Genomic DNA, 60,948 nt, shown 5'->3' on the forward strand with positions numbered 1-60,948 from the left:
TTATTATTATTATTATTAATCTTACAAGTATAAGACAAACTTTAATATAAATCAAAATTCTAAGAAATTTAAATAGGTAAGTGCTAATAAAATAGGTAGAAAGTATAAAATAATTTTTAGTATGCTATTTACTTTGGCTAGAGTAAAGAGTTTGAGTTTGGAAATAATGGAAGACAATTAAAAACGGTAGACTAAGGTAAAATTGTGGAGGATCTTGAGTGCTAGACTACAGAGCTTGGACTTTATTTTGTTGGCAATGGGGAACATGAAAGGTCACAACTGCCAGCCTTCAGAATAGGTCAGGGATGGCCCCTGACTGTCCTCTACTTTCTGTAAAGCTACTGTTTTCTCCTCACTTCAGTCCAACCTTCATTCAGCCCCCAAAGGGATTTTTCTAAAGGTCTGATCATGTCATTCCGCTATTTAATAAACCCCAATGGCTCCAAATTTCCTCCAAGATCAAATATAAAACCCTCTATTTAGTGTTCAAAGCCCTTCGTAATGTGATCCCCTCCTACTTTCCCTATCTTCTTGTATTTTATTCCCTACCATGAACTCTTTGATCCACTGACATTGGACTCCTTACAGTTGAACCCCCATTCTCAGCTCTGGCACTTTTATTCTGGTTATCCTCCATGCCTGAAACACTCAACTTCCTCATCTCCACTCCCTGGCTGCCCAGGCTTCCTTTAAGTCCCATTTAAAATCCCATCTTCTACAGGAAGTCTCTTCCAACTCCTCTTAATTCTGGTGGCTTTCATTTCCTCTTCATCCTGTATGGAACTTGATTGTATGCATTTGTTTGCTTGTTATCTCCCCCATGGGAGACCAGGGATTGTCTTCTTCCTCTTTTTGTACCCTCAGTACTTGGAGGTGCTTAATAAATGCTTGACTGACAGACTGATTCTAGGCCCAGCCTCCACTGCACCATCTAGCTGCCTTGGAGTAATATCTCAGCTCCATCTAATGTGAGTTCAGCTCCCAATAGAGCAGAAAAAGCCTAAGTTCTGGAGGCAGGCAGAGTACCTAGGGTGAATCCCAGCTCTGCCATGCAGTACCTGTGTTCTTTTGCCATGTCAGTTAACATCTTTGGGTCTCAGGTTCATAAATATAATAACAGCCAACATTTATACAGTGTTTATGATGTGCCAGGCACTGTGCTAAGGGTTTTATGAATATTATTTCATCTAATCCTCACCATAACCCTGGGAGGTAGGTGCTATTATAATCCTCATTTTACAGATGAGGAGACTAAGGCAAATAGAAGGTAATTGAGTGGCCCAGGATCACATAGCTATCAAGTGCCAGAGGCTAGATCTGAACTTGAGTCCTCCTGACTCCAGGCTCAGGGCTCTATCGATTATGTCACCTACTTTCCTAGCTGGAACAGATATTTCATCATTTGTAATATCAGAGAGCTGGACAAGATGACCTTTAATATCTTTTGCTAACTCTATTCCTTTCTCAATAGGGTTACTATCCTGGCAGATTAGACGTGTATCAGAGATATCCAGCACAGAATTTGACAGGGAGAAATGTGGGATAAGCAATAGTACTCAAGTATACTTGAACTGGTCAAATAATCTCATACCACGAATGCTAATGAATGGATCAAAGTTAGGCCAGCAGAAGATCTTTAATGGCATTCCACAGGACTCTATATTTGTCCCTGTTCTGTTCCATCAGTTACTTGGATAATGACATGAGACACATGTTTCAAATTTGCACACATCTGGAACAAAGAGCTAATGCAGTAAACGACAGAATAAAGTTAAAAAAAGATCTCTTCAGACTAAATTAACCCATACTAAGGAGATGAAATTATGTAGATGATTCTATGGTGTTCTTCCAATTACACAGTCTTTGGAGACTTGAAAAGAGAGGAGGGGAGGAAGGATATAAGAAGAAAGCTGTGATCCCCCTTGCCACATTCTGGACTCTCAAACCTGATTTCATCTGAGTAAAGTGAACTGCACACAGGGGCCTTGAGTCATCTGTCAGTTTCTGTCCCCAGGGGATTGCTTTGGGAATGGAAAGGACACTTTACAGGTAGCTGATTCTACTACTAACATCTTAGAAGATGCAGTGACTCAAGCCAAGGCTCACAGTGGCTGGCTTCCATTAGCAGTGATTGCTTTGAGGTACTGTACTAGTAGAATCTCCGGTGTATCTTACCTCCTCAAAGCACTCCTATGGTCTGTCAGTACCTTCTCCAGAAGACCACTAATGGCACTGTTCCTACTGGACCAAATGAGATATTACCAGGCCCTAGCTGTTGTTTTACTTTGTATTTAAGTTTCAGTATTTAAGTTTATACAGGCAGCTAGGTGGTGCAGTGGATAGTGCATTAGCCCTGGAGTCAAGAGGGCTTGAGTTCAAATCTAGCCTCTGACACTTACTAGCTGTGTGACACTGGGCATGTCACTTAACCCCACTGCCTAGCAACAAACAAAAATTTAAGTTTATAATGTGTTTCTTTTTCTTTTCTTATTACGAATTTAAGTTTTAGTATTTAATAATTTTTTTTAAGGATTAACAGCTTAGAACAAGGATTATTCAAAAAAACAAATTCCTGAAAATTAGAATTGCCCAAATAGAAGCTGATGATTCCGTGAGACATCAAGAAATATTAGAAACAAAGGAAAAAGACTGAACAAAATAGAGGAAAATGTGAAGTATCTCAACAGCAAAATCAACTAACCTGGAAAATAGATAGAGGAGAAGCTAAGGGGCTTTTGATTTGGATTTTATAGGAAAATGGATAGAGGCTTTCTGTAATGACGAAAACAAGTGATCCAAAATGGTACACAAGGATTATGAGGACAACTAAGCCACTTCTGCCTAGTCACATCCTCAGTTGAAAAGTGAACTGTTCTTCTACAAGAGGCTGAGGAAATGTGATATATTCCAACTTTTCTTTCTATCCACTTGTTGACAAGTGTCCCAGTTCCATGTAACCCATCAACATCAAGTGGCCTTTACAAAGGGGTATTTACTGCAAGCATCTAGCAAAAACTGAAGTATAAACCTCGGTGAGATTGAGACAACTTCTATATAGCATTTGCTCCACTAAATTCGCTTTCAAATGCAGCATGGTGAATGAATGGATGAATCTCCTACTGCTCAGGAAAACTTTATTTCATTGTTGCAAGTAAAAAGATCAATAACTGAAACATAATCCAATAAATTTAAAAGTGTAAAACAAAAAAAATACAAACATAAGATGAAATGGGTAGATTTCACTCATAATGAATTATATAGCATACTCATGTTCAATGGAGATAGATGCAGTTTCTCCAATTTAAACTGCTAGAGAATATGTTGTATTTCTCAGGAACCAGACAAGAAAGTCAATCTGAAAAAGCAATACATAACGCAAATGTGGCCACAATGCCTATTCATCCAAATCCTAGCAAAAATGAAACTAAGTTTAATGAACTTCTAAGACTATAAATAGCTTGAGGGTGCCCCCAAGCGGATGTAAGATATCAATTTAATCATGCTTTCCAGGAGATTCCTTACCACCCTGTCTTCACAAGGTATCCAAGTACTTTAAAAGTACTTTGCCAATATAAAAAAATCATCGCTAAATTGGTGGTTTTGCTGTCCATGTTGAGGATGTGCTAGGTGGAATGTAGAAATCACAACGTAGGTCAGAGAAGGAACTGGAGTGTGTGGATATACTTAACTCTAAAACTGCCACTTAGGGAAAATGAACAAATTATACCCAGTCTGAAATGTAAATGTAGAACCTGGGAGAAGTGATATGTGTAGATATGTGTAAGATCATTCAAGAAGGCCAAAAATTAAGGTATAAAAAAAATCATTTCCATTTCTAGTCTGTCTTGAATTTTTCTGAAATAAATTAGAACTAGCATAGAACTTGACGTGTGTATGTGTGTGTGTGTGTGTGTGTGTGCGTATAGACATTATAACTTAGTTTTTATCTATCAGTAGCATTTCATTTCACTTACCCATCCCCCTTTTTTTGTTATAAGCTTTGGCAAATGAAAATGAATCGTGCTTTTGTGTTAACGTGCATAGTCTGAAACTAAAAGCAAGAAATACTCATGCTGTTTAGTCATTTTCAGTTGTACCCAACTCTTCATGACTCCTTTTGGGGTTGTCTTGGCAAAGATACTAGAGTGGTTTGCCATTTCCTTCTCCAGTTCAATTTGCAGATGAGGAAAGTGAGGTAAATGGGGTTAAGTGACTTACCCAGCCAGTGTCTGAGGCTGGATTTGAACTCCAGGTCTTCTTGACTTCAGGCCCGGCACTCTATCCACTGTACCACCTAAATGCCTTGTAAATACCCAACAGAATGTCCAAAGACCTGGCTGGGTTCAACACATGACTTTTGAGATTTTAACAGTGAGTATACACTCTACTTACTAAACATAGATTGTACCCCTTTTAAATGTTAATAAGTGGCTTTGAGTTGCTGTGGCCAACCTTTCAAGGCAGTGAGGTAGCACAGTGGATAGCATTAGACCTAGAGTCAGGAGGACCTGAGTTCAAATGCTACCTCAGACACTCCCTAGCTTTGAGACTTGGGGCAAGTCACTTAACTTCTGTCCACCTCAGTCTTCTCCTTTACAAATGGGGCATAACAACAACACTCATCACCTAGGATTGTCGTGAGGATAAAATGAGATACTATTTGTAAAGTGTAATTGCAATCACTTTGTATTATTTTGGTGATGAACCTCTCCATACTTAGGCTGGTCCTTGGAAGATAAAAATGCTAGAATCATAAAAGCCTTGCCAGTCTGGGAATACTTGTCAGAGCTTATGCTCTCCTAGCAGTCTCTGAGAATCTTAAGTCACCAAAATAAGGCAATACAGTAGTACTTTGGTTGAACCCAAATACAAGTTAAAAAAAAAAAGCAAGAGTCCCGTGTAGGATGACAGACATGGAAAATCAATGATTTGCTTGAGTAAATCAATGACCTTTTCAAAGTTACCATACTTTATTAAAGTAGGCTGGTTGAAAACACCTTGTAGCCTTCAGCACCCATTCAAGTGTCATTCATTGTATCTGTTATGTTTTCATAGATTGTGACTTCAAATTACACAAGGTCTTGTTGCTCAATTGTCACCTGGTCAACAAGCAAAGCTCCCCTAAGGCTGAGATTGCAACTCATGACAGTTTGTGTTCAGCTGTACTGTAGAGCATTTTGTGGGAACTTAAATATTAATATGCTGAGAAAAAAAAACTGTACACAGGTCAAGGTAGTAAATTGCTGCCTTAGTCATTATTCATCAACACTGACTGAAGGTAAATATAACTTACTGGGAAATTTATAGTTTTAGGTTAATCACATTCATAATTCATGTAAGTCTTCTATAACATCTAGGCAGAACACATTCAACAATGGCTATTTAATCTGCCAGAAACAGTCTTTTAGGCTAAGCATGCGTTACTTTCAAGACCTAAAGCTGAGCTATACTTTTATAAACAAGAGTTAAGAAGGTCTTTCTCCAGGATCTACCCCAAGCTGAAATGCAAAATACTTTAAGAATAAAGAGGAAAAGCTATTATCTTAAAATGTGAAGCCATGGTAGGGAAAACTAGAGAACTAAAGATCTGTAGTTTCATGAATATACATGCTGTGAGATTGCCTACATTTGCATTACAAATAACCAATCGCAGTTAAATAACTTGAAATACATTTCTTCTAAGCTATAGTGGCTACTAGAGGTGGAAATTTTCATGGAAAGCCCCTATGAGTATTTGCCATTTCTCTGTCCTTTCCCTACTTGAAACTCATGTATTTTGCATGCACTTTAATACATCTAAATATATGTGCTGGTCAGAAAAACATGTTGAAACTGGGAAATAAAGAATGCCAGTTATGCTCTGATAACTAGCTCATTGACAAAGCCTGGCTTTTGATCTATGGAGTTCGTTTTAAAAGGTTTGCCTAGTTGATAAAGACAGCATGCAGTGCATATTCAGTCTGAGTTCTTTTATCAAGCAGCAACAGGTTATTAAAGTTTATCACCCCATCCAGATCAGCAGACAGATTTGATAAAAGAGGCATAAAATTATGGAAAAGCTGATGACAGTCAAGGGTTTTTTTTTTTTACCTCCTAATTACATTTCTGTAGTTTGGCAACGCTAGAGGTTTGATAAAGATTCACTACAGGCAAGAAATGAAATGCACAAATCATGCCAAGATAATGTTAAGTTTCTTTACTTGAAGCAAAAGAGTACCCTTTTTCTTAAATATACAGCCATTACTAGAATTTCATATTGATGGCTTTATTTAGGAGTGTTTTCCCTCCAAGGGAATTTCAGTAGAATGCCTTACAAAAAGAATACATTTTTAAGTGTTTTAGTGTTGAATAGAATTAAGTGCATGTGAAATGAAAACTTATAACTGAAGCAAATTATTATCACACCATTACCATAGGGCAACCTTTAAAAGACAACCTGGAAAGGTCAGCTGAACACTAATTCACATTAATAAATCAATTGCAAAACAACAATGGTTTCTTCTTTCCCCAATAAAAAGGACTGAAGCCTTTACATTATCTTACAACAGTGGTAACTCAGGATAATGTGATTCTGAAATGTGACAAATGAATATTCTAGAGTCTAGCAGGATAATCTAAATGAGAAATTAAAGATCTTGCAGTCACGAGTTGCACATGAAAGAGGTGTGAGCAGCTCCAGAGAACAGTCCAAGTTACCATTACCTCAGAACAATAAATTTGAACACCACTTGCAACTTATTTTTCCCCATTATTTTTAACATAGGAGTCCAGAGTTGGAAAGGCCCTCAGAGTTCTTCTCATTCAACCTATATGCCTACGACTCTTTATTTTTACTTTAAGAATTTTAGACTTTTTAAGCTATTATTTTTCTCCCCAAATCAAAAATTTTCCAACTTATTAGTAGCAACTTTATTACTCAGCAAAGAATACTTTTGTTTTTTCTTTAAGGAAAAAAAAGTCACTTGACAATTTTGAAAACATTCTTTATACAGCAAAATTTATTTACATAGTTCTTCAAATGTTTTTTGACATTCAGGCTCTGTGTTTCCAACCACTAACAACTCCAAATGTGAAATGACAACAGAAGACAACTTAGATTTACAAATAAAGACAAAAAAATTCTACAACTTTATATACATATATACATACATACACAAACACACAAAAAAGTGGTTGTTATTTTAACATGTTTCTGTTCAGGATCCTTCACAGAAATTTCTGCTGACAATCACAATTCAATTTGTAGTATAATTTATTAGACTACAAGAGATTTCAAAGGGAACCAAGATCAGGACATATATATCTACAAAAAGTGGCAGGTTATATATCAGAGGTGGTTTATCATTTCTTTTTCCATTTTTGGTCATATGGTTTGGCAAATGAAGATGAACCATGGCTTTCACCACTGCTGTACTGTTCATATAAAGTCTGAAATAAAAATAGATACATAAATAACTAGGTATCTTTACACGTCAAACATGTAAAATAATACTTCCAGGGAATTTCACATTTCATTCCAAATATCTATTTGCAAAGTACTATTCTGGCATCTTATTGCTAATTCAAAAAGTACTGATAGGACTCTGGGCATAAATATGCAATTTATAAAAAGAGGCATCACTGGGTCTCAAACCATTCTGTTGGTTTTTAATGTCTTACTCCAAGTATCATCTGTAATTTCTTCAATGTGGCTGTTCCTTGTACCAAAGCAAATCACAAACCCTCTTTAAACTTTAGTAAGTAGTCATTGAGTGTTGTTGCAACTGCCTCATCATCCTGAGGCCAACTTAGTGATTATCTTCTATGAACTTAATTAGCCTGGTCCTTGGACAGTACATATGCAGCCCACCAAAGCCTTGCCACCTTAGTAAAGAAATCTGTTGCGATTATATTGTTGGCATAGGCTTTGAGAGCTCAGAATCACCTTCCCATCAGGATGAAGCAGCAGAATAAAACCTTAGTAGAGGTTTTAACATTTAAAAACAATTAATGTGAAGCAAATATTTTAGGAATCAACACCTAGAAAGTAGTCCAGTTTATAGATATTGCTTGGTACTTCATTAAACTCCAGATAGACAAATGCAAGTTCAGAAGTCATGGTTTGCCTAAAAATAAGCTTCTGTGTGTTGTAAGAGCTGAGACATTTACTTTGAATATTATCCTATTTGATACACACACACACACACACACACACACACACACACACACACACACACACACACACACAAGAATACAAAAGACATGTGAGAAATATTCTACTTTTTACAAGTTGGTCCTGAAGATAGATCAAGTACATGGAGACACTAGTAGGTTAGGAATGATCTATCTAGAGTTTGTAAAAGGCAGACTCCCACCATGTATTCATCTCAACTTGCACCTAAACAAGGCTGTTCTAAGTACAGCTCATAGAAGAATATTTATAGTATTTCAAGAACTATAAACTATGTCTTTAGCCAAACAGGCATATATATGCTTCCCAACTAAGCAAATGCTAAACAGACTTAAAAGCTTTAAAGTTGGAAAGGCTATCTTCTTACAGATGAGCAAATGCAGGCCCAGAGAACTCAAGTGCCTTGCCCAACATCAGAGTATGAGCACAGATAGAATTAGAATCCAGGAATCTGTCTTCTACCTCTTAGGCCCTTGCCCTTTCCTCTATACCATGCTGTTTCTCTATGCAGAGAATCTCTACATCTCCAAATGTAGAAATATATTAGATCATTAGATCATGTATTAGACGATAGAGAAATGGAAGGAACTTTGAAGTCTGTCAAAAAATATGTACCCAATTTTTTTGACTATCTATTCTTTTTAACTTTTTGACTAGACAAGTTAAACCAACTAACTATAATTTATGACATTGATTTTAATCATACTCACTCTAGCAGCTTTCAAAATGGAGTTAGGAGAATTCAGGCCAACAAGCTGGCCAAGAACATGTTTCATTTCCTCCGTGGTTCCCTTAACCACCTGATTACCTATAAAAGTTATTACATCATTTAAAGTCAGTAACTATTAACATAAATAAGAAAAAACACAAGCACTGATAGGAATATATTTTTTATTAATAGCACAGTAACCAAGATTCTAATAGTCTAGCAGACTGGTCAGATTGTGAGAATGAGAGATACCAAAGGAAGAGTCCAAGTGCTATACCTCTGAGATGTTAAAATGAGGAGAATGGCAGAGTTCTTTAAGTAGGATTTATTGAAAAGCAGAGAAAAGTTCAAACAGAATAAGGCATGAAGGTGTTATGATTTTCATTGGTGGAGAGTACCTAAAATGATGAAATAGTAGACCTAAAGCATCAAATTACGTAGAAGAAGGAAGGCAGGGGAAAATGGCAAGTTATTAATTTTCTACATTTATTCATAAGTATGTTTTCATTAACTATCTGGTATTAACAAAAATTTTATTACCTGGCTGTGACTGAGTTTGAATCTGAACATACGGATGTACCAAGAGCTCAGGAACAGATATTCTCTGTTTAGGGTCCCTTATTAAGCAACACTATTGGGAAGGAGAAAAATGCAATATTTAAAAATAATTATTCTTATATATGGTAAAGTCTCTAAATTCACACTAGAAAAAAATGACTGATTTGTATCAACATTATAGAAATTGCTTACCTGAATATTACTCACCCTAACTTGTACAAAATTATTATAACATGACTACCTGCTCCAAATCATAGTTCCTTAAAAATTCATAAAATTTAAAAGCTCCTTGAAAGCAGAAAGAGCTAATGTGCCATTAAAAATATACTGAGCTGGGGCAATTAAGATCAGGGATAAAGCAAGGATGTCTATTATCACCGCTAATTAAAGTGTTAGGAAATGTTAACTGTAGCAATAAGACAAGAAAAAAAAATGAGGGAATAAGTACAGGGAAAAAGTAAACAAAATTATCACTTTTTGCAGATGAAATAGTTCACTCAGAAAAGGAAAGAAAGAAACAAATATTTATTTAGCATCTAATATGTGGCAAGCCCTGTGCTAAGTGCTTCACAAACATTATCTCATTTGATCCTCACAACAACCCTAGGAAGTAGGTGCTATTATTATCCTCTTTTTATAGATGAGTAAACTGAGGCAGACAGAGGTTATGTAATTTGCCCAGGTTCACACAGCTAGGAAGTGTCTGAGGCCAAATTAGAATTCATATCTTCATGACTCCAAGCCTACTGTTCTCTCTTAGAATCCTAGTGATTCAGCTAACATTAACTGAAATAATAACCAGCAAAAGTTGCAGGACACAAAATAAATGCAAACAAACCATCAAGAATGTCAAGGAAAATGATGGAAAAAAAAAGTGGGGAAATGATCCTAGCAGTACCTTTGAAACTATAATACAAAGCAGTAATCATCAAAAAATATTTTATCCTGGTTAAAAAATACAGACTTCAATTAGTAGAACAGATTAGGCATCTGTATACAGAAACAAGTGAACAAAGTAGCCCAATACTTTATTAAATGCAATGACCCCCAGCTCCTGAGGTAACAACTCATTATTTGACAAAAAGTTCTAGAAAAACTGGAAAGTAGTCCAGAAGAAACTAGCTATAGATTAACATCTCATACTATATACCAAGATAAGTTCCAAATGGATACTTGACTTAAGACATAAAGGATGATAGCATAAACAAAGTAGAGGGCCAAGGTAGAAATCACTACTATTCAAATCTATGGATATTTGAAGAGTTTACAACCAATCAACGGAAAAGGAGGATAACAGAAAATAAAATGGACAATTGTGAGCACATAACACTAGAAAATTTCTGTGTAGAACTTATTTTACCTGAAATCAGAAAGAAAGCAAGAAACTTAAGAAAAAATATTTGCAGTAAGTTTCTTTGATAAGATTCTCATTTCCAAGATGTATATGGAACTGATTCAAATTTATAAGAACAAGAGTCAATGCCCAACTGGTCAAAGGACATAAAAGGCAAGCTTTCTAAGGAATAAATCTAATTTATCAATAGGCATATGAAAAAAAGACTACAAATCAACAATAATTAGAGAAATGCAAAATAAAGCAGCTGAGGTTTAACCTCACACCTGTCAGATTAGTAAAACTGGTTTTAAAAACCAGAAAATGACAAATGTTAAAGCTCTACCTATGGCAAAACAGGCACATTAATGCATTATAGGTGAAGTGATAAATAGTTTCACCCATACTAGAAAGCAGGGGCCCCCAAAACTATTAAACTGTGCATACCCTTGGACCCAGAAATACTTTTTTCAGCAATGCAGGTAGAGGTTGGGGAACATGGGAGGGAGAGAAAATAGATATTTGTTCAGTGAGCTTTTAAAACATCAATGACTCCATTATTAATAGTTATGCTATTTCTAACAGCCCACAGATATTTTTAAATTAGAAGACAATCAATTTTTTTTAACCTTCATCAACCTCATATATGTACAAATATACATAAAAGATAAAATATTTTAAAAGTTACCCGCAGCACATCTTGTAGATCTTTTTCTGCAATTTCAGGGAATTTTATTTCATGATCAGGATCAATTATAGCATGCAATTTGGTGATCTGATTTATTATATGCTGAAATGGAGTCTTCCCATAAGTCATGCAGTATAAAATGCATCCTAAGGACCACACATCACTTTTCGGGCTTATCTAAAAAAAATACAATCCCCACCCCCCCCCAAAATCCAATTTAATTTCATTTTCACCGAAGGAGGGAAACAAGCATTTATTAAGCATCTATGCCAAGCACATTCATTCTCGTAACAACCCTGGGAGGGAGCTATTATTATCCCTATTTTATGGTTGAAGAAACTGAGGCAGAAGTTAAATAGTTTGTCCAGGTTCGCAAAGCTAGGAAGGGAATGAGGGGTGGACTGGATCTAAGGTCTTCCAAACTCCAGGCCCAACATTCTATCCACTAGGCCATTTAGTTGCCAGAATTATCAGGTGTCACACAATTTAAAAAATATTCACTTTTAACATATATTTAAATTTACTAAGTTCCAAGAAGAAACACCATCACTGTCATAAATGACTTTATTTCATGAACATTTTACAAAGTAAAATGATTCATTAGTAGAGCTTGTCAAAACTCTTGATACGTTATCACCAAAAACTTTATTTGACTATTCCAACCTAATACCTATAAAAATGGAATTAAGAAATCTACAAATCACAATTTTCTGGCCTAATAAAAAAACAGAGAAATCACAGAATTACATAATCTCAAGAGCTGGAAGGGAACACATGGAGATCATTTAATCTAAACCTCTCATTTTACAAGTGAAAAAAAGTGAGGCCCCAAGAGATTATATGATAGCTCAATGTCACCAATGAAGTTCCTTAAAAACAAATAACGACACACTGCACTTTACTCTGTACGTGATGTGACCAGATTATTATTTAAAGCACTCCTCTTAGGAGAAACTCTGTTTTAACTCTGGCTTAGGTCAGAATTTAATATTGCCACAACTACTTAAAAGTTCTTTTGAATTCTGTGGCCATTTTTGAATGTAGTCTATGTTACTACCCTATTCACAGTACCACAATAATTTCTAAAAGGAAAAGAAATAGGAGATTTCTGTAGTAGAAAAAGTAGTTGAAAGATCACCAAATAACTTTAAATAGTTATCAGTTATTTAGAAAGTTCATTTAACAGCAAGTTCTAGTGATATTGACTATTTGCTACTAAACTAAATAAATATGACAGTACCTTTGATTTGGATTTCCCATTCTCTCGTGAAGAAGACATATCTCTGATGGCTTCTGGTGGCATATAATTAACTGTACCAACCTATTTATCAAACAACAAAAATTAGAAAATGAAACAATTTCATTCTATTGAAAAATTTCAATTTTTATATGAGACAACATAACTTCCTAATATAATTTGAAATTTGAAATATTTTCCATAAATAAGTTAAAGCCCTCAGGAATCATGGAGAGTTGGGAAACTAGTTACCAAAACATTTAAATTTAGATAGTTTGTAAATGAACTCATGTTACTAAATTATTTAATGCCTACAGATAAATAAACACTATCCTATGTACCATGAACAAAACTTTTTTTCTTACCTGAGAATCTTTAACAATGCTTGTCATATCTGGCTGTATTTGGTTTGCAATACCAAAATCAATCAGCTTTAGCATTCCATCAACTATCAGAAAGTTAGCAGGTTTCAGATCACTGTGAACAATTCCTCCAAAATAAAAATCCATCACACAATTAGTAACACAAACTATGCATATATTAATTCTTCTTACCACTTGCTAAAAGAGGCCAAGTCTTTTTCAATGAATCATATGCTTATTCTTCAGTATTTGCTATGTAACCTTGGCATTATGCCAGACAATTCAGGGTACAAAGAATTATAAAACAAAAACCTCATAATCTCTTTGGGAAGACAAGGCACACAAAATAATTAGTGAACAAAATCGTACTGTATATAAGCATCATCCAATCTTAATAACAAAATATTATATTATGTAACTGACAAGTGAATGGTATATACTAACCATGTTGTTTAGCTAAGTGCAAAAGCACTTGGAGAAGGGAAAATATAACTTTATCCCAAGAACGACACAATTTTAGATTCAGAAGACAGTTCAACCCCTGATTATCTAGATTAAGAAACTGATACTAGTAATAATGAAAATAACAGATGACATTTAAACAGTGTTTTGAGGTTAATAAGGCATTTTACATAAATGACTATCAGTTTCACAGATGAGGACACAGAAACTCTGAGGTTAAGCTGACTTGCACCATGATGGCATAGTTAATTGGATCCCAAATACAAACTGAGGTCTTTCTGACTCCAAATCTAGCAGTTTTTCCACTATATTAAAGCTAAGAGATCAAGACATTAGCCTTTTTAATGGAAAATATTCTTTAGTGAAAGTTAGATGGTTAACTTTAGCCCTGATTATCAGCTAAAACTTGAATGTTAGCCACTTAGTAGAATATTACCCCAAATCAAGGTTCCTTGACTATATCTTTACCAAAAAAGAAATCCAAAATTACCCCAAATCAAAACATACAGTCCAAGCCAAAAGAATTTTTGCACTCGCCCTTCCATTTACTCCTAATAAAGATAGCAGGAAGAGTTGTAGAATGGTATATATCTACGAGAATGTACAAGGACTCTTCTCTGAATCTTCTATCATCTCTTCTGCCTGCCTTTCTAATCTCCTTTTTTCAGCTCTTAGGTCTGGTTATAAATTGGATAAACACAATACACTCCAGCTAGTCACTGCTTCTATAATTATTTATGTTTCCAACTCCTTAGACATGTTACCTCTTGATCGCTAATGAATTCTGGTCATTTTCTCACGTGAGAAGATGAGCAAAATGAACAAATAATAGTTATCCAGGCTGACTGATGAAATAATGGTAAAAAAGTAGTAGGAATATTTGAAGTACAAATCTTCACAACATAAAGAAAATTCATGGTCCTTTGGCAGATACTTTTCATTAAAAAACAACTACAACAATAAGAAGTTATCTGACCTCTGTGAGTCTCAGGTTGTACCATCTAACTGTACTATCTAACTTCTAAAGGTTCTTCCAGCTTTGTGGTTTTCAAGAAACCAGGCATAATTAGTTGTTATAAAATATCTCAGGCTCCAAGGAAAGACTTTGGAACCCTGTTATTAAAAATTAGAATCCTGCTATAATGCTGGTTCAGGAAGGGGGACAAGAACTGTATTTTGTTACAGAGAGATGTACTTTACAAAATGATGTATATATACACATGGGGAAAAAACTTAATCTGAAATACAATCTAACTGATGGCAGAATATTTTAAAAGTTCTATTCCTTCATTAAATGTATACATGTTTATCCTCTACTCATTTGTCAGACTTATCTTCCTAAAGCACATATCTGACCACACCATACACCACTTCCATTCAATAAACTCCAGTGACTCTCTACCACTTCCAGCAACATATATAAAACTCTTTTTGGTATTCAAATCATTCACAGCTTGGCCCCTTTCCACCTTTCCAGTCTTCTTACACCCTTTCTATACAGTGTCATGATACAGGGATAGTGGTTTCTTTGCAGTTCCTCATACAAGACCCTTCTACTCCCTATTTATACATTTTCACTGTCTCCCATGCCTGAAATACTTTTCCTCCTAGATTCTAGATTCTACCTTCAACCTTCAAGTCCCAGCTAAAATTCGACCTTCAAGACGAAGCCTTTCTTGATCCTGCTTAACGCCAGTGCCTTCCCTTTGTTGATTACCTCCAATTTATCCTTTGTACATCTTGTTTGTATATAGTTGCTTGCATGCTTTCTCCCCAACTAGATTCTGAGCTCCTTGAGAGCAGCAGCTAATTTTATCTTTCTCTGTATGCCCAAGGTTGGAGTATAGCAAGAGTTGAAAAAATTCTTACTAACCAATGTGTATTTCCATTTCAACTTAGATGAACACATAGATATTTGGGATGTTAATATTCTAACAGAGAACAGGTTTACACAAATGACTTAAAATTACCATGCTGGTGGATTGTATGAACTGCTTCCAACATGTTTTTCCAATAACTTTTCCGTTCCCATGGATTTATTGTTTTTTTCTTTTTAAGCCAACTGTTAAGATCAATATTTCCACATTCCATCACCATGTAGATATGGTGGCCAGTGATTTCACTATAAAAAAAATTAAGTTACAATGTAATGTTATGCTAAAATTAAAGTAACTTTGGTTTCTCTCAGAGTCTTAATTTTCTTTTCTCTTACTAATCATAAAGTCGAATGATCTTATCACTGTGCTGTTGTAGTTTACTTAAGAAAGCAATTTCATTCCGATAGCTCTCAATGGTTTGAAAGTCTGCTTCTTCCAAATTCACATATTTTATAGCATATATCTGCTTCTTTTCACTCAATACTTGAAATACCTGTGAATGATAGTACACACACACACACAAATATCATGTTTTTTTCTAAATCATCAAAATCTACTCTCACATACTTAAGAAAGTCAGACAATTTTTTAATTGAAAGAAATTCTCAATGGAACATTGAATGAAAAAGAGTGAAAAATTTGTCACAATGATTATTTTGCCTAAAGGATTGAAAACTTATACTCAGGTGGTACTGTGTGAGAGACATAGTTGTGAGAATCAAATGAAGGATAAGTTATTAAGTCAAAAATCATAGGACTATAGGTTAGAACTTTAGAGCTGGAAAGGAACTTGGGAAACTGATGATCTAGTATAGCTTTCTCATTTTACAGAAGAGGAAACTGAAGCCCACAAAGGTTAGAAACCCTGATCAACATTACATAGTAAGGAAGAGAGCTAGGAATTTAAATTTAGATCATCAGGTTCTAAATCCAATACTCTTTCCTAGACACCATGCCTACTAGCAGGAGTGTTCCATTACACAGATGGGAGAATCAACTCCTGAGTAATTTAGAGTTCTGTTCCAACCTTGCAAACAGTTATTAGCACAAACACTTCAAACAAACAATTTATTTCAGAACCCACATTTCATTTCACTTTGTTTTGCTTTGCTGAGAGATAATGCCAATCCAAGAAAAACAAAACATTTTAAAATTCATTAAGTTTTAATATGTGGAAGGTAGCAGAAACATCGGTTCAATAAGGACTCTCAGCGTTGATCAGAAATATTTTTCCGTCTCTTACCGATTCCTTACTAATATTTGCTACTGGAATTTATTCAGATCAATTCTCTTCCTTTTCAACATTTGACTTTGACTGACTACTAAGACTGAGCTCATCTGATACAAGCTCCCTCAATTCCTCCTTTTTATCTCAAAATCCCCTTCTACCTCTCCCCTTCTAATTCACTGATGAGAGCTAAAACTGGACCTCCTTTCTCAAGACTAAGCTTTCCATCTGTCTGCTTAATCTCTCTCTGTTCCTAATAGGCCTTTCCCCCTCTTCCATTATTATCCCTTCTTTTTCCCTCGTCTTACATATCTCTCTCCAATCTATCAACTTCCTTAGGTGGCCCTTATCTTAAAAACAGTATCAACACTAAAGCCCTCCATTACCTTTGCCATCCTATCTCTCAACCATTTCACTGCCAAACTGCTAAGAAGAGCAACAGTCCACATTTGTTGCCTCTTTTGTCTTCTCCATTCTAATGAAACCCCTTTCTCAAATTTCACCAGTGACCTTTTCATTACCAAAGTCAATAGCCTTTTCTCAGTTCTTAATTTCCATGACCTCTGTGTAGCATGTTGGTATTACTAATACAGACTCCCTGACTGGCTGTGCTTTCTTAGCTTTTAGGATGACATATTTCCCCGTTTCCCCCTACCACTCTAACTTCTCAAGGTTCTGTCATTGGCATTCCTTCTATATTCTTCTCTTCACCCAATGCTGCAACTACTTTCTCTACACAGATTACTCTTATTACCTAAATCTTTAACCCTAACATCTCTTTTGAATTTTAGGTCTATATCTCCACCTAGAAAGTTAACATTTTAAACTCAATATCCCCAAACAGGACTATATCTTTCTTTCAAAACCTAGTCCTTCTGACTTGCCCATGTTGTTCCTGGCTCAAAACCTCATAGGAATCTTTGCCTTCTTCTTTTCCTTTAAAGCACCAATCACTTTGATTTTATCTCCAAAAATCTCTCTTTCATTCCCCTTTGGTTCAATGTTATCACTCTGCTTCAGGAAATCTTATCTTCTCCATGTACTGCAACTGTTTTCTAATCTATCTCTATACACTAATATGTTCTGTACACTAATTATCATGTTAATGTAGAGATCACTCACCAGCTGGTAGGTAGATGGGAAAGGCATTCATGACTTCATGAACAAAGGGATAAAGATGAAAAAATGAGATGTTCAAGAATTAGGAAGCTGGTTTCGCTGGAGCATACGGTACTATAACATAACTAAACAGCACTAGAAAAGTAGATTAGAGATAGACTAGAGGTCTCTGAACATGAAATTAGAGAATTTGGACTCTACTCTTTATACAATAAGGAGGCATTTGAAGGTCAATATAGTCAAATTCTATAATGTCATTAAGACCAACAAGGAGTAGGAATACCAAAAAAGATGGCACTTAAGCTGAGCATTGAAATAAACTAGGGATTCTAAAGAGATAGAGGTGAAAAGACCACATAAGGGACAGCCTGCAAAAAGGTAGGGAGATGACAAATGCTGTTATGCATGGGGAACAGTAAAAAGACAAATTTGGCTGGACTGTATAGTATATACAGGGTAGTAATGTATAATAAGGCTAGAAAGGTAGATTGGAACTAAGTTGTGAAGGGTTTAAAATGTCAAACAAGAATTTATCATGATCATTCTATTAAGATAATTTATTAAAAATTGCCATTATATTACTAATACTATATATATATATATATATAAAAAATCTCACTGCATCTTAAAGGAAGCAGAGCAGGACAAGTTTTATCTTGAAACGATTAATATCAATTCTATATCATCTTATCGATCCTGTTTACAAGTAATTGATTTTGTCTTATAACAGCTTTTGTCCTGTAATTGCTTAAGTCACGTCTCTTTGTCTCTGAACTTGTTTCAGAGATTCAGCTGGCCGGTAATGGATTAAGTTTAAAAATCCAGCTCTCTTAATCACTGATCTATTCTTGCCTCAAGAAATTTAACTGACCACTGGGGATGTGTGTGAATGCAAGCGAATTGGGTCTAATATCTTTACACCACCAAACCCTCCTTCAAGGATGTCTGGTTTATTTTATTGCATCTGAACTCTCAAGAGGGAAGGAGGCTTATTGCTAGCTCCCATGACCATTACCAAACTTCCAACTAAACATGTTGTTTCCCGCACCTAGCTCTGTAACCAATCATGTTCTCCTCAATCCTGTGAGGTCATCTACCCTGTTTCGTTCTTCATTCTGTACTCACCCAAACTTATTTAAGGGGAACTGTCCTTTTGCTCAGGGTCTATGGCATAAATGAAAGCAAACCACTGACCCATTTATTGGCAGGCAGCACTTCCCTGTTAATAAATGTTATGATGCTCAGAGAATTGCCTCAGTTTATCTTCTTATTAAATTTCATCTATGACAATCTCCATTTAAAAGTTGAAGAAACTAGGATCAAAGAGTTTATGTGACTTATCTACAGTCACACAACTCACACTCTGGAACCTAGGTCATTATGATTTTAAATCATTTTAAGCTGGCTGCAAAGTTAGAACTGTCCTGGAAAGTTCCAATCATCTCAAAAGGTAATTGCAAAGAGTCACAGGATCACAGACTTCAGAGCTGGAAGGGACCCCAGAGATCAACAAACCAAATTTCCTCATTTTATAAAGGAGAAGAATGAGCCCCAAAGAATTTAGGTGATTTTCCTAGAATAAGAGACTTAGTGTCTGATATGTTATTTGAACCTAGGACATCCTAATTCCAAGTCCAGCATACCCCACCTATTTTGTACACTGCCAGTTAAAAGTTAATAAAACATTCTTCAACCCCATTACAATCCAATTCTTTTTCTGTATTCATAATTAACAGCTTAGTTCAGCTCCTTATCAAGTCTCACCAGACTACTGAAACAAACTTCCTAATCGGTCTCTCTCCATTCGAATCTATCCTCCACACAGCTGCCAAAATGATTTTTCTTAGAGGCAGCTGGTAGCACGGTGAATAGAGTGCTGGGCCTAGAGTCAAGAAGATCTGAGTTAAAAACTGGCCTCAGATACTTACTAGTTGTGCGACCCTGGGCAAGTCATTTAACCTGTTTGCCTCAGTTTACTCGACTGCAAAATGGGAATTATAATAGCACCTACACTGCAGGGTTGTTGTGAGGATCAAATGAGATATTTGTTTAAAAAAAGAAAAAGAAATTAAGCACTTAGCACGGTACGTTGCCCATAGTAAGCTCTACATAAATGAGTATTTTCCCCCTCTTTTTCTCCCTTCTCTTTAAGTACAGATCTGACCATATTATGGTGTTACTTAATAAACTCCAGTTGCTCCCTACTATTTCTAGGATAAAACATAAACAACTCTATTTGACTTTTAAAGCTTTTCATAACCTGCTCCCAATATAGCTTTCCAGCCTCTTTATACATTATATCCCTTCCTGAATTCATCTAGCTGAACTGGCTTTCTTGCTATTTCTCATACATGCATGCCATCTTCCACCTTCATACCTTTGCACTGGCCATCACCCATGCCAGGAATGCAATTTTTTTTCTCACCTCTGCCTCACAGAATCCCTCATTTCCTTCAAGACGCAATTCCAACACCACTTCTTTTTTTTTTGTCTAGGCAATGGGGTTAAGTGACTTGCCTAGGGTCACACAGCTAGTAAGTGTTATGTGTCTGAGGCCACAATTGATCTCAGGTCCTCCTGACTCTAGAGCCAGTGCTCTATTCACTGTGCCACCTAGCTGCCCCTTCCAGTATCACTTTCTACACAAAGACTTTGCTGACCTCTCACTAATAACAATAGCTAGAACTGATATAGCTCTTTCAGGTTTGCAAAACACTTTACCTGTGTTATCCCTCTTACTTCTCACAATAAATCTATGAGGTAGGCAGTATTATTTCCATTTTACAGACAGGAAAGTACGGCTGAGGGGTTAAGTGACTTGCCCAGAGTCATGAACCTAGTAAGTGCCTGACGAAGGATTTGAATTCAGGTCTTCCTGCTTCCAAGTCCAACACTGTATCCATTATGCTAACTAGTTGTCTAACTTATCTATATTTAACCACCTTGTATTTATTTTATATATATTTATATATGTACATAAATGTTATCTCCCTAAAATAGAATCAAAGTTCCTCGAGAGCAGCCAGTCGGGCAACAAACATTTATCAAGTGCTCATTATGTGCCTGGCTCTGTGCTAAGTGCTAGGGACACAAAAAAAGGCATTAACAGCCCCTTGCCCTTGAGGAACTCACATTCCAGTGGGTGAGACAACACGCAAACAAACTATGTAAGGCTTGTACAAGATATACAGGGTAGATGGAGGGCAATCTCACAGCAAAGGCACCAGCAGTAGAAGGAACAGAGAAAGGCCTTTGCTCTTTGTATCCTCAGTGTCTAGCATAGTCCTCTGGCACACAAGCATTTAGTAAAAGCTTGTTGACTGTCACAGTGCCTGAAATACTACCAGCAAGAGATTCATTTTGTCACTTATTCCTTTAAAATGTAAACAACTCTGCTTATTTTGGTCACTTACATTTCAATATGAATTAGTTCATGGATAGCTTTTACCCTAATATCTAATTAAGATCATCTACACTAAGGTGATAAAAACTTTAATATGAGGCTAATGAATAAGGCTGGGTTTAAAAGGAGATTTAGGCAGGCAAAGCTCAAAAAAAAAAGGGGGGCATATCTGGATGAAAATTTGGCAATGTAACCTTGGATGGGTTCTTGAAAAATTCTACAAAAACTAAATTTACATATACCTAATATTTTAAGTTGAAGAAATTTTTTAATGCTAAAGATACTTTGTAATACAAATAATCATTCACTCCCCTAATCTAGTCATTCTTTTGTAAAATGAGAGTGAACTAGCTCTCCTCTAAGATCCTTTCCAAATCTAACTCTATGATCCTAGTTAAATTTTTAATGCAATGTTATGTCTCAACCTATTATAAAGTAGCTTTTGAGCATTTTTCTAAGACTTAAAGGGACTCTTAAATTAATCGATAATTATGTCCAGATCTGGAATTGTCCTTTTATATAATGGGCTGTATTTTATCTTTTAATTCATATTTTAACTACTTTAGAACTCTCACAGGGTTAATTTCTGGCATCATACTATATTGGTGTGCCTTTTCTTTTTAAGAGAGCCTGTTGTAGGTAAATCTAAACTGACCAAATAGATTCAATTTAATTCAACATACATTTATTATGTGTCTTCTAAATGTTTGGTATTGTGCTGGGAATACAAAGACTGAAAAGAAAATTCTCTACTCTCCAGGAGCTTATAATATACAGATATATGTACACAAGCACAGTACAAGGAAAACCAAGGAGAGAAAAAGAGGTAACATTAATAGTGGGGATCAAGAAAGGCTTCTGAGCCCTAAAGAAAGAAAAGGTCTAAAGGAAGATGATAGGAAATAGAAGGGGGGGTGGCAGGGTGGGAAGGAAGGGAGTAGTGAAGAGGGGAGAGAATAAAGTGATAAAACTGGGATCCAGGTCCTTGGATTCCAAACCTAGTGCTCCTTCTACCATATTATGTGGCCTCCCAGCCATATGCAGTATCATAAACTAAATATAATAAAAAACCAAAAATATGAAATGTAACTTCTTTCGAACTTTTTTCTTTGCTTTTTATCCTCTAGCAGTTATTTACTATATCATTTATTTGGCAACTAATTTTAGTTAGAATTGTTATACCCTATCTATTGTTATCAAGTTATTATTTACATGTTGCATTATTTTAACATTAAAAATTTCTATCTTGACTCTCCAAATCAATTGTGAATGCATTCAGGGAAGGGGTCATATCTTGTTGGAAGACAAGGTGTCAACAACAATATGTTGTACATAGTAGGTGCTTACTACAGGTGACTTGATTTAATTATGCATAAAACTTATTACTTACCTTACTTGAACCTCCACTGCCTATCTGCTTTAATATAGAATAAATTCTTCCCTTAACTGAAATGTATTCATTTGAAGAAAATGATCCTGAAATCTGAAGAAAAGGAAATGAAAGGAGTAAATATAGCTTCTAATAATCTGTATTCACTCAATAAAACAAAAACTGCCCATCTTACTGCAGAATATCACATTTTGTAAATGCAATGACTTGCCTTTTTTTTTTTTTGGTGAGGCAATCAGGGTTAAGTGACTTGCCCAGGGTCTCACAGCTAGTAAGTGACAAGCGTCTGAGGCCAGATTACGATAACTTTCTTGACTAAAACCTTTTTAAATGGCTCTATATGTTTCAAAGAGGCAAACAAAATAAGGAACCACACCCAATTATCCCTAAAATCTTTTCTAGCTCTAAAACTTAAAAGCCTTTAAACCATCAGATTTAAAGATTTCACTGCTGTGGAGGAACTCCTAGAGACGGAACTTCTACCAATGCAATTAGGCACCTGCTATGAAATGTATACTTTTAATAAGTTGCTTGAGACTCTGAGAGATTAGATGACTTGTACAGGAATACATAACCAGTATATATCACGGACAGGACTGGAACCCAGGCCTTCCTGACTCCAATTCCAGCTTTCCATCCACTAGATCTCACATGATAATATTTAACTAGTTTGTTTCAGCTAGCTAATTAAGTGTTTTAAAAATAGATCAAATAAGGAGGAAAAACTAGAGTCAATAAGACCAATTATGTTTTTAAACTTTAGGCACATACGGATTTTAAGGTGGTATAATCCAAACCCAGAATAGATAAAATTAATGATTGTTTCATTTCTAGAAGGATTCAAGTTAGGATTACATTACTATCAAGAACCTGCAGAAGTGATTCCTATATTGAGACAGTTAGCCTAGACGAGGTCTGCATTTTCTCTTCCTACTCTAAGATTCTATGGGAAAAAAAAACAGTGAAATATATTTAAGTCATTATCATAAGTGGAAGAGGGAGGGAGGAAAGAGAATATGCATTTATATAGTGTTGGGCACAACATTAAGTGCTTTGCAAATATTATCATTAAATTAAATTCATTATACCTGTAAGGTCTGAAATGGAGTAACTGGTGTTTGTTGTTGCTGCTTTAAGTAGGAAGGTTGGTTGTATGGAGTAGAAAACTGATGTCCCGGTGGAAAGTCATTCTTCACAACTGGAGTTCTAAAACTAGGATATAAATCATTGTATTGCTAGAAATACTAACATTTTGAATATGGTTTTTAGTTTTCTTATACAAGAAAATAAGGTTTTACATGTAGTTTTTAGTTTTTCTGTACTAGAAAAGTATAATTCCAAACAATGAATGTCAATTTATAATCTCAATAGCAACTGAATCAATTTTCATTATTTTGTTGATTATTTGAAGAAAGTATTTATCTGGTTAAATATGTCCTATAGTCCCTGAACTATTTCTCCTCGATGACAAAACAAATATGCTAATTGTCAAGCAGGCAATCACAGTGTCATGAGACTTATGTGAAAACCAAGTTTATTATAAGAGAAATGAACATGCATGTGGAACCCAAAAAGTTTACAATCCTTACAGAAGTTTGAATATTTATGATAGTACAACAAAAGAAGAAAACAGGAAAGGGTACGGCAAAGGAGAGGAAAAGTGCACTAAAGGCAGGGAAAAGGACAAAACCCCTCCCAAAGGGCAGGAGCAAGGCAATGGCAAAAGTAGTATTATTTTCCCTTGGGAACCACTAGATCAGGGGTAAGGAACCTACAGCCTCAAGGCCACACGTGGCCCTCTAGGTCCTCAAGTGCTGCGCTTTGACTGAATCCAAACTTCATAGAATAAATCCCACAAAAAAAATTCCCATAAAAGGATTTGTTCTGGTCCTCAGTTTCCCCACCCTGACTAAACTATGTAGATAGGAGGGCCTGCTTATCTGCAAAGTACCCCAGCTGCACAAGCATTTTCCCAACTGGTCACTGACTGACCAGCACCTATCTTGCCTCCCAAGGACACACAAGGAATCCAGCTTGAGATGTAAACAGCAAATTATGTCAGCTGGGGCAGGAGGGTTTGTTTCAGCCTTGACATATTCAGGGCCTCCTACATGCTCTGGGTTCAGTATTTCACAATACATGGCAACTCAAAGACAAATTCAGGGGACTCATTAATACTATCAATTAAGATATTCTTTCATATAAAGACTTCGCCTTGGAAAAGAGCTAAAAAGTTGATTTACTTCCTATCAATGTATTTTCTGTTTCCGTATCCTACTACCATCAGCATTTTAAGAAGTATTCCCAAGGCAACTTATTTCATCAGTTTGACTGGTCTTTATATCCTTTGAGTTGTAATATAACATCACATACCGCATTATCACTGAGCTAAGACAATAGGCATGCTTGGAAAAGTTTATTTGACACAGATGTGCTTTAAACCCATGGGAGGGTAGAATGGATGATTCCCAGCTTCAATTCCAAAACTAAGGTACTATGATTCTGTACTGAAACTGTTCCACAAGGATGGTCAGTTACAGTGACATGTAATGGAAATCAGAGGGCACTGTGGCATTCAATCTGTTCCCAAAGCAAGTTTTTTAAAAAGCATGTCTAGATTTATAAGTTTTTCTAGAGTTGGATGTTTTCCTGCCCCACCCCCCAAAAACTAATAATTGTTTCTTTGCTCACTTTCTTTGAAAAAATTAACAGAATTGCCTAAGCCCTGGAAGTTACATTCTTCAACTATTATCTCATGAGTCTAGCGAAAGCTACACATTTTGTATTTAGCAGCCTTCTGTGGGCCATGGAATCAAGTTGTGACTGTTCCCGAAAGCAATAACATAATTATTCAACAACTGACATTTATATAGCTTTTTAGCAATCTAAAAAAAGTTTTACATATATTGTCTTATTTGAGAAGGTGATCCAAACACCACAATTATTATTATCTACATTTTAAAAATGACAGGCTCAGAGAGGTTATGTCACTTATCCAGTGTAACACAGTTAAATAAATGATAAAGGCAGAATTTGAACCTGGGTCTGCCTGACACCAAGCCTAGAACTCTATCCAGTATACCATCCTCCTTCTTATTCACCCATGTTCAGAGGTTATCTTTTCCCATTTGGACTGCCACTATTATAATGATCATCATGAAGAACCTCTTTTTTTGTCTTTATTTGTCTTAATTATAAGCAACTTGAAAGCAGGAATGTCAGGTATTTTTCTGAGTACTTGGGACAATACTGAACACTTAGAAAATATTCAAATTGAACCACCTATATAGTACTTGTTCCTCTTTCCCATTTTTCAATTGTCCTATCCCTCAAAGTTAATATTTTTCTTTTCCTTCTGATTTTGAGTTTTTGGCTTGGCTTGCTTTAGGGGAAATGAAAAATAATCTATGATTGTTTTGAAGCAAAAATTTAAAAAGCTCAAAGAAAGCAACAAAAGTATTAATGTGGTTGTGCAAAAAGCTTTTACAGTCAGTCAGAAATAGCTCATCAAATTCATTAGTCATTGGTCAGCACCATCCTTGCTTCCACTAGTACCTTTAAGAAAAAGGCACCTGGTCATATCTAGTTATCATAAAGAAAAAGATTTTACACCCTTCTACTCTTTGGGTATAGATTTTAAAAAATAAACTGAGATGAAAACTCACTAAAAAGAAAAACATAAAAGGAAAAGAAATTACCAGGCCATGTAGTCATTTAGTGTGCTGCTACTGCTGGGCGTGTTACACACCAATTTGTTATCAACTCTTTTAGGAGCTATTATAGGTGAAGATTGTTTTGAAATAGTTAAGCCAGGTTGTTCAAAACTGGAACGCTTCTGCTAAACCAAAAGCAAACAAGTTGAAACTTAAAATGATTTTCACTTTCAACCTTGCTTATTAAGTTCTACAACTAATCAAAACAGAAAACAGAAAAAAGAATGCTGAAGCAAAACAAAACAATGTATATAGATATATAGATATAGATATCAATATATATAGTATACACTTATACAGCTATTTTGGTCCACTTCTAAAGTCTTGCTAATTTTCTGTTCTTGTTCAGTTATTTTCAGTTGTATCTGACTCTTTGTGATCCTATTTGGGGTTTTCTGGGCAAAGATACTGGAGTGGTTTGCCATTTCCTTCTCTAGCCCATTCTAAAAATGAACTGAGGGGCAATTAGGTGGGGTGCAATGGATAGAGCACCAGCCCTGGAGTCAGGAGGACCTGAGTTCAAATCCAGCCTCAGATACATAACACTCACTAGCTGTGTGACTCTGGGCAAATCATTCAACCCCAACTGCCTCACAAAAAAACCCCAAAGAAATAAAGATAAGCTGAGATGAAGCTATGGCAAACAGGATTGAGTGACTTGCCCAGGGTCACACAGCTAGTATCTGAGGCTGGATTTTTGAACTCAGAAAGATGAACCTTCCTGACTCCAGGCCCAGTATTCAATCCACTAAACCACCCAGCTGACCCTAATTTTCTACTCTTAACTAAAAGAGTCAACTGAAACTTAATTTCCCAGTAATATAGGACCATATATATTCCAACAAGATATCGACACTTTCTAGTCTCAATAATCTATTCCTAAAAACTTCAATATTCTAGCCAAAAGTGTCACGGTTACTATCTTTACATTTTTAAAGATTTCTCAAAATATATAAAACCATTAATTACAGAGCAAAAATTTTAACTGTTCAATATATCTAATACCCTCTACTTTTTAATTATCAATGCCATTAAATATGATACACCAGCAAAGGAAATCTCAAATGCAACATTATGACATTTTGGAAATGGTATTCTAAATAAAATAATTAAATAAATTATACATTTATGTAATTGTATAATATACATATACTCAAAAGGAATAATTATGTTCAATGGACAAGAAAGTTACCTCTGGTAAGGCGTTTCGGTTTGCCTCTGGAATCTGCCATTGATTAGAAGATGCAATAGGATTTTGATTTAAGGACTCTGATTTTCTGTTACTACTACTGAAATTAGATTGTCGAAGAATCTGGTTATTTTCTGGTACTTTTGGTTCTTGATAATGCACTTTGTTTTCTGAAAATTGTATTAATATACCATGTTTATATAAACAACTCCATAATAAAATCTCAACATTAACCAAATGTTACCAAAATTACTTCTATTTTGTGCAGAGGTTTCTCTTTGCTTTAAAAATCCATAATAGGCCATTGGCAGGTCATCTTGTAAAAGACTAAGTACTGCTAAAAAGAACTTTCGATCTATTATCACTTTTGATTTGAATACCTCCAATTAGTTACTAAAAATTTAAATATGCAACCATCATACTAGTGAAGAAATACAAATTCTTCATTTTTCATTGCCCTTTAGCTGATTTTCACCTGGACACTCCCTAAGACAAAGTTTATACAATACCACAAAAGTCCTAATAAGCATAAGGACCGTGATTAACTGTTGTCCAGTATTCTATCAGCTTAAAATGTTACTTAGTATTTCAGTCTTCAATCAACTGACAAACAGTAAGCTCTTGTTATACGACAGGCATTATTTTGCCATGTGTATGAAACAATGATCACTGATATTGATAAGTATAACCCTGAGATACTGCTAGATCCTCAACTGGCTCCTAAAAATTAAAATATATGAAGTATAGTTTTTATTTTATTGTAGTCTACCTTCAAATACTGACAATCCACACAACAGCAATATATGAACACTCTCAGTCCTATTATTCCAGACAACAGGTTTTACTATAAGATACTATGGAAACTATTAAAAATATCAGTAATTCCTCCCTATTTCTCCACTAGATATATCAAATCTATACTCAAGCAGAACACTTAAGTACAAACTGGGCAAAGCAATTGTATCCAAATATTGTATTGTTTGGTGTCACGTGCCCTTGCCTATTTGATGCCTTTTATTAGGAAAATTTGTTTAAAACCCACAACTTGAACTGAAAGATTACTCCTGGGGCTAACTCTTTCATTTTGCAAACTATACACATTGAAGAAACCACAGTAGAAATAAAGAACAGAATTCAACCACAATGACAGGTTTATTTCCTTAGGGGAAAAAAATACTGGTTTGACTATTTTATAGACAGCTTCAAGTGTGTCTTGCAACAGGACAATTCATTAAACAAACTGCAATACAATCAAGAATCACTGCAGTACCTACTCCATCCTTCCTTTTCTTCAAATTAAATAATCTTTCATATAAAATTCTCAGTACTTCTCTCTGAGGACATTCCTCAGAGAGTAATTTTTCAGTTGGAAGTGACTCTAGAGGTTATCTACTTCAATCTGTACCTGAAAAAAAAGTTTCCTACTATAAAATCTAAAAGCAGTTGTCATCCAGTGCCTATCTGAAAACTTCAGTAATATAGAACCTGCTACCTCCATGGAAAGCCATTCTTCTTTTGGGCAGCTCTAATTATTAGGAAATTCTTACACAATACTTTTTTCCCCCCATTCTTACACAACTGTCAACAAATGCCTGTTTACCAAGACACATGAAAGACAGAGGTGGTGAAGCACAAATATCTTTCGATAAAAATAAGCCCCTCTATTGGTTATTTCAGCTAATCCTCATTTACTTGTTTTAGCCAAGGAGAAAAAATTTGAGATATTTTTGTTTTTTAAAAGAAAAAAACCAATAAATTGAAATATTTTATTCACCACCTTTCTCTACTTTGTATCCCTTACCTTCTTTTTTGGTTGGAAGACAAGATCCTGTTTTATTCCTTAGTGTTATTGTTGAATCAGGAGTAAGCTCTGAACTCTTCTCACCTGACAACTGAAAATCCATGGAGTAGATATTTTCAAGTGTCTATATGAAAAGATTGAAAAGCTTCAAAATGCTAACTAAACTCCTGAAAGATTTTAGTAATACCCTTTAACATTTTTTTCAGTTTAAAACATCTTACTCAACTAATGATCATCAGACATACTGACTAGCATTTTCATATGTACACCCCCGCCCCCCACCCATCCATACACACTTGCTTATAAAGTTTCGGTAAAGATAAACTTGTGTTTAACTAGTAATTGTAGCTATACAAAGATTGATATTGGACAAATCACCAAATCATTTTTAATGAGATTCACTTTAGTATTAATGCAATTTTACTCACTCAAAATAATTACATTAATTTGAACATTTTTGTAAATGTGACACTAAATCATTGTAATCCTAAATAGCATGCTTCTAAAACATCACTTATCATTTTCCAGGAGAGGTCAAAGATTATCATTAAACACAGAACTATAAAAATTACTAACTATCTGGGAAGAACTGTTTTCCTTGGCTTTAAATACTATACATCATGTAAAAAGGGGCAGAACATTTTTCTTTCTCTCTCCCTGCCCCTCAGTCTGTGTTCAAATTGCCATTCCAGATAGGGCATCTAAAAATGGACATCAAAAAAGGACAAGGTTTGGACTTTAAGATTCAAGAGACACTTGTTCGTTTCTGTTTCAAATCCCTAGGCAAAATGTTCTGTTTGTACCGTTCAATATGTCAATGGTTCTGTGAACTGATTCCTGTGGATACTCTGTCCTACATGCTCATCACAACTTATCCAAGTCTTCTCATGTTGTGTGATTCTTGTTCATATTTTTCTGTAATCCACAAAGGGTTTACACAACACCCTAGAGGCTTTTTAACATCATATAAATGCCAGGATTGTGGAGAAGTTTCTATGCATAAGCAATCTGCCATCTTTTCCAATCACCTATTTCCTAGGTGACAGTATTATTCTGCATTTCATTGCCCATCTGCTGGTTAAGAGTCCCTCTGCTTAACAAAGCTGATTCTTCAAGAAAAGGCCAAGATCTGTTGTTGGGACCACATGAGATCATGTGAGAATATATCTCATTTATTATTTTGTAGTAAACTTCAGAATACAGAAAGCAACTAACTTGCAATCTCATGACCAGAAAGACTCTAACAAATTAACTTTTTAATTTAAGATTTTCATACTTTTTATATAAAGACTAAAAATATGAAATACCTTTATATTTTTTAACTCATATGAATCACCTTCATTTGGTTCTGGTTTAGGCACAATCAAATCTTGATATTCTGATCCAGGGGTTTGTCTGTTATTCATGAAAAGAAAATAACTTTAACAATAATATTAGAAACATAACTTCTCACTTCTGCCAAGCACATAACTGTCTTAGCATACCCATAACTGCATAAAATAGTAGATGACCAATAAGAGCAGTGCGGTACAGGGTAAAGAAAAGTCATTCTGGAGTCTGAGGAATTGGATTCAAATTCCATCTCTGCCATACTAACCTACATGATCTTGGGCAAATCACTTAATGACCTCTCTGAGCCTCAGTTTCCTTAAGTGAAAAATGAGATGGCTGGATTACAGCCTCCAAGATTCCTTCCAGCTCTAAATATAGGATCTTAAATAATTGTTCCTTTCTTTCATTCATTCATTCATTTATTTATTTATTTATTTATTTATTTATTTATTTATTTATTTGAGGAGGGGAGGTAACAGTTTGAGTTCCAAGTTGTTTCTCTCCTCCCTTCCCAATCCCACATTAGAGAAAACCATATAATACACACTTCCATATATCAGTTCTTTCTCTGAAGGCAGATAGAATTTTCCTTCGCAAGTCTTCCAAAGATGATTTGAATGACCATATTACTTAGAATAGCTAGGTCATTCACAGTTACTCTTCGAACAAAATTGCTGTTAATATAGCCATCATTTTCTTGGTTCTGCTCATTTCACTCTGCATTATTTCATGCAAGTGTTTCCATGTTTTTCTAAAACCAACCTGTTCATCACTTCTACAGCACTGTAGTATTCCATTATAATCATATACCACAATTTAGGCCATTCCCCAATTGATGGGCATCCTCTCAATTTCCAGTTCTTTGCTACTACAAAGAGAGCTGCTATAAATAATGTAGAACATATAAGTTCTCTTCCTTTTTCCCTGTTCACTTTGGGAAACAGACCTAATACTGGTATTGTTTAGGTCAAGGGGTATACACAGTTTTTATTACTCTTTGGCATAATTCCAAATATTTCTCCATAATAGTTGAATCAATTCACAATTCCACCAACAGTGTTTTAGTGTTCCAATTTTTCCACATCTCCTCCAGCATGTCATTTTCCCCTTCTATCATTTTAGCCAATCTGAGAAGTGTGAGATGATATCTCAAAGCTGTTTTAATTTTAATTTCTCTAATCAATAATGATTTAGAGCATTTTTTCATGTAACTATATATACAGCTTGGATTTCTTCCAAAAACTGCCAGTTCATATTCTTTTACCATTGATCAACTGGAGAATGACTCACATAGTCTTATAAATTTAACTCAGTTCTCTCTCTCTCTCTCTCTCTCTCTCTCTCTCTCTCTCTCTCTCTATATATATATATATATATATATATATATATATATATATATATATGAGATATGGGGCCTTTATTTGAAAAACTGGCTATAAAAAATTTTCCCCAAATTTTCTACTTTCCTTCTAATCTTGGCTATATTGGTTTGATTTGTACAAAATTGTTTTAATTTAATATAATCAAAACTGTTTTATCTCCCATAATGTTCTCTATCACTTATTCATAAATTCTTTCCTTATCCACAAATCTAGGTAATATGTTCCATGTTTTTCTAATTTATTTATATCTACCTTTATATGTCTAGGTCATGAATCTATTTTGACCTTATCTTGGTAAAGAGTGTAAAATACTGATTTATCCCTAGTTTCTGCCAGACTGCTTTCCAGTTTCCCCAGCATTTTTACCCAATATTGAGTTCCTACCCCAAAAACTTAGATCTTTGCACTTCTCAAACATGAGGTTACTATAGTCATTTATTATTGTGTATCATATAGCTACTCTTTTCATTTCAAATGGGCAACAATTCTGTTTCTTAGCCAGTATGAGACAGTTTTGATAAGTACTGACTTATAATACAGTTTAAGATCTGGTACTGCTAGACTTCCTCCCATTACATTTTTTTCCATTAATTCCTTTTCCATTGTTGACTTTTTGTTCTTTCAAATGAATGTTATTACTTTTTTCTAGTTCAATAAATAATTTTTTGGGAGTTTGAGATGGCATTGAATAAGAAGATTAATTTAAGTAGAACTGTCATTTTTATTATATTGCTCTGCCCATTCATGAACAATTAATATTTCTCCAATTATTTAAATCTGACTTTATTTGTATAAAAATGTTTTAAACTACGTTCATGTAGTTCCTAAATTTATAGCAGGTATACTCCCAGGTATTTTATATTGTCTTAAATAACTGTTAAGTAAATATGAATTAGGAATCTGCTTCTGTTACCCCTCTAAACTGAACATCAGATTGCAATAGCTAGGCAAGATGTAATAGTCATTTTCCTAATGAGATTCTTCCAGACTAATCTTCCAAACCAAAATTTTCATTTTAACATGTCATCCCCTCTCACTAATAAAGCATACAGTAAAAACCAGCACATATAACTAAGAAGCACCACTCCTCCCTCTCCACACATACACACACAATATCTACAAGTTTGGAAGAATTCACACATTTCCCATGTATACCTAGTTCATCCATAATATAATTAAACTGTTATAGTATTATTATAATTTCTATCGAAAAATATGCAGAGTTCCAAACAGGAAGGCTAGAAACAAAAAGGTATATTCTTTGACCTAAAAATCTTAGGTTCTAGAAGAAAATCAACTCCCATTTTGCCACTCCAGTACCGAAAAAGATGATACTACTTGCCTCCTACATTTTAGCAGGATAATAAATTACCAAAAAAAGCCATAACACATAACATAAGAAGACATATAACTGTTAATATTAACTATAATTCACATTAGAGTTATGTGAGGTCTAACAGGAATAGTTGTTACCAAAACAGGTGGCAGTGACAAGAGATTCATTTCTATGTAACTAATATTTGAAAGGTGGGTGTTTGTATCCTGGGGACTGCCCATACATACACAGAGTCATCCAAAGTTATTCAAGCTTTAATAGCTTAAAAATGCACCAAGACTTTTGGGGTTTCACATGGACAAAAAGACTGTCTTTTCCATGCTTCCAACAATGAATCAGAATCATATATGATCATAGGGTCCTATCTTTAAAGTTGGAAGGCACTTTAGTGATTAGGGGGAACCGAGGCCTAGGGAAATTAAACAAATTGTCCATACATATAGCTAATAAATGACTGAGGGAGAATTTGAACCCAAATCTTCCTAACTCCCTATTCACATGAAAAGAAAAAAAGAAATGTCTCCACAATTCCTTTGCTCCCTGACAATTTTTAGGAACAACTTCCTACTCATCAATTTCCAAAACTTCCACAATAATCTACATATTAAGTCCACCTAAACCATATAAGGGGTAGTCATAACCTTGAGCTCATCATCACCATTGGTCTCATCTGAATATTCTAGAATTCCGAAGTTCCTCTTACTTCTACCCTTCTATTTCTCCATCTATCTTACTCCTTCTAAACCTGTATCCCATCCTGACCTTATCACTGTAACCCTCACTGCCCTTCCAATCCACCATTCATGTTTTCCCCCTCACAAGCCTGCCCCTCTATAGTTAGCCAGTGTCCTCTAGTCTCAAAACCCCTCCCTTTCTATCATCTCTCATATTTTCATCAACCCCAGACTTGGGTTACTCTCACCATCTGCCTTTCTCTGCTCCTACTTGCAAGCCACTTATACCCTTGATAACATCCCTATGCCCTCAAAGAGCTTGACCTGTCAATCATTCTCTTTCTAATCTTCAATATTTCCATATATAATGGCTCCCTCCCCCCTGTCTACAAACTTGCAGAGGTCTTCCCATACTAAAAAAAAAAAGTTTCACTTAATCTTGCTATTCTCTCAAGCTCTTACCCTCTATTTTACCTCCTTTACACTGTCAGAATCTTAGAAAAACCTTCCACGCTCATTGCCTCCACTTTATCTTCCCCTTACTTCTTATTCCCTTGAAAAATGGCTTCCAACCCCACCTACTTAATTAAACCTCTCTTTCCAAAGAACAAAGTACCATTTCTTGGTGCTCAAACTTTCTTGACTTCAAAGCTCAGCTCATAAATCCCTTCATAAGGTCTGTCTTTAATTCAATTATTAAACAATCTCCAGCACCTAGTAGCAGCACCATAATAAACAATAAATGCTTAAATAGGATTTTAATAGTAAACAGAACTTTAATCACTACAATTAGTCCATAAGACTTAATCATTTTAACAACATTCCTTAACATACTAAAAGTAACATATATACACACACACACACACACACACACATATATATATACACACACACACACACACACACACACATATATATACGTGCATGTGCGCGCGTGCACGCGCACACACACACACACACACACACACACACACACACAAAGTCTTACCTTTTTGTAAAACTCTGCCCACTTGGACCATCTGTCTCCATAGTTCCACCTGGGCTATTTATAAGGTTAACTGGGACCCTTCCAAATGGGCATGACTAGATGTTTTTTGGAAAGATTAAAGTAACTAAGTGTGAAATTAAATAAAATCCAAAGCCCAACCCCTCACAGTCATAACTACCATGCTACACAAAACATTTTCAAACTCTTACCGGTTTAGATTTGTTTAACTGCTTCAAGGGATTTCTACTACTTATCTCTGCATCCTGAGGAGGTATGTTCTCCCTAAAGAAAAAGAAAACACATTGTAATTTTTAAAGTACAATTTCTATACACTATAGAAGTAGATAGGCTATCTTCAATAATTCAGTTTTCTTACCCATATAAAAATCTGGCCACATTAGACAGTCTTCTGGAATCACAATTAATATTTCTATTCTGTAAATTCCCAAGTGGGTTTTGGAATGATTCCTGGGTGTTTAAAATGGTAGCTGCTGTAAACAATTTAAAGAATAATTTAATTTATATATGCACATGTTATCTATATATAACTCTTGAATATAACTTATGGTTTCATCTTTAGCTCCAAATAGTCCCTCCACATAGAAACCTAACAAGAAAACTGTCCCATTTCTTAAAATTGCTTCCTTAAGTATCAATGGTGTGTTGTTGTTCAGTCATGTCCAATTCTTCATGACCCCATTTGGAGTTTTCTTGGCAAAAATGCTGGAGTGATTTGCCATTTCCCTCTCTAGCTCACTTTAAAGATAAGGAAACTGAGGTAAACACAGTTAAGTGACTTGCCCAAGGTCACACAACTAGTGTCTGAACTCAGGGAGATGAGTCTTCCTGACTTTGTATTAACATATTATCCTACTCTGAGGATAATCTCCAAATCTGAGATTCCCTGTTCTTTCTAGATTGAAGTTTGAAAGTCACTTTTAAAATGCAGCTTCTAAAGTTTTCTTCTAAAACAAACAAAAAAAAACCACGACATTTCCCAAAGCAACAAGCAACATATCATACTAAAAAAAAAAAATCAAGAATCCCTTATTTACAAGAGCCAACCACAGACTAAATGGAAGAACACGTACTATGAGATTTACCTGAAAAGTTATTTTTTTCCTCCTCCGAAAGCAATTGTTTTTTCTGTAGATTTAAATTCCGCATGGCAATTTCTAACATTTCTTGTGGGACTGCACCACATTCTAGAGCTTTTTGAAGAAGTTGCTTACTTTTTTTGAAGTTGCCTAATAAGCAACGAAAAACAAGAATGAGACCACACCCTTCATCCTTTGAGTTGTTTACCAACCATGATCCAGAGTGCTGCTTGTCACCATCTTCAATCTTGCTGCTCTTGCTACCTCATAAGCTTTAGAGGATGAGGTAGTATAGAAGGGGCCCTTGGTCAACAAAATATGAGCCCAGAGAGTCATCAAGTGGAAGCCAGGGACAACAGGTGGTAGAACAAAGCTTAAGTCAAAATACATTAAATCAAGAGTGGGGCACTGCCCATTCAATTTAACAGACAAAATACAAAGCACTGTGTTGGGTTCAATAATCTTTAGGCACCAGAAAATTTGGCTCTATCATAAAAGTCCAAATAGCTCAAAGAACCAAATGGATAGGATCAGCTCCTACATGGAGTCAAGCTGCTGCTTCTTCTTTTTTCAAACTGACTATTCTGACCACTTTTTATACTATAGAAAAGGGTGGTATTCCATTTCTAAATTGAGAGCCTTATTTCTCTTTTACCACATACTCAGTAAAGTTATTTTAATTCCGTGAAGAAGTTCCCTTTAATCAAAAGGATTAATACTTCTGGTTTGAGGGGGAAAAAAAAAAGAATATCCTCACAGTTCACCTCTTCATTTTTTCCCCTTGAAAGTTTCCTCTTGGCCATAAGACATGTTTCTCTGATATTTGCTCTTACACAGCATTTCAAATCCGAAAATTTATTATGCTTTTATACCTCTTGCCTCACAAATTCACTTTGTATTATATTGACATAATACAAAGCATTGAAACATACACAGGTAAATAAAACAATCTTTTAAAGACTGGATAGAAGACATATTTGCAACATGATAGATAACCAATTCTAGCTTACCTTGAGATAGTTCAAATTGTGCAAAAGATACATGCACAAAAGCAAATCTCTTGCAGTTAGCCTTGGCCATCTGAAAGCAGTCACGGGCATCATCTGGTTCTTGAATACTGTAAGATGTCATAATGAAGACTGGGATGAGATGGGAATAAAAGGAGCTACAGAAAGTTAACTTCATTTATAGAAGTTAGTTCTTCAAATTTCTATCCATGCACCTAGAGTCAGTAATTCTTAAAAATACGAACATCTCGAGTTTGTTCTCTCAGGATGCCATGCAACACTGGTATCACTGAGAATACCACATATTAAGTACGATACATTTTTCTAAGTACTAGAATAAAGGAGGAACACAACCCTTTATGTACATATCTATTGATAAGAAGTTTAACTTCGTATCAGGTATTTTTAGACAATGATCTTGCACAAATGTTTTAGTAGGCATTAGCAGGCATAGGATTTTATTACCATTTGTGTAAAAGATATAAAAAGACTGCTTACAGATAATTTCCATGGTTATATTTTTTCAAATAACTTTCTATGAATAGTCTATATATCTAAATACATGGAAAATTTTAAATAGGGAATGAATGGGTAGGATTGCAGTGTTAACTATAGCTTTCTTCCTAAATAATTAGGCCTAATTTATATAAAGTCATTCACATATGTTTAAAATAATTTATACTTGTTCTGTTTAGTAACAACATACCAGAATGGAAGGTAGGGGAGAATTTCAGAAAAAATATACATTTTGAACTATTTAGGTATAAACAATTAAATTTATAAATAGTAGTTATTTGTATTTGTTTTAATACATACTCTGAAATATTTATAGTATTTACAAACAAAACTCACTATCAAAATGTATCTGGGTAACATAACAAGACTGAACTCACAAGCAAATATTATTTGCCTACCACGTGGGAAGAATGCATCAGTGGAGACACAAAGAAATGAATTTCTCGTCTTTACATATGAATACTATAGTTAATACTTACGCTTTCAGTTCAGCAAATCTCACTTGAATTCGAGCATAACTTTCATTTTGACCATATTTGTCTGGAGGAAGTGCTTCAATTGCTTGACTATAACGGCCAATCAATTTATTTAGAAATCCATCATCTTGAGGAACACTTTTTTTTTCTATTTTTAGCAAAAAACTTAACCAGTTCTCTGGGTTGTTTGCTGTCATCATAATTCGGTTAACAGTTCCTGAATTGTCTGAATAAAATGATTAAAATATGCTGTTATGAAGAGAGAAAATTATATTAAAAAATGCTAAATACATTATTCTAAAATCACTACATCCAATAATAACACCTGAAACATATCTAACTCCTGAAAAACTATACAACTAAATAATAACCTATTTGTATAACGCTTTAAGATTTGCAAAGTGTTTTTATGCATATTAGCTCATTTAATTAAAAATCATTAGCACATACTAATATACTCAAAAAATGTACTTGCTGCCTTGACACATTTTCAGTTCTTTGCTCAAAGATTATTGCTTTGATAAGAATCAGTCTTTTTACAGTGGCACTGAAAACCAACAACGTAAGCTACCACACTTACATAGGCAGCTAGGTAGCACAGCGCATACGAACACTAGACTTGAAATCAGGAAGACTTGAGTTGAAACTCTGCCTCAGACATTTACTAGTTGTGACCTTGTGAAAGTAATTTAACCTCTCAGCCTCAGTTTCCTCATCTGCAAAAGGAGTATAATAACTATGCCTAACCAAGATAAAATACATAAAATATGTTATAAACCCTAAAGTACCATATAAATGCTGTTATTCTGAATTCTGTGCCTTTTTAACAGGCTACTTCTACCACCCAAAATATGGATCCTCATCAATTTTAAAAATAAATCAAAATACTTTCAAGCAGGAGAAATAGGGAACAGTTGCTTCCTTGTTGAATCTCATTTTATCATTTATAACTTCCTTAATCTAGATCTTCTTAGTATCTGTACACTCTATTTGTACTACACTATTGGTACTTACTGATCAATGCTATCTTTAAATAAAGATGTGAATTTCTTTAAGCAGTATGCTCTTAAAAAGTTTTAAGTTAAATTATTTTAAATGCACTTGATAAGAAGGTAGATTAAATAACATCTAAAGTCCCTCATAACTCTTAAGATTCTAGGGAAACTCACTATTTAAAAGGAATCTTATGATGAATTCTTTAATCTTAATTTTCACATATAATAATACCAAATCTGCTGAGCATCAGAGATTGAATTTCTCTTAAATGAATTTTCTAGATAACTTTTTTGTTTATCATTTTCAGTTGTGTCTGACTCTTCATGACCTCTTGCAAAGACAATGGAGTGGTTTGTCATCTCCTTTTCTAGATCATTTTACAGATGAGGAAACTGAGGCAGAGTTAAGTGACTTGCCCAGGGTCATACAGCTAGTAAGTGCATGAGGCCACATTAGAACTCATTAAAATGATTCTTCTTGACTTCAGGGTCAGTCACTCTATCCACTGCATCACCTAGTGGCCCCCCAGATAATTTACACAGAATTTAAAATTCAGAGAATTCTTAAAATGTCTTTTAATAGCTCACATTTTATAGCACTTCAGGGTTTGCAAAGGGTTTTCCTCATGGCAACCCTGTGAAAAGGGTCACAAAACATTATCTTTGCCTTACAGTTCAAAAGGGCTGAGGCTCTGAAAGATTGAGACTTGCCATGATGATTCAAACCCAATTCTACAGGTTATGAGTGGTGCTCAATTTACTATACTTTGCTGACTTCTTAAATGGAATTGCTGACCTTTTTCTTTTTTGTGTGTGTAATTATAAATATGCAACATTACCCTGTCTTAAAATAGCAATATCCTCAGAAGAAATTCAGGTATATAGGGCTGCTTGCTCCTATAATAAGTAGCTTGAAAAAGCTATTTCAATGTAGAATTTTTAGAGAATCATGGGACTTGTTTTTCAACCCATCTAAAAAAAAGGGTAGATGTTAAATGGCTGATCTTTTTTCATTATAGTACCATTAATGGCATAGTCTAGTTGTTGTTCATTCATTCAGTTGTGTCTGATTCTTTGTAACCTCATGGACCAGAGGTGAGGAAACATGCCGCCTGAAGGCCATGTGGCCCTCTAGGTCCTCAAGTGTAGCCAAAGTTCTATGAAGTTTGGATTCAGTCAAAGGGTTGCACTTGAGGACCTAGAGGTCCACATATGGCCTTAAAACCACAAGTTCTCCACCCCTGAGGCATGGACCATAACACACCAGACAGACCCTTCTATCCTCCATCTCAAAAAGTCTGTCCAAGCTCATGTTTATTTCTTCCATGACACTATCCATCTCATCTGTTGCCATCTCCTTCTCCTTTTGCTTTCAATCTTTCCCAACAGTCTTTTCCAAAGAGTTCCATCTTCTCCTTATGTGGCCAAAGTATTTGTCCTTCCAATGAGTAAGCTGAATTAATTCCTTTAAGTACTGACTGATTTGATGTCCTTGGTGTCCAAGGGATTCTCAAAAGCCTTCTTCTCCAGCACAATTTGAAGGGGTCAATTCTCAGCTTTCCTTATAGGCCCACTCTCATAGGCATACATTGCATAGGCAATCATAGCTTGGATTATACAGACCTTTGTCAGCAAGGTGATGTCTCTGCTTTTTAGTACGCTGTGCAGATTTGCCATAGCTTTTCTTCCAAGGAACAAGCATCTTTGAATTTCATGGCTGCAGCTGCTGCCTGCAATGATCTTTGAGCCTAAGAATATAAAATCTGACAATGCTCCCATTTTTTCTCACTCTATTTGCCAAGAAGTGATGGGACAAGTTGCCATAATCTTAGGTTTTTTTAATGTTAAGCTTCAAGCCATCTTTTACACTCCATTGTTTCACTCTCATCAAGAGGAATTAATTAATTCTTCACTTTCTACCATCACAGTAGTAGCCTCTGTATATCTGAGATTGTTCATATTTCTCCCAGCAATTGTGCCTTTTGATTCATCCAGCCTGGAATTTTAAATGATATACTCTGCACACCAGCTAAGTAAATAAGATGACAATAGACAGCCCTGTTGTACTCCTTTCCTAATCAAACCTATTAGTTGCTCCATATTCAGTTCTAAATGTTGCTTCTTGATTTGCATACAGGTTCCTCAGGAGACAACTACAATGATCTGGTACTCCTATCTCTTGGAGGAATTGCCACATTTAGTTGTGATCCACACAATCAAAGGCTTTAGTCTAGTCAATGAAGCAGAAGTAGATGTTTTTCTGGAACTTGCTTACTTTCTCTATAATCCAGTGAAATGTTAGCAATTTGGTCTCTAGTCCCTCTGTCTCTTTGAAACCAGCCTGCACTTTTGATAATTCTTGTTCACATTTTTCAGACACCTAGCTCACAGAATCTTAAGCATAATTTGGTTAGCGTATGAAATGAGCGCAATTGTTTGGTAATTTGAACATTCTTTGGCATTGCCTTCTTTAGCACTGGGACATAAATTGTTCTTTTCCAAAGCAGCAGCCATTGTATAGTTTTACAAATTTGCAGGCAAATGTGTGGCACTTTAACAGTCTCATCTTTCAGGGTTTTAAATAATTCAGCTGGAATTCCATCACCTCCACTAGCTTTACTGTTAGCACTGCTTCCTAAGACAGTGTCTGGTTTTACATTTTATTTTGCTCCCCCTTTTAGCTATTATTTTTGAATGTGGTTAAGTGTGTTTATCTCAACCCCTACTTCCTCTCACACACCCACATATCAAACCAATAACCAAAGCCTTTCAATTCTTTCCTTCCTCATTGTCTCTCATATTTGATACTTCCTTTAGTTGCACTGCTATCACTATACTGTAGGCCCTTATTAACTCATGATTGCCCAATAGCCTCCCTACTAGGTTATTTGCCTCTAGTCTTTCCCCTCTACCCTGTATACAGGCATCAATCAAATCTTCTTAAAACAATCAATTATCTAGGAAGTAATCAGTATTGCCAGTTTTGAGATTGTACTAGATGACCTCTAAGATCTCTTCCAGCTCTAAATCTATGACCTTTAAATTCCTTTAATTCGAAGATTCTATAAAAGTTGGTCCATAGAACTTTACTCTATAGAAACCCTGACAGGCATACTTCAAACCTTACTGGCCCTTCGTTACATGGCATTTTAACAAGCTTGGTTATCTAATTTCTTGAACCATATCAAGCCCTTAAAATGAAGTATATAGGAGTACAATAGCACAAGTGACAGTTGACATAAGGAAGAAACAAGTGCTAGTACCATCTAAACACTCAATGTCATCCTGGAAAGATGAAATTAAATTTAACAACCACTGATTTAAGAAAATAATCAAGCATGTAATAACAGTAGAAATATTTCCATTTAAAAGGCATTTCCTTAAAGGGACAAGTTCTGTTTATCTGCAAAGTGTTGCTCAGAATACTACATTTTCACACATACAAACTAAATAGATTGTTAATACACATAAGATTTAAAGCCTTAGGATATCTTAGAGATTAGCTTATTTTATGGATGAGAAAATCAAGGCCCAGAAACCTAACGTGACTTGCTAGAGATTACAGGTAAAAGATGAATAATGAGGACTTGGCCCTGGGTACTATTTGAAGACAGCTATCATGCCTTGCCTATATGTTCTTTTCTTCAAACTAAACTTCTCCACTTCTTTCAACCAATCCATATACTGAATAATCTTGAGGCTCTTCATACAAGTAAATTTCTTCTGGATACGCTCCAACTTCTCACTGCCTCTCCTAAAAGCAACATCCAGAAAGGAACAAAAAACTACAGATATTTTCTGCCCAAGACAAAGATTAATAGCACTATAACTCCCCTTGTTCTAGACTTTATATCTTTTGAATCTTTCCCTACTGATTTAAGGAAGGCTAAATCAATAGCCAGGAGACCCTGTCATGAGCAAAGAGTATCTCATTCTGCCACAGAAGACACTAAATAACATGCTTATTAATGAAATTTTAAAATGCTTACCAGAAGTATCTGCAGAGACTTTATTAAAATTTAACTCATCAGTAAGATCTTCATTCTTAATTTTATTTTTGATATCTCTAACTTTGTTCATAATGGAAGTAATTGTTGGCAATTCTTTACCACTTAGATCCTCGGCTTCCATTTCTAGACACAAAGGGAAAAAACAAGCAGCTTAACTTAGTCCAACTGTACTGTTCTAGGATCAAAGTAGAAAGATTATATTTTCCATGCATGATGCTAGCCTTTTAATAACAAGCCCCTTTCTTTAGTTACTACCTGGATACTTAAGATGAGAATAAAGCCACCAAAACATCATTAAAGTTTTATAAACTACACACACACACACACAGAGAGCTTAAATCATGGAATTAAATATGGAGATGCAATGAACTGGAGCCATATTCCAACCTAAGCAGATCACCAAGGGTGTCTGCTTCATTGTTGAAAAGTGTCTTCCCTTCTGATGGGGTTTAAAACTTGGGCATTATTCCAACAGGCAACAGTTATAGAACCATAATTGCTTTTTTTTAAGCTCTCCTGCCTCTTCTCTTCTAGCTGATTCTTTTCCTCCATCCGTTCTTCTTGCCTTCTTTTCAAATGCAATAAAATACAGAATTATCAAATGCTCAAATAACCTGGAATTTAAAGCTATTTAAGGTATTAAATGCACTGAGTTAAATTTTAAAGAAACCTTGCCATCTGTAAATAATCATACTGGTAATGATATGAATTTTCACGCAGCCTTTAAATATGGAAACACCTATATTGTGGGACCTTTGCTATACTAGTATTGAGAGGCAAATACTTGTATAGGTAAACTGCTGTAACAGTTTTGACTGTGTAACTTCGGTGATATTATTTGACCAACAGTATCTCAGTATAGACAATCACAAAGTTCTAATATGCCTGAACTATACATAATCACTAACATGTATAATTCTATCTATACACGTCACAACCTCTCTATGACTTAGTAAATAATCTTTATGAATTGTTCTATTTAATTTTCTGATAATGAGCCTCTCCAAACTTAATTAGATTGATATTCTGATGTCCGACACAAGGTCTGTTACTGATCATATGCCAGCAGCTTTTCTAGCTTGGTAGGACCCACCAAAGCCTATATTCTCCTGTCATTCAGTCATTTCAGTTATGTCTGGCCCTTTGAAATCCTATTTGGGGTTTTCTTGGCAAAGATACTGAAGTAGTTTACCATTTCCTTCTCCAGATCATTTTACAGCTGAGGAAACTGAGTCAAACAGGGTTAAGTGATGTGTCCAGGGTCACACAGCTAGTGTCTGAGGCTGGATTTTAACTCAGGTCTTTCTGACTTCAGACCCAGTGTTCCATTCACTGTACCACCTAGCTGCCCTTTCATATGCTTTTATATATAAACATAGCTTAAGAGAAGCCAGGGTCACTGATTCTGATAAAGTATCCAAGCAGGACTTTCATGAAGGTTCTGTATTACTGTTTATTTCTAATGGCATCTAGTCATTCACATGCCCTCAGGCTCTCCAATGGTGGTCATGTCTGATTCCTTAACCATCTGTGCCTCAATTTCCTCATCTGTAAAATAAAGTGGGGGGAGGTGGAACTGGATGGCCTTTAAGGAACTGTACTGAATCTATGCTTCCCCTAACACCAAGTGACCTAAATTCTACCTCTTCGGTACTGGATCCAGTTCTCCTAAGACCTACAGGGTCACCTGTCAAGGTCTCACTCACTTAACTCCTAATTTGGCTATAATAGGAGCTGGATAAGATACATGGCCTGATTTCCTACACAAATTGCAAAATAGGACAGGATTATTATAGTATCTCTAAGGTGTCTTTTGAGCCACCATCTCATCTAGATCAGGGGTTCTAAACCTGGAGACCATGAACTTGCTTTTTAATATTTTCATAATAGTTTACTTTGTAATTCTATGTATGAGTTTAAAACCTTTTTTTTTCTGAAAAAGGCTTCACCATTTTACTAAAAATGCCCATGACACACAACATAAGTTAAGAACCCTTGATCTAGAGTCCAAACTCTCAGCTGAAATCTTGCCACCAATTCTGGGGAGAAGCTTCACAGCTTACATAACCTCCAACAGCAAACATCGAGCCTGGGACGTCGTGACGTTCCACGTACACAGGCTACAGGAGAACAGGGCTCGGGCAAGACAAAACCAGTTTCAGAAGACAGCAAGCGCTGAATCTCACGCATTAAGCTTTAGCATTAGAAGGGTCCCTGACCCACCTTCGGGTCCGTCTTTCCAAAACAACTTAGCTCTTCGCTCCACTCCGCCCAGCCCCGAAATCAGGCCCACTCTCCTCGGAAAGGAGCCGAGTTGGAGCTGGCGGGAGCAGAGGAGGCCGCGCTACTCTCCTGTCATCCCAGCGCTGAGACCCACGCCCCTCCGCGGCTCCACCAAATGGGCCCTGGGCCTAACTGGCAACGAAGACCCGGTAGCCGCCGCCTCCACCTCCGCCTCTCGTGCCCACTCCCACCGCCCCCCTTCGCCCCAACTCACCGTCCCCGGTAGCACCCGCGAAAGGGCCCCACGAACCAGCCGACGCCGAGGGGCCCCCAAGTGTCCACGAAGCTGAGCTCATAGTGCGCAGAATTACAAAAGAGGAGAGGAGGATAGGCCTGACGCAGACTCTCCGCTGCGGCGTTTGAATTTCCCCGTAGTGGAAATCGCAGCTTCCTATTGGTAGATTCTGGCAAGCGGAAGAGCGCCGGTCGGGATTGGAGCAGACGCAAGCGTAAACACCAGCCCTGCTCCTCTCCCCGCTCCAGTGCGCATGCGCATACGCACGGACGCCTTTAAACTGTTCTAGTTTTGCTCTGGATATCCTCGGGAGTATACGTCACTGGGATCTAGTTTCGTCGTGTCGCAGGCGACAACCGCGCTTGGGAGGAGTTTGTTCCTGTGGGGGAAGCGAAGGCCACGGCCGCGACCGGCGTTTTGGTGGCCTCACCTTCCCCTACTCTCTCCAACTCCTCTGCGGTGGAGGGCTGGAGTTATCCAGGACCTCCTTCCTCCTCCTCCCCCCATCTCCCATTTCGTGGCCCCGCCCTTGTTGTTCTCTTCCCGGCCTAGTGAAAGGCCTGGCTCACTCTCCAGCGCGGGGGCCCTTCTAGAGGAGGATGTACCTATTAGGTCGCAGATCCTGGTATTGCCGGCCTGACGCGAGAGCCCTTTCTGGCTGCATCTGCTTCCTCTGACTGCATTCCGAGTTATCCTTAAAGGCCTCCCTCCAGTACAGCAAGCCAAGACTTGCTTCTTCCCCAACACATCCTTCCCATCTTTTTATCTTGTCACTCTCGAAGAGAACCTACCCTCACTAATCACCTGTTATCCAATAATAATAATATTTGTATAATGCTTTTTCAACAATCCTGTGGGATAAGTGATATTATCCCTATTTTATACTAACAGAGCAGGCTGAGATGGGTCAAATGACTTGCCCAGGGTCACAGCTAGTAGACGTATGGGGCTGGATTTGAGCTCATTTTGCTGCCTCCAAGTTCTGTGGACTGCAAATTCAATCTACTAGGTTTCAGAGTCCTTTGTGGGACATCCCTTATCACAGTGCCTGGTACGTGGTAAATGCTTGATTCTAGTCATTTCTCTGGTTCACTCAACTAAGCTGCTTTGCTGCTGCTGAGCCAATCAATTTGCTAGTCCACATAATTTTTTTGTTCAGTCGTTTTCCAGTTGTATCAGACTCTTAGGTGACTCCATTTGGAATTTTCTTGGCAAGGATGCTGGAGTGGTTTGCCATTTCCTTCTCCAGCTCATATTACAGATAAGGAAACTGAGGCAAACTGGTTACATGGCTTGCCCAGGGACACAGAGCTAGTGTCTGAGGCCAGATTTTTGAACCAGAATATGTGTCTTCCTGACTCCAGGCAAGGTATTCTATCCACTACACCACCTAGCTGCCAAATAATATGATTAGATAAGGGGTAGGAATCTTCCCCTGGAGGCAACAAATGGCCTTCTAAGTCCTTAAGTGCGGCCCTTTGACTGAATTCTTAATAAAAGGCCTCAGGTTCCCCACCCCTAGAGTAGATAAATTCTCACTTGCCCTGCCACTCTTTTTCACCTGGAACTTATTTCCCACTTCACCTCAAGACTCAGTACAATTTAATTTATCCTTATCAAGTTCCAGAAATGCCAGATGGTCAAGAGTAAGATAATACAAGGCCTCCCAAAACATCTCTTTTGGAACATCTGTGTACTGTAAGGTGTTTTGCTAACTTGAAAGTGCTAGGTATTATCATTATAATCCCTTTCCTTCATTTTTCCTGTTCTGGGTTTTTTTTATCAATAGTTTTATATTGATAAAAATTAGTTATACCTAGACATAGTATTTATAACATTTAAACATAATACAGTATTTCTGTTTGTCCTTTTCCCTTCCTCTCAATTTCCCTGACTCTCCTTTCCCAATACCTCTTCCCCACCTTCCCTCCATCCCTCTTCCTTACATATTCCTTGAAAGCAAGGACTGGGACTATTTGCATTTAGTATCAGGATTAGAGTTAGAAGAGATTTTAAGTATCAAGATTTCAGGATTTAGAACTGGAAGAGATTTCAGAGATCATTTAGTCACGCTTTCATCTTACAAATCAGGAAACTGAGGTCTGGTTAACCTCCAAAGAGGTTAAGAAACTTGAGGTACTCTAGTTCCTTCATCTTACAGATAAGGAATACGTCTAAAGACTTACACTGTGTTCTATAGGTGCTGAATACTCTGTTTTTGTCAACTTATCTTTTGTCTGCTTAGGACACCCTAATGCTCTAGGATAAAATATAGATGCCTCGGTTTGATATTTAAAGTCCTTCATGGTTTGATTCCAGCCTACCTTTCTGGATTAATTTCACATTTCTTCTGTTCACATAGCCCTCACCAGCCAAACTGGACTAATGAGTAGTCTTCAAATTATATTAATCCTTAATATTTTTCCAACATATTTTTTCCCATTCTTTTCCTGTGCCTACTTTTATATTGACTTATATAAGCAGAAAGAGTTTTTGCCCTCAAGAAACGTAGAAAATGGTAGAAAACATAAAAGGGAGATGAAAAGGGTATGGGGTGGGTTTGAAGGTATGAGGCATGAGGATAGGAAATGGTATAGAAAGATGAAGGAGCAGTGCAGCCTGAAGAGGAATAAAGACATGATTAGCCTGGGCTCCTCCCTAAAATGAAGATTCTGGAAAGAACCAGCTAATCAGAGGGAAGGGGGAAAGGAAGTAGTCCAGGAGTGGAGTAAGCTTCCAGGGAGAAGTTTCCATGGCAAGGTAGAGAAAGTGGAGATGAGTCGGTAATACACCTAGAGAGAAAATAGTGAGATGATCAATTATTCTATAAAATGATGTTTTCTTTTTGCCTTTTCCTATCAGGGATGGAGAACCTGCGCCCTCTAGGCCACAATTGACTATTCAGTCAAAGGGCCTCACTTGAGGACCTAGAGGGCCACATGTGGCCTCGAGGCTATAGGTTTCCCACCCCTGGGCCCTACACAATTAAATCAGCTCTGCTAATTCCTTTATTTACTTCTCCATGGAGAACCTTTGAAATATTCTTCCATTTTGTTTATGACTTCCTTTTGTTTCCCGGTTTTATTTCTGCAGAGATTATGCATAGTGTTACAGTTCAGTTGTTTCAGTGGTATATCAATTTGTCAGTTATTGGATAAGAATTTCACATTTTGAGTACCAACAGTTAAATTTGTGTTTGTAGTCTAAAAACAATGGTTATATTATCCTCTTACCCCTAGCTCTACTACTTGGCCTCTTGTCATTGCAGAATTGGAATAAAGCTACATGGGACTGAGAGCCACTGTATATTTGTCTTCATTCTATGAGTTACTATGGTCAAAGAAATCTTCACTTAAGTTCACTCTTTAGTGATAATCACCCTTTTCTTTGTCAGGTTCTTAGACAGCTTGGTCTTCTCGCCAGGATGGTAACTTTCTGAGCTTTGGTGAAACCTGGCAGAATTTGTGTTCTATTTACAAAGCCACTGAGAAATCAGGGTCATTGCCACACCATGATGAAATATGAGTAGGGCTTTTGTGGAGTTTACATAGCCATGTAAGATATGGTAAATTATTGTCAGACATCAAACTTTGGGAGAGAGAGGCAGCTAAACTATCCATATGGAAACTGGATAATAACTCTTGGCCTGTGGAGGACAGAGCCGAACAGACAGAGCAGGCAAGAACAACTATGCAGAGACTAAGACAAAAGTTTATTTTCTATAGTAAGGGAAACGACTTGCAAGCAAGGAGGTAAACTGTGGGGGTACCTGCTTCCGTGTGGACAAATCTCAATACTTATACCACTGGCTATGCAGTGAGATGTAGCCCTGATAATGAGAAGTAACAGAAACAATGAGACAGGTTTGATTCACAGTCGGGCTTCATGACCAGAACATGGATACAGCAGGCACTTGTCCAAGCTCAGAGAATACACAGTGCTGGTCAAAGCAATATAATATTTATGTGAAACAGTTCTGGGATTTTGCTGTAGCTGAGTTCATCAAGAGGGTAAGTACAAAGGATTGTTGTTATGCCAAGTTCAGGGCATAGCTTGCTTGCTGGAAAACAGGGTGTCTCCTAATAGTATCTTGACAAGTAAAAACAACTATATAGTCTGGCAACAATGAAAGTTATCATGATTATGGGATTAGAGTATTTGTATGCAGGAAAATCTTCATAGTCAGGCATAGTAGTGTCACATCATAGATTTATAGATGAAAGAACCATTCAGACCACCTAAGTCCAACTTTATGAAGAAACAGGCCTAGAGAGGTCATGTCTTGCCCAAAGTTACACAGGAAAGTGACAGGTACTATTTAAATCCATTTCCTCTAACTCAAAGCCAATATTCTTTCTTCCATAATACACTGCCTCAGTGGTTCCCTTTGTATAGTGTGGCTTCAGTCGATTTCACTTTCTATTTATGTCCTATGCACTCATTACTAAGCAGGACATTAAAGATAATGGAGAATTTGTTAATTGATATTCCTTTAGTCAGGCATGTCAAGAGTCAGTTTTATAATGTGTGTACTATGTATTTGATAGGATCGACTCTTGCTATGAAACTGGGAACCTGGGAATTTCCTCTGATTGGTCTGTCATCCAGAGAATCTGAATTTCTTCTTATCCATTTCCATATTTCTCTGGTTCCTGTATCACTTAGACTGGTCACAAGGTAAATTGTCCAGAAAATATGCAGACTAAAGAAAGTAAAAATTCCCCCGATAGTGGCACTGTCAGTCCATGTTCATACATGGGAAGATAATGGATTCTGTGTTCCAGCTGGAGTTGGTCAAAATATAAGAGGGCATGCATAAGATTTGGCCACACTATATGTCTGATAGTGGAGATTATAGGAAGATAGTTCAGCGTTAGAAAACAAAGGATCCCAGATTCCCTCTTGAACACTCCATTGAGGTTTAGGAATGCACCACTCTACTAGGCCATAGAATGAATCCTCTCTAGATTCTCCCACGCAAATCATGAATCTATTAATATCTCAATATTGATAAGCCTGCAGGTCAGCTTGAGAGGTGAACACAGAATGGCTGCCTCTGGAGACCTCAGGGCAGTCTCAGCATAGTCTGCCTGAGCTCCTCCAAGAAAGAGCCTTCTTTTAGGCCTGTGGCTGCGAGAAAATGACTTTGGGGCATTCTGGGAAGATGTAGCACCACACTCCTTGCCCAAGTCCATTAGTGGCCCTAAGCCTTCCCAAAGCCTATGGCTAACTGTGTGAGCATAGATGCCTGAACTGGCTCAGGAAAGGAGCAGCCTTGGGTCATTCCAGCTGGGCCTGCTCCTCAGGAAACAAAGCTTGAGGCCTACCAAATCCTCACTAGCCCCCAAACTAGCCTTGGTCTAGCATAGAGCCTCAAGGCTTTCTAGGCAGGATTGAGGTGGACACCTAGGCTCCAAAGAAGGTACAGGAACAAGGTCCTAGGTAAAATTCAGCCAGAGCAGTCCCAGAAGCCTATGGTGAGCACCCAGCATGTCAGTAACCCCTAGTAAGGGGAGGGAAGGAGCAGGAAGGAATCCAGGCAGAGCCTAGAACAGACAGAGGTCCTGAAGCTTTGTTAGCCAAAGCCCAGCTTCCATCATTCACTGTACTAGTGACTATGTAGGCTCTGCGCTGCCCATACCATACAGTTTCTGTAGTCTCTTGGCTGTCTGCAAAAAGAAGAGTAGTGAGTTTCATTATCTGTTCCACAAGACCATTATTAGTTTTTAAATCACTCTGATATGTATACATATTGTCATTTTGGTTTGTTTGTGTTGTGTATAGCTAGAATTATATGTCTTTGGGAAAGATTAAGCTCTAGGCACTGTTTCAGAATCCAAAGATAAAAAAAGACTGATAAAGGTTTCCTCATTCAGGTTAGAACAACGACTTCAAACTAAAGTATCGTCTTAATAATATTTTGTAATATGTAGCCTAAAGAGGCAGCAGGGTAGGGGTGAAATCATGTAGTATATTTCTACAAATGAATCAGCTATGGGACAGGTTACTTACTACTACACATAAAAAGAATGCTACCCACAGGACATTCAGAATGCAGTTTTACGAAAACAAACTTAAGACAGGATTCAGAAACTTAATTTTGAATTATTATTACAATCTTCTGGGAGAATGATGCTCAAGTTTCATAAGAACACAAGGTAGTTTGTGGGATTGCTGATTAGGCACATTACCTTTCACTGGGCTCAGCATTATTGCTTCATTCCACCAAACCTCTGAAATTTTTCCCCAGCTACTTCCTCAGTCAATTACTTCTTTAACTGCCACAACAGACTGCATCTGCCACTGGATTTAAGACCTTCTGACACCATTTGAACTCATAAGCTTGAAAGGACCCGGTTGAGAATCCTGGGCAATCACTTCCCCAGGAAAGAAAACAAAGCAGAAAAAGCAGTCAAAAGACCAGTCAAAAACTCAGTTGAGTCCATGCTCCATATTAGGCAGGGCAGTTGTTGGAGGTGGGGGGAGAGAGGAACAACGAACTCCGCCCATTTATGCAACCCTCTTCACGAGATAGCATAAATCTCATTTGTGAAATGAGGGAGATGAACTAGATGGCCTCTGGAGTCTCATACCAAAGTGGTGTGATCCTTTGACCCATCCCCACTCTCATAAAACTTAGAATTAGGCAAAATGATATGTGATAAGTACATTAGAGAGATGTAAAACAAAGTGCTGTTAAAGGGATTGTCATCTGTATAAACATCTCCTGTTCCTCAGCAATGAGTCACTGATTACCTGTGGCTAATAACAGATATCCTTGCTGTAGGTGGCACCTTATTCTACTGAACATAACAAGCTACACAGCAGAGCATAGAGACCCACCTTGCATGGAAAAACTCCAAATCGATCTATAGAGCCATCTTTTCTCATTTTTATTTTTCTGTCACATTCTTCTACCCTCTAAATTCGTGTTGAATACCCCATCAGCTTCTATAGAGCCTTTTTCTTTTTATGTTTATGTCCTGGAACATAAGGTTTTGCAAGTGAGTTTATATTTATAAATTGGTGTTGTCTTTGGTTGTCATTCTTTCTCCAATCAATCAACAAGCATTTATTAAGAGTTAATTATGTGTCACACAATGTGCTACGCTCTGGGGATACAAAGATAAAAATGAAATAATTTCTGTCCTAAAGGAACTCACTTTATCATTTGACAAAGAGATCAAGTGTTTGCTGGGTAAGATGGTTTCTAAGAACTTTTGGTTCCCTTATAGCAGATGCTTTATATTGTGTTGTTATTATTTGTCCTTCATTTTCCAAAAAGAACCAATGACATCACAGAGTAATGTCTTGATTTGTGCTAGAATTGGATTTAAGTGAAGCAGAGTTGGGCAATGTAGTCAGCCTCATTCTTTTTTCCACAGTCATCAAAGTCCAGTGGCAGGACAAAAGTCAAGAGAATTGGCAATGGCCCAGGATACAGTAGATGATCTTGGCATCTTTGGTATCTGAACAAGCTGTTAGTGCTACACAGTGCCAGCTTCAGCTACCTTCGTGGCCATTGGAATGGATTGTTCTCACTGACCCATTCCTTCAGGGGAAGTTTTCACATGGGGGTAGACACCTTGCTAATTCACCAGTGGTTTTACCTGGTTTAGCCAGTCTGCCAAGACAATTTTACCAAGGTGTGGCAGCTGTGCATGATACAGCTTCGTGGAGCCACAAGTGAGACCTGGGTGAGAGGTGGACACCAAAGGTGGATGAGCAGCCCTGAAAAGAGCTCAGCAAGCCCTCACACCAGAGATGCTAGTCTTCCCTAAAAATTCCACACACTCTAGTATATCAATTCCATAGGAAATGATGGCCATCCATATCTGTGACTGTTCCTTTATCCAATTTCTATTTTAGAGTGACAATAATTTGTTTACATATGTGAGATTAAAGGTTTTTTTATTTGGATGCTATATCGTCTTATTATCCTTTCTTCTAATTTGATTTCGATTTTTGTTTTTAGTCTAATATGTTTAACAGTACACATACCACAACTGATTCAGAAATGACTCCCATTTTGGTAACTAATCATTTCCTGTCTTTTGAAAACATAGCTATTGGGTTTTGTGTGTGTGTGTTGTGATGTTAGTATTAATACTAGATGTGAATCTTTGTGTTAATCTCTGCTGTAAATTTTTAACTGTACATTCAATCAACTACAAATTCCTTGAATGCAGGTAATGTTCCATTTTTTCCTAGATATCCCCATTGTCTAGACAGTGATTAATAAATATTCATTGAATTTAATGCTTATCCTGAATAGTGAAATGAGAAATGATGAATTGTCCCATGAAATAATATTTCTTGTTGTCTTTAGCTATACAATAAATCCAACTCCAAGTCTTTTGTTTGCTTTTCCAAGAACCTTTGAGTTGTTGTAATGGGGTGGGGCGGGGGTGGGGCAGGGAGATTGATTCAAGCCAATCTCTTGTTGGTTTAGATATTAGAATGAAATAAGATATTCATAGGTTATTCAACAATTAACAAAAGGTAGTTTACTTACTTATAGGATATTTATTTAGTGTAAGGTATGTACTACCCATGTAAGAAATGTATGTCCAGATGAGGTATCTAAATATGATTCAGGGGTAGCACTGATAGATATCTTTGGAATGTTGCCCACTCTTCTCCAAAGGTGAATGGAATTTTGAGCATTCACCTTCTTCAGTGAGCAGAATAAGAGGCATTGAGGCTGACTATGCTATTCTTCAATCTCTCTCCAAAAAGTCTTTCCCACACACAATCACAAAGCATTCTATTAGCATTTTCTGCACCAGTTAGGAGAGTCTCATGCAAAATACCCCAGGCTTAGTTAACTAAAGATACATTGTGGTAGGAGTAACATCCTAACCTTTGCCCTCATGCAAGTTAGGCTAATTTTTCTGTAGTAAGTGTCAAGATTATCTTAAGTGTTGGTTGGCTTAGGGGCTTAAAGGTTCAGTCTGTGATCATCAGTTTCTAGCTGCATGAGTACAAAGCAGTCACAATGATCTCCAGAAGCTCTCTGCTATTCGGTTGTTGAATCATAATGGACAACTCAGGAAAACGAGCTCTATTTAGGTGAATCAACTTGAGGTGTCCTCAGTGACCATCCTTGCTGAATATCCTCCTGCTATGGCTAAGTAAATCCCCTTTTGCTCATTGCTGGATGATCTCCCAGTGTCTAATTATTTTCTAATATGTAACTGGCCTGAGTTGGGCCCGTCCCAGAACACCTAGGTTACATCAGTAAGTATACTGTAGCACTTAGCTTGTGTAAACTGATTCACATAGATTGACCAACAGGGTGGAATGTGGTGAGTCCCATGGCCTTGGGACATCAGCCAAGCCTGGGGGATCCCAATTCCCCATGGGAGTTTTATGCTTTTAGATGACGAAGAAACCACATCAATATGGCAAGAGACAAATAGGAAGCTGTGTCAAAGAACTAGCCTAACCTACATGGTGAGGGAGTGAGAGAAATCTATCTGTATATCTATCTATCTATAAGGATCCTATCAGTGGCCTTTTCATTTGGCTGAAGCTCCCTTATATCTTCTGATTTCATTTATTTTGGGAATGTCAGTTCTGATGTGATTCAGTTCTTCTAGTGGTATGTTGGCTCACTGGTCATTGAACAAGCATCTCATTTAGAATAACAACATATAAATGAATTTTTATAGATATTCTAAAATCCCTGTTATTCTTAGTAATATTTATGCCCTTTTAAACCACTTTGTACAGTCACTACAGGAATAGGAAGAGTCACATCAGATTGAGGGTTGTTTTGTATTCTTCTGTTCATAGATTACAAAACTTAAATAGTTAAAATTATTATTTATTATTTATAATCAGTTTTTGTTTTCCAAGTACTTAAAACTGATTCCCAAGGCTTGAATCAGGAAAAAAAGGATTTGGAAGGTTGTAGCGTATACACACATACATACACAGACACACACACACACACACACACACACATATACACAATCTCGGTCAATTACTTTCACTTGCCAATTTGGCTTATTTGAGTTAGTAACAGAAAGAAAAAAAGTAGAATTTAGTAGGTACTAACTGGGAAAGAGAAGGTGAGAGGAACTGAATAATAACATAGTAAAAGAAAGTAGGATGCATTTTCTAAGAACTATATGAGTGGAAAGGTAAAATTAAAACTTCTAAGAGAAGAATGAGAAACTCAATTGCCCAATTACCCTGAATTAATCACCCATGACTGTGTCTCTTCTCCCACCAACCTCCATATAAGGATTTCATAATATCCTGTTAGGTCAGATTTAAGATTGCCATTTTATCAATGAAGAATTGAGATGGAAACCACAGAAGAGATTTTCTCAAGACCACATAGTAAATTAGTAGCATCAACAGAGTTAAAATTTAACATTTTTCATCCCCATTTTGATGCTCAGTCTGCATTCTGGTTATGTTACTTCATGAAGAGAACAATACCATTCTAAAAAGAAGTAGAGTAAGTACAACAAAGTGACATTTCCAGCTATAGCACTTCAACCAACCATTTGTCTAAACCACAAATTAATATTTTTTGTGTGTTCAGAATGGTTTGTAAATACATAGGATAAACCTTGTTTGGCTAAAACATTGACATAACACATTAAAGCATCATTGCAGTATATTCCTAGAGAAATTTTCTACTGCGTAAGGAAAAAAGTGTAGATGATGCCCATAATATGTAGATGTTTTTATAATAATAACAAAATATCTAATTTGAGCATGTGGCTCAAACTCCCTGCAGGGGCCTCAATTTCTTGATGTGTAAAATGAGGGGGTTGGGTTAAATGGACTCTGAGGTCCCATTTTCCTAGATCTATGATCCTCCTAAGTCTAAGAAGATTTCTATTATTTGACAGAGGTAAAAATAATTAAAAATTAATAATATTGCATAAGAAATAACTATTATTTGCTTTTAATTTTCTTCTTAGAATGAGCTTCATTTCATTCTTGATATGATGTAGCTTATATGTATGCATGGTGTAACCAAGGAGACTTAAGTTAGTGAGAAAATAAAATTGTTAATGACTCATTATAATATCTTTATTCAGTAGGAAGTTTCCTGGGTATATAACGATATCAACATCATATAATAACAACACTATACTCACATTTTAACATTAATCTCTTTTATTCAAAGGCTTCCTAAATATTCACTAACTGTATATAGATAGAGATTGAAAAACAGCTTGGAGTGGAGAACAGAAGCTAACCCTCACATAGATTCTTGCATAAGCATGAAGGGGATAACAGGTCTGATCAGTGCTCTTATTTGCACCACATAAGCCCAAAGACAGTGACTAAGGGACAAGTCACAGGGTCACTCCCTGTTTTATCTGATATGTACAAAGTTGCAAGGTGTAACTGAGCAAACTAGTCCTGTGAGATCTGTCGGAAACACCAGAGCCAGAAAGGAAGCTGGGAGTATCTGTCCTCACTATAAACAGCTAAACTGAAAACATAGGAGCTCTTTTAGTCTCAGTGTAGGTGGGGGCAAGAGAAAGAGGTTTGGATATTCAGAAAGGGGAGAGACCCAAGGGAGACAGGCTATTTATAAGTAAAACAGGAATATTTCCATAATGCTCTTACCCAATGCAGAGATTATATGAAAAATAATAAGTATGAAAGAGAAACATGGAAAAAGAAAAACAAAAGGTAAAAGTATAGAACACTGAATGAAAACCAATGGGGGGGGCAGCTAGGTGGTGCAGTGGGTAGAGCACTGGCCCTAGATTCAGTAGGACCTGAGTTCAAACTTGGGCCTCAGACACGTAACACTTACTAACTATGTGACCCTGGGCAAGTCACTTAACCCCATTGCCTAGCTCAAAGAAAGAAAGAAAGAAAGAAAGAATACCAATGGCGGAAAAAAAGAAGTAATTACTGTGGAATAGTACTTTTTCAAAATGGTGAATTTAAATGATGTTTTGGGTTATGGTGATTTTGAATTTTGAATTGTAAATATTTGGAACAAAAACATTCTCCTCTTCATATGTCTGTGTTCCTCTCTTGCTATGTGTGATTAAAAAAAAATATATGTAGTCCACTATAGAAAATCATCTACAACTTGCTTGTTCTTGTTTTCTTTTTTTAATATAAATTTATTTATTTTTAGTTTTCAACATTCCCTTCCACAAGTTTTTGAGTTCCAAATTTTCACCCCATCTCCCCCCTCCACCCACCCCAAGATATCATGCTTTCTGAATATCCCTTCCCCTACTCTGTCCTCTCTTCTATCTCTCTCCCCTTCTCTTATCCCCTTCCCCTTCTATTTTCCTGTAGGGCAGGATAGACTTCTGTACCCCATTTCCTATATTTATTTCCCAGTAGCATGTGAAAACACTTTTTTTTAAACATATGTTTTTAAAATTTTAGGTTTCAAATTTTCTCTCTTCCTCCCTCCCCACCCACCCTCATTGAAAAGGCAAGCAACTCAATATAAATTGTACATGTGCAGTTATGCAAAACACGTCCATAGTAGACATGTTGTGAAAAACTAACTCTATTTCCCTTAATCCTATCCTGCCCTCCCATTTATTCTATTCTTTCTTTTGACGCTGTCTCTCCTCAGAAGTATTTACTTCTGATTTTCCTGCTTTAAAATACTTGTTGCCTTTGTTCTTTGCTGCTTGGGTTCTATCAAGAGGACTCGTCTCGTGGGCGCCTGTACCGTCCTAGTGGACGCTGCCCACCCCGGCGGGGGCCGGGCTGGCCCTGCCCTCGGGGGGTCTTCCTCTAGCTGTTCCGTTTGAGGCCCCCGCCCCCCGCCCCCCGCATCGCCCCGGCCGCCGCTGCCGCCGCTGCCCGTGTCCCGCCGTCGTCGCTGCCGTCTCCACAGGTACACGGCGCCCGCGCCCAGAATGAGCGGCGCCCCGACCGCCAGCGCCAGCTGCCAGCGAGGCAGGCCCCCCCGCGCCGGGAGCGGCCGTCCCGCTCCCTACCCCGGCCCAGGCACCGGCGCTGGGGACCGCTGCCACCACCGCCTCCAGGGGCTTAGAGGCGGCCGTGACGACCTGCCCGCTCCTCAGCCGCCGCCCCTCCCCGGCCGCCCCAGTCCCGGAGCGAGCACGCCAGCCAGCGGGAACTACAGGGAGAGCGGGCGACTTGTTCTTATGTTTTCACTGGCAATATGCTTAATAAATGGAAATTCCATTCTCAAAAAGACTTCATAGAGATGAGAAAAGCATATTAATAGGTAGTTAATAATGTCTTCTTTGTAGCCCTTTTTTTTTCATTAAAAACACTGTGATCTTTTTCATATTTGTGTATATATGGAATGTGTTGTGTACACACACACACACACACACACACACAGAGACAGACAGATGTAATCAGTCCTAAAATATAATATTTGTGCACCACCTAGACACTGACATCATGAGAGCAATCATGGTAATAATAATGACCCCTTGCCTTTAATGTGCTTCACTGTTTACAAAGTACTTTCATATATGTTATCTCATGATATCCTTACAACAATGCAGTGCGGTAGGCAGTATTAGGCAGTATTAGTATTACCCACATTTTTATAGATAAGGAAAAGGATCTTAGAGATAATAAGTGACTTGCTTGTGTGGTCAGTTAGCTCATTAGTGGAAGACCTAAAACCAAAACATATTTCTTGACTTTCAGTCCAGTGCTCTTTTCATTATACCACTAGTTGTAGATAGGTACATATAATTACATTTCTGTATACATATTCCTATTGGTGCAGTTTATGGTTGCCCATCATCATTTAAGATTAAAATGGCTTGTAAATCATAAATCTATTAAAGCACTGAAGTTAAATTAATTTGCCTATTTGCTAGTCAGCAGCAAATTCCTTACTGAGAACTTAATGAACGTCAGACATTAGCATGCCATCTAAACAGCCCACTTCCACCTACTCCGCCCTTTGACCCAGTTTCCACAAAAAAAGACTTCCACAATTACCTGATCGCAGAAGCTTTATGCTAAACATGTCCCAACTCTAGAACAACTTAAATGCCCAAGAGCATTGTCTCCCCTACCTACTTCAAAGACTACCATTTCTGTCTTATTTGGCCCCAGGCATGTGTATCCAAACTAGGGTAGACTGAGGGTTTCTCTTCCAGGATCCTATTCCTCATTTCCGTCTGTTGAAATCCTACCCAAGACCCAACTCAAATGGCATCTCTTCAGTGAATCTTTCTGATTCCCCCAGAAGAGGGAGTAATATTTCCCACCTCAGAACTCAAATAAATAGCACCTTGTCCTTGCCTCTATTATGAACTTAAATTTATTTTGTATTATATTTATTGGAACACAGTATCTTCTCAATATGTCTAAAAGAAAGAATGACAAAGAATGATTGGAAAAAGTCAGATGCTCTTACTAGTTTAAAAAAAGATGATTGAGAAGATACCAGTAGTTATTTCTCTCTTTGCTTCCTTTTTCATTAATTTTTCTTTCTTTAAAGTTTTTAAATTTATTTCAAATTTATGTACAAAATAAGAAAAGAAAAAAATTGCCATGTACACAGCAGAACATAAGGATTCAATATAAAGCAATAAGTTTCCATTTCGAAAAACCTATATAATACATACTATAAATTGTTTTCAAAACTTTCCAGCCTTTCTTGGCTTCCTTGTCTGTTTTGTTGTTGTTGTTGTTGTTGTTGTTGTTGTTGTTCTCTACTGTGCACTTTTTACTTTATTTTCCCACTCCCCTCCACAAGGGTTACAATTAAGCATATGTGTGTGTGTATGTGTATGTATACATACATATACATAGGTAAGCATAAATCTACATATATACACTCATATACATATATATAAAACTATACTATGCTTATTTCCACTTGTCATTGGTTTCTCTGATGGTGGATAGCATCTTCCTTCATAAGTCCAAGTCTTTCCATGTTTTTCTAAATCAAGCAGTTCATCATTTCCTACACCACAGCAATATTCCAACCCAGTCACATTCTATCTGAGAGATTGTCTATGAAAGGTTTTCCCCCAGTTTTCTGCACTCCTTCTATTCTTGGCTGCATGGGTTTTATTTATACAAGAAAATTTTAATTTAAAATAATCAAAATTATACATTTTGTTCTTCAACAATGCTCTCACCTTATAATATAGTTTAAGGTCTGATAGTACTGAATCTGCTTCCTTTACATCTTTTTTTCTCCTGGTTTCTTTGAAGTTCCTGACTTTTTTGCTCTTCCTAATGAACTTTGTTATTATTTTTTTCTGACTCAGATAATTTTCAGTAATTTAATTGGGATAGTATTGCATAACTAGATTAGTTAGGTAAAATTGACATTTTTAAAAAATTATATTGGCTTTACCTACCCATGAACAATAAATATTACTTCAATTATTTAGATCTTACTTTATTTGTATAAAA

General features: G+C 36.7%; 1 protein-coding gene across 4 annotated transcripts; it reads right to left on the reverse strand.

Annotated features, from left to right (window-relative positions):
- Positions 1-6,980: 6,980 nt before the first annotated feature.
- TTK (TTK protein kinase) lies at positions 6,981-46,129 on the reverse strand. 4 transcript variants are annotated; one of them, XM_020975524.2, is made up of 22 exons: positions 45,550-46,129; positions 43,032-43,175; positions 38,051-38,273; positions 37,059-37,165; positions 36,055-36,198; positions 35,328-35,439; positions 35,161-35,233; positions 34,952-35,046; positions 30,547-30,634; positions 29,240-29,363; positions 27,442-27,608; positions 26,235-26,374; positions 23,625-23,748; positions 22,537-22,629; positions 15,732-15,889; positions 15,490-15,641; positions 13,061-13,185; positions 12,699-12,779; positions 11,459-11,635; positions 9,420-9,510; positions 8,881-8,978; positions 6,981-7,428 (listed from the first exon to the last, which is right to left on the reverse strand). In XM_020975524.2, exons 1-22 carry the CDS (start codon positions 45,629-45,631, stop codon positions 7,342-7,344), a joined length of 2,685 nt encoding a protein of 894 aa, XP_020831183.1. In that variant the 5' UTR covers positions 45,632-46,129; the 3' UTR covers positions 6,981-7,341. The 4 variants fall into 4 exon arrangements, with proteins under 4 accessions (XP_020831183.1, XP_020831184.1, XP_020831182.1 ...); XM_020975525.2 differs by having other exon boundaries at positions 29,240-29,330; positions 35,328-35,442; positions 45,550-46,128; XM_020975523.2 differs by having other exon boundaries at positions 26,235-26,371; positions 35,328-35,442; positions 45,550-46,128.
- Between the last annotated feature and the right edge of the window lie 14,819 nt (positions 46,130-60,948).

Source organism: Phascolarctos cinereus, unplaced genomic scaffold, assembly GCF_003287225.1.
Source record: "Phascolarctos cinereus isolate Bilbo 61053 unplaced genomic scaffold, phaCin_HiC Scaffold_5;HRSCAF=322, whole genome shotgun sequence".
Classification (NCBI taxonomy): domain Eukaryota; kingdom Metazoa; phylum Chordata; class Mammalia; order Diprotodontia; family Phascolarctidae; genus Phascolarctos; species Phascolarctos cinereus.

Excerpts from the sequence above, each read along its gene's own strand:
- TTK (XM_020975522.2), bottom strand. The coding sequence starts at position 45,631 with ATGAGCTCAGCTTCGTGGACACTTGGGGGCCCCTCGGCGTCGGCTGGT. Across the intron at positions 37,166-38,050 it reads AGATTTGCTGAACTGAAAGC|TATTCAAGAACCAGATGATG; the intron begins GTAAGTATTAAC and ends GACATCTTACAG. Across the intron at positions 30,635-34,951 it reads GGGCAGAGTTTTACAAAAAG|ACAAACCCCTGGATCAGAAT; the intron begins GTAAGACTTTGT and ends CATGAATAACAG.